This window comes from Lycium barbarum, chromosome 10, assembly GCF_019175385.1.
Source record: "Lycium barbarum isolate Lr01 chromosome 10, ASM1917538v2, whole genome shotgun sequence".
Lineage (NCBI taxonomy): Eukaryota > Viridiplantae > Streptophyta > Magnoliopsida > Solanales > Solanaceae > Lycium > Lycium barbarum.
Window position 1 is genome coordinate 60,170,843 of NC_083346.1, and position 72,089 is coordinate 60,242,931.

General features: G+C 39.9%; 1 protein-coding gene, 1 non-coding gene and 1 pseudogene across 2 annotated transcripts; 2 read left to right on the forward strand and 1 right to left on the reverse strand.

Annotated features, from left to right (window-relative positions):
• Positions 1 to 2,561: 2,561 nt before the first annotated feature.
• Positions 2,562 to 2,681, forward strand: LOC132616255 (5S ribosomal RNA; annotated as a pseudogene).
• A 21,453-nt stretch (positions 2,682 to 24,134) lies between these two features.
• On the forward strand, positions 24,135 to 26,528 carry LOC132613012 (uncharacterized). Its single transcript, XM_060327075.1, has 4 exons — positions 24,135 to 24,151; positions 24,239 to 24,835; positions 24,911 to 25,207; positions 25,256 to 26,528. The coding sequence occupies exons 1-4, from the start codon at positions 24,135 to 24,137 to the stop codon at positions 26,526 to 26,528; spliced, it is 2,184 nt and encodes a 727-aa protein (XP_060183058.1).
• On the reverse strand, positions 24,675 to 24,781 carry LOC132616381 (small nucleolar RNA R71). The gene has a single exon (XR_009573165.1). It is a non-coding gene; the product is annotated as a small nucleolar RNA R71 (small nucleolar RNA).
• Positions 26,529 to 72,089: the final 45,561 nt, after the last annotated feature.

Genomic DNA, 72,089 nt, shown 5'->3' on the forward strand with positions numbered 1-72,089 from the left:
AATGTGAATTAAATCTTGTTAGTATGTTAAGTGTGTTATTGTGAAGTGAATGAAAGGATAATGCTTCTTGTTGCTATGGAAAAATGGTTGTTAAGTTGTTGTAGAAAAACATACAAGTTTATTGTAACTTATGTAAATATGGAAATGAAAGTAGTATGATGCAAATTATGATTGTCATTGATGAAGTTGGAAGATAGAAATAAGTCATGAACATGTTTGCTAAAAGATTGGAAGTTGTGGGTGAATTATGCCTTTGGTAGGAAACTTGTATATTGTGTATACCTTATGTATATTTGGTGAAAACGATATGATATGCCTCCGAATTATGTTGTAGTGATCTTGATAAGTGATGAATAAGAAAATGGTAAGATTGGTTTGGAATTGTAAGATCAGAATGAAAGACGTTGTGTTGTGTCGGAAAGATGGCTAGTTATGCCATATTGTGTATTTTGTAATAGTTGTTGTTGTTAGTGATGTTGTTGTTGGGTGCTGTGTTGATATATTAAGCCGAGCTAAGTCTCGGGGATGTTATATATACAGGGAAAATGCTGCCGAAATTTCGGTAGGCAAATATGTGCTTAAGTTTGGAGTCTTAAGGTTTGAATTTGACAATTGGTAAACATGACCATTTGTAGATTCTGGACGAAATTGGAAGTGAAGCCAAGCGAGCATAAGGCGCAATTGAGGTATGTAAAGCCTACCCCTTCATTCTTAAGCATGTTCTGAACAGAATAGGCTCGGCCGCGAGCCTTAAACACGACTCCATTTCTCGGAATCCGAGGTGGAAATCCGCTCCAATTCCTTCAGTAAGATTGAATCACTTTTCTTATAACTTGTCTCTAAAGTGAACTTTTGTATGCAATTGTCCCAAACGGAGTCGGAATGCTTCCAAATGACTATGGATGACCTCATAAGGTCTATTATCAGTAATTTACGTATGTCGCCTCAAGTTGGTCCGAGGTGGGCCCACAAGGCCCCGACACTTTTTGTATAACCTAAATTGCCCTATTTCTGTCCGTTTCTCACAGACAACATCAGGACTATTATTCTGATCATGATATGACTACTTTTTATATAAATCTTACAAAATGGTTTGACATCTGGAAATCTGATTCCGGTAATAATCTGTCGTGCCTTCCCAAGTAGGATATAGGCGCGTATTATGAATACTATCCGAACACTCTGATTTGACTCGCCGTTTAGCATACTTCAGTTTGATTGAGTCTGTATAATGATCTGTATGTATGTGGTTTCTCATTAATCTGTTCGTGGATGTCTCAATGCTTCCTTCACTGCGTCCCGGGCCAGGTTCTGTTATCGTGCATATTCCTTTGCATTGTTCACCGCGTCCCTCGGTGTGCGGGCCGGGATCTGTTTATATCTGAATGATATTATGATTTGTGTATGGGGATGGCGGCCAGGATGGCATATGATCTGATTCTGTCTATCCACCGCGTCCCGTACTAAGAGGGCCGGGTTCTGTTACCGCGCCCCTCATGAGAGGGCCGGGATCTGTATGTATGTATGTATGTGCTATCAGCATTTATACAAGCACATGACTCTGTATGACTGTGTGTGACTCTGCATGCATGATTCCGTCCGTCCGTTTGGATCATACTTCTGTCTGTCCGTATGGATTGTGATTCTGTCTATCCGTATGGATTATGATTCTGTCTGTTCGTCTGGACTATGATTCTGTCCGTCCGTCTGGACTATGATTCTGTCTGTCCGTCTGGGTTATGATTATGTCCGGTACAATTCTGTCTGACCGTTCGGATTATGATTCTGTCTGGTATACTCCCGTCTGTCTGTCAGAATTATGACTCTGTCCGGTACAGCTCTGTCTGTCCGTTGGATTATGATTCTGTTCGCTATATTTCTGTGCTTCTGATTCAGACTATGATTATGTTGTTATATTTTCGCTTTACATACTCGGTACATTTTTCGTACTGACCCCCGGTTCTTCGGGGGCTGCGTTACATGCCCGCAGGTACAGACGCACCCGGAGATACGCCGCCAGTCTAGGGCACTGATTCTGCCATTTTGGAGAGCTCCTTTTGATCCGGAGCGTGTACTTTTGGTATATATCTTCTGACATCTGTATATTTTGTATGTATGGTAGTTTTGGGTACGGCGGGGCCCTGTCCCGTCATATGATTATGTATGTCTGTTAAAGGCCTGTAGATATGTATGTGGGTTACGGGTTGCTACGATTCGGGTAGGTACGTACGATTTTGTGACTCTGTCCGTTATGTTAGCCTCATCGGCCTATATGAAATTTCAGCATGTTCGGGTATGTGTATGTTGTAGCGCGCTGCATTTGTATTGGCTTAAGTCTGTATACAGCTAGTGTGGATTATCTGTCTGGTATGCCGTTTCTGTCAGGTAGGTACGTTTGGGTATCCACTTAGGATACCAGTCGCGGCCCACGGGGTTGGGTCGTGACAGGACGAGTAAGAGATCCTTTCTAATTTGGAAGGAGATGCATTACGAGAATGTTTTGGGATCTATTAAAACTTCAACTTGCTTTAGGTTATGTGAGGAAGGTCACACAGTAAGGTGTATGCGATTATACCAGCACTAACGCACCGGATCCCATTAGCACTCCAAGGTTAAGCGTGCTGGGGTGAGAGAAATACTAGGATGGGTGACCCCCCGGGAAGTATATTAAGAGTCCTACAAATTCAGACATAAGAGACAGATGAGGAGCCAGAGTAGCCTAAGGGAAATTGGAGCATGCGTGTTATATCCCGTATTTTGTACATTCGGATGTTTCAAGATAGTCGTGGTAAGTTAAGGGCAAGACTATTTTTCGAAGTTATTTTAATACACAAGTTGTTTATTAGTATTGAAATGTTGAGAAAGGCTAGGGGTAAAAAGGAAAATTCACAGGGTGGTTCATGGTAATATTAAGGAAGGCTAGGGGCAAAAAGGGAAATTCACAAAACATTCAAGAAGGTTCATGAAGGCCCACTTGGCCGTGTGGTGTGTGTATATGGGCCCCACCCATGGCTTGTCCAATCTACTCAAGACCATGAGTGGGGGCATGTGATAACAAAATAAGACAATTATTCATCCTTGTTTTATTTTAAGAAACTTCAAGAAAGAGGGAGAAAGGGCATGTGTCCACCTTTTTATTTGTTGGAGCTAACTATATATGTGGACAAGGGCTTACATAGCAAGACAAAAATTATTCATCTTCCAACTCAAGAAATTCGGAGAAAAAGATGAAGGGCATTCGGCCATGGCTAGCAAAACTTGTCCCCATGGAAAGTTTATCAAAAAAAAATTTCTTCTAGCATTCCAACCAATTGGAAGGTCCTTGTTAACATGGAGGAGTTATTGGAGCAATCAAATCATTCATTTGTGCAATATACAACCCTAGCCAAGTGAGAAGATAAGTTGAGAAAGGTAAGGTTTAATCTTCTCCCTCATGTGTTATGAATGATTTGTGAGTGTTGTAGCATATAGAAATGGATGAAATTCAGGAAATATGCATGTGGAGGTTGTGGCCGAATAGGGCCATGTTGGTAGGATGTGATGAATTGATTTTATTTAGTATTTTGATTGTTGTTGTTGTGGATTCCATAATAAAAATGAAGGTTTGATGGCTTGAAAAGGAAGTTGTAAACGTTGTGGGATTGTTGAAGAAGTTAATGTGACACTAGCATGAATTCTTATATTTGTATGAATGATGTTGTTAATATGTATATTGTTGGTGTAGTTCATGAATTTGGAAGAAAGGAATGTGTTGTTGTTGTTCTATGGAGTTGGGAAGATTTCGGGTGGTGTTGCATAATGGTTGGGCCGTTTTGATCATTGTGCGGATTGTTTGAAGTGTTCTTGAATTTTGTTTGTAAGGTCTTGGGCAAGTATTTGAACGTGTGAGCATTGGTGTTGGTTTGATTGTATGAGATTGAATTGAATATAAGTGAAATGTTGTTGAATTATGTAAAAGGAGTTACTAACAATGAAATGCATTTTGGATTGATTGTTGAAGTTGTTAGTATGATTGTTGGTATTGTTGTTGATGATTTGGCCGAGTTGAATTCTTGGGGTTGGTTGAATTTACAGGGGAAATGTTGCCGAAATTTTGGCAGATTATAAATGAATTTATTTGAAGGACTAAGACAAGTGTGTAACGACGAGTCTAATGATTGTGTAAATTCTCTTGAATGTAGACTAGCAAGCTTGGATGAATAAGCGTAGCTAATAGGACCTGGAACATGTATGTAAGGCTTACCCTTTCTTTCTTTCTTTTGGCATGTCCTAGAGCCAAGTAAGGTATGATATGCACCTTGGGGGTAACTCTATTCTTTGATTCCGAGTTTGTTTATGGTTCTTATTCATTTTTGATATGAGCATACTTGGTTTAGTCGAGTCTATTGCATGATTTAATAACAAACAAAGTATAAAGAGTCACTAACTTTCATAGACGGTCTTGGATTGTTCTGAAACATTCATAAAGGTTTCTGTAATGACTAATGTCCATAACTTTCTTATACTAACTCGGATTGCCTAGAACGTGCTTATGATCCTTCAAGTGTCGTTTTTGTGTACTTATCCATCGGGTCTTAAAAATTGATTTATGTGCATATAGTTTCTCACTACTCTGCTCGTGCATGCCTCAATGTATCTTTCACTGAGTCCCGGGCCAGGATACGTTCTCATGCGCACTCCACTGCATTGTTCACCGAGTCCCTCACTAGAGAGCCGGGATACGTGATATATATATATATATATATATATATATATATATATATATATATATGTGTATATGATGATATGGGGATGGTGGCCAGGATGGCATATGATGACTCCTTTCACCGAGTCCCTCACTAGTGGGCCGGGATACGTTATGCATATAGATGATACATGATGTTGACATGCATGACTATATTCACCGAGTCCCTCGCTAGAGGGCCGGGACACGTTATATATATATATATATATATATATATATGATGTTGATATGCACGACTTTCATTTCATAAGGCAAGTTTGTTGAAGTTTTTAACATTCATACTTGTTTCTGGTAAATCTCCGTGTTTGTTATAGTCCCCTTTACTACATTTCATGCCTTACATGCTCAGTACATATTCCGTACTGACCCCCTTTCTTCGGGGGCTGCGTTTCATGCCACGCAGGTACACCCAGATGAGTAGAAGGCATTGCTAGAAGATGTTCCAGCGGGATTGGCGAGCTCCATTTCCTTCCGGAGTGTTGCCGAGTCTGAGTATATATGTTATGATTCCTGATTGTTGTTAGAGACTTTGCAGACAGAGTCATGTGTATAGGATGTCAGTATTGTAAGCGGCTTTGTAAGCCGACGTACCATTATGCATTATGTTACGATTCCATATGATTACAGATTTTACTTGACTTGAGAACGATGAAAAGAACGTTTCTGAAAGCCTTTACTATTTATTTCATTCTCATTTGATTTAAGAGTCGAAAGAGATTATGTGTGTAATAACAGTCAGCGGGTTCGCTCGGCCCTAAATAAGGGTCGGGTGCCCATCACACCCTAGCGAGGTTAGGGTGTGACAAATTGGTATCAGAGCAGTTCGTCCTAGGGGTTGTCTGCAAAGTCTTGTCCAGTAGAGTCCTGTTTATGGGTGTGAAGCCGGCCATATTTATAAACAAGAGGCTGCAGGGCATCTAGGAATCGTTGACTTTCTTTCTGTCTTAGATCGTGCGATAGACCCAAGTCATAGGAAATGAGACCCCTTATACTAACCTTTGACCCCGGCAGAAGCATAGTATCGACGAGAGAAAGTGAGTGACGATATGGGAAATGACAGAGGTAAGTTTTGCTATTTTTGTTCTTTTACCTGAAATTGGGAGCCCTGAGTGGCTGGGATATGTCATATATATATATATTCCCTGTGAGGCATTGTTGGTATTTGCTGCGTGCAGATTTTGAATAGTAAGAATTGTAAAGGAGACTCTTCTAGAATTTTTCAAAAAACAGGTCATTTAGTTTGGTACACTTAACAGAAGGAAGCACGGGAAGGAAATATTGTAAATAGACAATAAGTGAGATGCGTTGTTTCAGAAAGGTTATGGACTTGGCATGGCATGAAGAATAATTACGAAAAAGACGATTAGCAGTCCGAAGGATTAAAATGGATAACATTCGAGGTTTAGTAGGAGCAAGGTCTGTTGGAGGATTCAGGGAAAGTCGACAGTCAGTTTTGCTATAGATTATCATATAAGAATGGTGTGTGGGAATCCAAACAGGCTGATACCCGAGTACTTATATGTAACGGCGATGAAGGTATGTTCACTACCATCAGGAATCTGGAAATCCAGGATAAAAGGTAGTCATACACACATGTGAATATTGGGGATTGAAAAGGCTAAAATAGTAATTGTAAAGGAGAAAGACGTGTTACGAGACTGTCTCGGAATCTGTAAGACTTCCACTTGCTCCAGATCATGAAATGAAGGTCATGCGATGAGGTGGATGCGATTATATCAGTACTAATGCATTGGATTTCATCAAAGTTTCAGGGTTAAGCGTGCTAAGGTAAGAGAAATATTAGGATGGGTGACCCCCTGGGAAGTGTACTAAAAGTCCTATAGATTTAGACACAAGATTCAAATGAGAAGCTGGAGTAGCCTAAGGGAAATTAGGGTATACGGAATGGTTGGAGACCATAAGAGGTCGCGTAGGACGAGGCAGACTAGACTGGTGAAGAGACAGAGAGTGCATTACAGCTCTGGAATTAGGATGAGCTTGAATAGCGTTCGGAAGTATTTTGTAGGCGAGATGGTAGTAATTATATATACACATATATATGAATGCGTATGATATCCCATATGTGATTGTATCGATGGGCAGGTGCACCCCAGCAACCGGTGCTACGGTATGGAAGGTATCAATCGAGTAAGGGTACCGAAGTTCAAGTGACAACAAAAATAAATGGTACAAGTGTTACAAGGTAAACTAATGTTATTTTTACTACAGGTTAAGCTTGGAAAGTCTTAATACGATAATATTTGGAAAGAAAAGGAAGTGAGTAAGTGGAAGGCAAGGAGATCAAAATATCGGCAAAAGATGAAAGGTAAGAAACCTTAGTGAGTGAAGTCCCCGAGAGAAATTACCGGCAAAGCACGAGACTACTTGGGTAAAAATTCAAAGATAGGCACGTGAAAGGGATAAAGTGTGGTAATATGGAACAAAAGAGGAATGTGTGAGGTTCGAGAACCAATTTCAATAAGTGGGGCTAAAGGAATAGTGACTATGACAAGGGATGTGAAGCAAGAAAAAGAATGATTAAGCCTTGTGATGATGTTAGAAGCTTTCGGCCCTTGAAAGGTATATAGAGGAATAAATGTGCAGCCATATTAATGTGGTTGCCTCGGACATGGAAGAGCTTTCCTGAAAGGATGACTTACGAATGGAACAGATCTGCGCGTTTGAAGGAATGTTTTACGAACTTCAGAACCGATACTACAAATAACAAGAGAAGAAAAGTACTCGAGGAGGAAGAAACCCAAGGAGGGTTAAGGATGAAAGTAGGGAAGGTATACTAACGGGTTAGTCGAAGGAAGAGGAGAACGTTTGGGAGTAAAGTAATTGGAAATCTTTAACCATAGGGTAACGAGGATACCTTAACGAGTTAGCGGCAGGAACCCGATTACGCATCGAGGAAAGAACAAGGATGATGGGTCGACACTGTTGATTGGGAAATTAATGGTATGGAATGAGAATTCATGTAAGGTCTGAGGGATTTTATCTTAGAGGAAATGGAATGAAATGCAAGGAACGTGCAGGGGAGACCGCTCGGTCATAGCATCGTAAATATAGTTAAAGGATCGATGAGCGAGGATAGAGAGAGTGTAACCTGTAAGGATTCTGTGCTAAGAGCAAAAGTAGCGGGACGCTCGAAACGACACGGATGCATAGCTACAACGCAAGCGCATAGTTAAGGAGACTTACGAGTAGGTGAGCTAAGCGGACGAAAGGACTAATAGTGGATGGAAGGGTATGGAAATGTTGACAAAATGATGATATAGACAAAAATAAAAAAATGAAAGAAAAACTTATGGTAAGAGGTTTTCGATATGGCATGCACAGTGTTGGGAGGAAGACGAGGAGTAAGGTATAATCGAAGACTTCATAAGAGGACATAGTGATTCTCAACGTCTCTATGAACTAGTGAGTCCAGGACACCGTTAGTTACAAAAGACAGAGGTACGGAAAGACGAAAAAAAAGGCATCGGAATTGGATACCCTTATAAGTATTTTAGTCAAATACGAGAGTGTAAGTAGCAAGGAGATAGACAGGCCAGACCATACAATGACGGGACCCCCCGGCCTTAAGAAGAAAGTGAAAGACGGTAGGTAATTATTGTAGACAAGGGTACTCAAAGACTGTTGGCGTATAAGAAGCCCCTTAAAAAGGGGGGGGGGGGGGGGAGAACATATTATATTAGACTTAAAAGGAATCGCAACATTTTCAAGCTCCAGAGAAGGAAAATTTATTAACTCGGGGCCAGAGTTCAAAACATATCGGCACATCAGAAGGATACCTGAAAGAAGTAGAAACGAACTGACAATAAGTGTACCATGAGACAGACATGAGGATAAAGGAGTAACCTATAGCCACACTGGATCGTCAAGTGAAGATTGCGTACCAAAGACGTGGTTTCTGTTAAGGTGTCGTGGCGAAACAATAACAGAGAAGAGACGACCTGGGAAGCCGAGGATGAGATGAAGAAGAAGTATCCCTACTTATTCCCTGTGCCTATAGGTAATCTGAATTTCTAAAGCGGATATATGGATTGAAGAATGAACTGTATGTGACAACTATAAGAAAGATCCCCCCCCCCCCCGAAGTGTTATAATACCCCACAAGACCAGTATAACATTCGAGGATGAATGTTCTAAAGGGGGGGGAGGATGTTATATCTCGAATTTTGTACATTCGGATGTTTCAAGATAGTCGTGGTAAGTTAAGGGCAAGACTATTTTCCAAAGTTATTTTAATACACAAGTTGTTTGTTAGTATGGAAATATTGAGAAAGGCTAGGGGTAAAAAGGAAAATTTACAAGGTGGTTCATGGTAATATTAAGGAAGGCTAGGGGCAAAAAGGGAAATTCACAAAACATTCAAGAAGGTTCATGAAGGCCCACTTGGCCGTGTGGTGTTTGTATGTGGGCCCCACCCATGGCTTGGCCAATTAACTCAAGACCATGAGTGGGTGCATGTGTTCACCTTGTATTAGTAGGAGCTATACATATATATAAATATATATATGGGTAAGTGATGACAAAATAAGACAATTATTCATCCTTGTTTTATTTTAAGAAACATCAAGAAAGAGGGAGAGAGGGCATGTGTCCACCTTTTTATTTGTTGGAGCTAACTATATATATGGACAAGGGCTTACATAGCAAGACAAAAATTATTCATCTTCCAACTCAAGAAACGTTGAGAAAAAGATGAAGGGAATTCGGCCATGGCTAGCCAAACTTGGCCCCATGGAAAGTTTATCAAAAAAATATTTTCTTCTAGCATTCTAACCAATTGGAAGATCCTTGTTAACATGGAGGAGTTATTGGAGCAATCAAATCATTCATTTGTGGAATATACAACCCTAGCCAAGTGAGAAGATAAGTGGAGAAAGGTAAGGTTTAATCTTCTCTCTCATGTGTTAGGGATGATTTGTGAGTGTTGTAGCTTATAGAAATGGATGAAATTCATGAACTATGCATATGGAGGTTGTGGCCGAATAGGGCCATATTGGTAGCATGTGATGAATTGATTTTATTTAGTATTTTGATTGTTGTTATTGTGGATTCCATAATAAAAATGAAGGTTTGATGGCTTGAAAAGGAAGTTGTAAACGTTGTGGGATTGTTGAAGAAGTTAATGTGACACTAGCATGAATTCTTATATTTGTATGAATGATGTTGTTAATATGTAGATTGTTGGTGTAGTTCATGAATTTGGAAGAAAGGAATGTGTTGTTGTTGTTCTATGGAGTTGGGAAGATTTCGGGTGGTGTTGCATAATGGTTGGGCCGTTTTGATCATTGTGCGGATTGTTTGAAGTGTTCTTGAATTTTGTTTGTAAGGTCTTGGGCAAGTATTTGAACGTGTGAGCATTGGTGTTGGTTTGATTGTATGAGATTGAATTGAATATAAGTGAAATGTTGTTGAATTATGTAAAAGGAGTTACTAACGTTAAAATGCATTTTGGATTGATTGTTGAAGTTGTTAATATGATTGTTGGTATTGTTGTTGATGATTTGGCCGAGTTAAATTCTTAGGGTTGGTTGAATTTACAGGGGAAATGTTGCCGAAATTTCGGCAGATTATAAATGAATTTATTTGAAGGACTAAGACAAGTGTGTAACAACGAGTCTAATGATTGTGTAAATTCTCTTGAATGTAGACTAGCAAGCTTGGACGAATAAGCGTAGCTAATAGGACGTGGAGCAGGTATGTAAGGCTTACCCTTTCTTTCTTTCTTTTTTTTGGCATGTCCTAGAGCCAAGTAAGGTATGATATGCACCTTGGGGGTAACTCTATTCTTTGATTCCGAGTTTGTTTATAGTTCTTATTCATTTTTGATATGAGCATACTTGGTGTAGTCGAGTCTATTGCATGATTTAAGAATAAACAAAGTATAAAGAGTCCCTAACTTTCATAGACGGTGTCGGATTGGTCTGAAACATTCATAAAGGTTTCTGTAATGAATGATGTCCATAACTTTCTTATACTAACTCGGATTGCCTCGAACGTGCTTATGATCCTTCAAGTGTCGTTTTTGTGTACTTATCCGTCGGGTCTTAAAAATTGATTTATGTGCATATAGTTTCTCACTACTCTGCTGGTGCATGCCTCAATGCATCTTTCACTGAGTCCCGGGCCAGGATACGTTCTCGTGCGCTCTCCACTGCATTGTTCACCGAGTCCCTCACTAGAGGGCCGGGATACGTTATATATATATATATGATGTATGATGACATGATGATATAATGATATGGGGATGGTGGCCAGGATGGCATATGATGACTCCTTTCACCGAGTCCCTCACAAGAGGGCCGGGATATGTTATGCAGAGGATATATGATGTTGACATGCATGACTTTATTCACCGAGTCCCTCACTAGAGGGCCGGGACACGTTATATATATATATATATGATGTTGATATGGAAGACTTTCATTTCATAAGGCAAGTGTGTTGATGTTTTTAACAGTCATAGTTGTTTCTGGTAAATCTCCGTGTTTGTTATGGTCCCCTTTACTACATTTCATGCCTTACATGCTCAGTACATATGTTATATCCCGTATTTTTGAACGTCAGATTATTTGCTTAGGTGGGACCCACACATCGATATTTTTTTTGGGACATCTAAAACAATTTCATATGAATCACATATGAGAAGTTAAACACGACTCAAGAAGGACCCTTGGGCCAAATCAAAGTGGAAGTCCTCCAAACGGATATTTTTAAGAAAACGTTTTCAGGTGATCTGACTTCAAGGGGCAGAAACGGTATTATAAGTTTGGAATTTGGAAGAGTATCAAGATATAGAAGTTGTAGATAATTGAATTAGCTTTCCAACCATAGGTCGTGGGTCCCCAGGTGACGTCGGTACAAGGAGATATGGACGTTTTAAGGTCGAAAGGTCAGTGGGCTAGGCCCAACTCGGGACCAACCGGGTTGGCCCAAAAAAATCAAAAAATAATAATAAGGCCCAAATTTGTGAGGGATGGCCGGCCAACATGGCCCAAGCCCATGATTTTATTAATTATCCATGTGATAATTAATATAAAGGATCAATTAATGAGTCATATCTCATTAGAAACTTCAAGAACACTTGAGAAAAAGGAAAGAAGGAGAAATCTCCAAGGCCATTTCGGCCAAGTGCAAAAATTGACAAGAAAATTGACAAATATTTCTTCAAAAATTATTTTCTACCAATTAAAGGATTCCTAGCAAGGTGGAGTGGTCTTTGGAGCAAGAAAAATTCATATTCTAGCAAGTTGCAAGACTTAGCTAAGTGAAAGATCAAGGAAGAAGGTAAGAACTTATTGTTTACATGTTATGGATATTTTTGCATGTTGTAGTGTGCAAAAGTGAGTGAAATTCATGAATAGCAAGAATATAGTTGTGTGGCGGTGAGTTGTATATCACATGTATAGCCGTGTATATTTGGTGAATCATGAATGCATGGTGAGCAAGTTTTATTTAGTATGTTGGTTGTTGTGTTGTGGATTTTATATTGCAAACAAAAGCCTAATGAGCTTAGTGAAGTGTTAGTAGTTGGAGGCTTGTCTTGGAAGATTATGTAAATTGAATATTATGTTCTTACATGTATGGAAGATAATGATATTAGTATGGTGTTGTTGGAATATATATTATAAGGTTGTTATTGTTTTCATTGGAGTTGGAAGGTTTTGAAAGAAGTAGTAAGTTGATTAAGTTGTTATAATGTATCTTGGATTGAATATGGAAATTGTTAGTGTGGTTGAGTTATGTTAATAGTTTGGCCGGGTTTGAATTCCCGGGTTGTTGTTGATTGAAAACTTGCTAGGTAAATGTTGAGGATGGTGTATTTACAGAGGAAATGCTGCCAAAATTTCGGTAGCCAAGTGTTTCCTTAAGATTCTAACTCTAAGTACCCTAATGAAAGTTTGGGTAAATGTGACCAAATCGCAGATTTTGGCGGATTTGCAGCTTGAATTCGGAATAGCAAAAGAAGCGGAAAGAGGTATGTAAGGCTTCACCCTTCTTTCTATGGCATGTCTTAGTTTAAATAAGTTGGGTACGAGCCTCGGGGACAACTCGGTTCCCCGGAATCCGCACCTAAAGTTTTCCACTTTTTGTTCAATAGAATTGAACTAGAAAGTGTGCCAATTGTTGGAAAAACCTCCTACACCCTTAGAACTTGTATAAATGGGACCCGATTACCCTAAGACCCTCACAAGTAACGCTATGACACGTAACATACGTAAATCGTATACGCTACCTCATCCGGCCCGAGGTGGGCCCGCTACTCTCGGATTTTTCCTTACAGTCTTGCTTGACTTACTTGAAGTGAATCCAAAGGGAACCTTTGATCCCGATTTCGTTACCAAATGATAAATACTATGACTCCTCTAACGAGGGCACTTCCATGACGATAATGATAACAATGATGTTAGATAAGAGAATATGCCTATGATACGTACTACCAGAACGACTCTATGACTAAGATGACTAAGCTAAGTATCTTATGTAAACATGAAAATGATAAACTAATTTTTGAATATTATTTATATTTCCTAGCTATGACTTTATTTTCTAAAAGATTTCAAAGTCTATGAACTGTCATCTATGATGCCCCGATTTCATTCTACGTTTACTTTAATATTATTCCCCGTTGATAGTCTCACCTTAAAATACTCGTTCCTTCAAGGTGAGACAAAGCGATCACGAGTGTTCTATAATATAATTGGAGGTCACCGACCTTACGTCACTCCGATGACTACATGATTCTTCTTTGTGCTTTCCTGCGTGCCTATGAGACATATGTATATAGGATACGTAAATGCATATAAGACATGTAAATGTATGTAAGATATGTGTATATATTTTTAAAATATGCACATGACGAAAGAGCTAGAGCGCTATAGACGCCGATACATGCACATGACACACGTATATGTATATGATAAAAGAGCTAGAGCGCTATAGACGTTGATATATGTACATGATATATGCATATGTATACGGGGGAAATGAAGGTAAGGGTAGAGCGTTATGAACGCATATCCACCTGATCAGTTGGCATTACATGATATGATATCGTCCCGGACGCGAGATGCCGGACGCGGGATGTGTATATTTATGGTTAAATGGATCGGCTGCCGACGCCTCGGCAATATGAGATGTCCTATTTTATATGTATATGTATATGAACAAGGAAATATTCTTAAAGGAAAGCTAAGTACGCATAGCACCTGCCAAGGGTATATATATATACAGGTTATGTTTTTACCTCAGGACATGTGCTATTATCCTCTTATGTCGTTATTTCCGTTTTATACTTTCCGTATGCTACTATTCATGCCTTACATACTCGGTACACTATTCGTACTGACGTCCCTTCTTGTGGACGCTGCGTTTCATGCCGCGCAGGTCAGCAGACAGGCGAATTTGATCCTTAGAAGCCTTACCAGCAGTGTTGACAGCGCTCCAGTTATTCCGGAGCCCCACTCTCGTGGTACTATTTTGTGTATGTATTTTCGGGCACAACAGTACTCGATCCTTTCTATGTATAAGTGTACTATGTCTAGAGGCTCGTAGACAGATATGTACAGTCAGTCAGGTACAGTTAGATATATGGTGTTCTAGCATGTTAATGTTGTTGTAGAAAGTGATAATGAAGTTGACTAGTCTATGCTCATAATGATGCTGCTAATGTTCAAAAACAAAAATATGGCACAGTTCATACGGCCTGCTAAGAGGAAAAAGTAAAAGGATAAGCAAGGGGTGCTCGGTACAAGTATCGGGTACTCGTCACGGCCCCTAGTCGGGTCGTGACAGAAGTGGTATCAGAGCAGTTCGGTCCTAGGAGTTTGTCTACGAGCCGTGTCCAGTAGAGTCTTGTTTATGGGTGTGTTGCGCGCTACACTTATAAACAGGAGGCTACAGGGCATTTAGGAAATATGACCTTCCTTGTATTCTAAGATCGTGCGATAGAGCTATGCTACCAGGCTTCCACATTCCATTCCTAATCCTATGCTATGGTTTCAGTACTGTCGATGAAGAGATCAGCTTCAGATGATGGGGGCACCAGTAAGGCCCCTAGAGTATCTCCAGAGCCAAGTAGGGGGAGCCTCGGCTATTCGATTGAGTCAGACCCGTCAGAGGACCCAGCCACAACTCCTCCGGATTTCCTGACTCCCAGAGCGGAGGATCCCGCGGAGGACAGCTATGATACGGATCCGTCGGAGGACCCAGCGACAATTCCTCCAGAGATTCTGACCCCTAGAGCAGGGGACTCCACAGACAGTGGCTATGATACAGATCCCTTAGAGGATTCGACGATGACTCCCCCGGAGCTTCTTACCTCCAGGGAGGAGGATAGTTATGGCACAGACCCGTCAGAGCACTCTTCTGGGATGACGGATGAGGAGGCTTCCGGGGGTACGCCAGTTACTCCCGTGATGGAGGACCGTGCCAGTCCGGCCACCTCGGAGAGTGCTACGGATTTCTCCTGTCCCTTGTTCCGGCCATCAGAGAACCAGGAATCACCGCTATTCTCTTCGGATTCTGACGTGAGAAATGACGAGGGTCGGGCGAGCGATGAGCAGACAGACGAGAATGAAGAATATACTTCACATGGTAGTTCCCCGGGCCAGGCTCGAGATTGATCGACTACAGGTATATGAGATTTTCTTTAAAACTTTCTATGTATACGTAACCTCTGCAGGAATACTAATTAATAACGGCAGGTAGAAATTCAAAAAGGGGTCAAACATTTAACGGTTATAAGTAATGGCGACTGAGATGTCCCCGCCACCAGTGTGAATTTAGAAACCCCGGTAAAAGATAGTTATATGTATGGATAGGAGTAAATAGCGAAGATTTAAGCAGAGGCAATATGGTAGTTGTATGGTTAGGAAGTGAAGATAAGAGCGGGACCCGCCGTGAGGACGTTTGGGGAGCTGTTGGAACCCCGACTTACTTTAAATAATGTGACAAAGGCCGTATGGGGCAGTCGGTAAAATTACACCAGCGTTCACGTATTAAAATGCACCAGAGTTTCAAGGTTCAGCGTGCTAGGGTGAGAGCAATCTCAGGATGGGTGACCCCCTGGGAAATATGCTGAAATTTTCACAAATGTGGGAACAAGAGACGAATGTGAAGCTAGGTAGTCCAATGTAAATTAGAGTGTGTGGAGTGGTTACAAACCCTATAAAAGTCATGTAGGCTGAGACGGACATGACTAACGGAAGAGGAGAAAGCGTGACAGAAAGGGGACTTATTAACGTAGGGCCAACGTTCAGAGCTTACTCAATGGACTTACGACATAAAAGCGACCTAAGCGACATGCGAGATGTCTACGAAGGAGACCTCCCCGAAGTATTATGATACACTATGAGGCCAGTTTAACATTCGAGGACGAATGTTCTAAAGGGGGGGAGTTATATCCCGTATTTTTGAACGTCAGATTATTTGCTTAGGTGGGACCCACACATCGATATTTTTTTTGGGACATCTAAAAAAATTTCATGTGCATCACATATGAGAAGTTAAACACGACTCAAGAAGGACCCTTGGGCCAAATCAAAGTGGAAGTCCTCCAAACGGATATTTTTAAGAAAACGTTTTCGGGTGATCTGACTTCAAGGGGCAGAAACGGTATTATAAGTTTGGGATTTGGAAGAGTATCAAGATATAGAAGTTGTAGATAATTGCATTAGCTTTCCAACCATAGGTCGTGGGTCCCCCGGTAACGTCGGTACAAGGAGATATGGACGTTTTAAGGTCGAAAGGTCAGTGGGCTAGGCCCAACTCGGGACAAACCGGGTTGGCCCAAAAAAATCAAAAAATAATAATAAGGCCCAAATTTTTGAGGGATGGCCGGCCAACATGGCCCAAGCCCATGATTTTATTAATTATCCATGTGATAATTAATATAAAGGATCAATTAATGAGTCATATCTCATTAGAAACTTCAAGAACACTTGAGAAAAAGGAAAGAAGGAGAAATCTCCAAGGCCATTTCGGCCAAGTGCAAAAATTGACAGTCTTGCTTGACTTACTTGAAGTGAATCCAAAGGGAACCTTTGATCCTGATTTCATTACCAAATGATAAATACTATGACTCCTCTAACGAGGGCACTTCCATGATGATAATGATAACAATGATGTTAGATAAGAGAATATGCCTATGATACGTACTACCGGAACGACTCTATGACTAAGATGACTAAGCTAAGTATCTTATGTAAACATGAAAATGATAAACTAATTTTTGAATATTATTTATATTTCCTAGCTATGACTTTATTTTCTAAAAGATTTCAAAGTCTATGAACTGTCATCTATGATGCCCCGATTTCATTCTACGTTTACTTTAATATTATTCCCCGTTGATAGTCTCACCTTAAAATACTCGTTCCTTCAAGGTGAGACAAAGCGATCACGAGTGTTCTATAATATAATTGGAGGTCACCGACCTTACGTCACTCCGATGACTACATGATTCTTCTTTGGGCTTTCCTGCGTGCCTATGAGACATATGTATATAGGATACGTAAATGCATATAAGACATGTAAATGTATGTAAGATATGTGTATATATTTTTAAAATATGCACATGACGAAAGCGCTAGAGCGCTATAGACGCCGATACATGCACATGACACACATATATGTATATGATAAAAGAGCTAGAGCGCTATAGACGTTGATATATGTACATGATATATGCATATGTATACGGGGGAAATGAAGTTAAGGGCAGAGCGTTATGAACGCATATCCACCTGATCAGTTGGCATTACATGATATGATATCGTCCCGGACGCGGGATGCCCGGACGCGGGATGTGTATATTTATGGTTAAATGGATCGGCTGCCGACGCCTCGGCAATATGAGATGTCCTATTTTATATGTATATGTATATGAACAAGGAAATATTCTTAAAGGAAAGCTAAGTACGCATAGCACCTGCCAAGGGTATATATATATACAGGTTATGTTTTTACCTCAGGACATGTGCTATTATCCTCTTATGTCGTTATTTCCGTTTTATACTTTCCGTATGCTACTATTTATGCCTTACATACTCGGTACACTATTCGTACTGACATCCCTTCTTGTGGACGCTGCGTTTCATGCCGCGCAGGTCAGCAGACAGGCGGATTTGATCCTTAGAAGCCTTACCAGCAGTGTTGACAGCGCTCCAGTTATTCCGGAGCCCCACTTTCGTGGTACTATTTTGTGTATGTATTTTCGGGCACAACAGTACTCGACCCTTTCTATGTATAAGTGTACTATGTCTAGAGGCTCGTAGACAGATATGTATAGTCAGTCAGGTACAGTTAGATATATGGTGTTCTAGCATGTTAATGTTGTTGTAGAAAGTGATAATGAAGTTGACTAGTCTATGCTCATAATGATGCTGCTAATGTTCAAAAACAAAAATATTGCACAGTTCATACGGCCTGCTAAGAGGAAAAAGTAAAAGGATAAGCAAGGGGTGCTCGGTACAAGTATCGAGTACTCGTCACGGCCCCTAGTCGGGTCGTGACAACATATTCCGTACTGACCCCCTTTCTTCGGGGGCTGCGTTTCATGCCACGCAGGTACACCCAGATGAGTAGAAGACATTGCTAGAAGATGTTCCAGCGGGATTGGCGAGCTCTATTTCCTTCCGGAGTGTTGCTGAGTCTGAGTATATATGTTATGATTCCTGATTGATGTTAGAGACTTTGCAGACAGAGTCATGTGTATAGGATGTCAGTCTTGTAAGAGGCTTTGTAAGCTGACGTACCATTATGCATTATGTTACGATTCCATATGATTACAGATTTTACTTGACTTGAGAACGACGAAAAGAACGTTTCTGAAAGCCTTTACTATGTATTTCATTCTTAATTGATTTAATAGTCCAAAAAGATTATGTGTGTAATAAGAGTCAGCGGGTTCGCTCGGCCCTAAATAAGGGTCGGGTGCCCATCACACCCTAGCGAGGTTAGGGTGTGACAATGCGGGGCGGTTAGAAACCATAAAAGGTCCCGAAGGATGAGACGGACTAGACTGGCGAAGAGAAAAAAAAAAGTGCATCACAACTCTAGAATTAGGATGAGTTCTAGTAGTATTGGGAAGTACTTTGTATGAGAGGCGTTAGTAAACATATATATATATATATATATATATATATCTGTGTGTGTGTGTGTGTGTGTGTGTGTATGTGTATGACATCCCATATGTGGCTTCGCCAAGCGGTATATGTGTCCCGGCAATCGACGTTGCGGTATAATGAAGGCATCAATCGAACAGGGTAGTGAAGTTCAAGCGATAGATGTTACAAGGTAAGTTGATGATATTGTCACCACAGGCTAGAGTTGGAATGCCCTAATGCAACAACATCAGGGAAAGGAAGAAAGTGAATATATAGAAAGTAGAGAGATTAGAATGTCTTGAGAAAAAACAAATGTAAGAAACAAGGGTAAGTGAAGCTTCCAAGAGGGACGATGGGTAAGGCAAGGGACTATTTTGATAAAATTCGAAGGTAGGCATGCGAAAGGGATAAAGTATGGTAGTGTGAAACAAAAGATGAATGTGTGGGGTCAGAAAATAGACTTCGATAAGTGGGACTAAAGGATAGTAATCACAAATAGGGATGTGAAGTAAGAAAGAGAATGATCAAGCCTTGCAACGATACTAAGAGATTTCCAGTTCTCGAGAGGTGTCTAAATGGATAAATGTGTAGTCATACTAACACGGTTGCCTCGGAAACGGAGAAGCTTTCCTAAAAGATGATTTAAGAATAGAATGGATTTGCACGTTTAAAAGAATATTTCACGAACTTCAGGGTCAATACTATGAAATAACAAGTGGAGAAGGGCGCTCGAGAAGGAAGGAACTCAAGGAAGGTTTGAGGAGGGAAGCAGGAAAGGTACACTAATGGGCTGGTCAAAAGGAGAGGAGAGAAGAAGAAGGAAAAAAAATTGAGCAATCACCAAGGACAAGCGAGGAACTAACAAAGCTAATCGGGAGGTAGTACATCAATGAAATGGGATGAGGATAAGGAATACCGAGACTTAGTTATAAAGGAAATAGAAGGATGTATGGGAAATATTCATGAGTATGGACTAGCCTTGGCGGCAGGAAGGAGAAGAAAGAAGAGGGTATATTTGCAAGGAATTCATGACACAAACAAGAGGTGACAGAATATTGGAAGAACTACAACGTATAGGTGGGATGCAAATAAGTAATCAAGGAAAATTTCGGATAAGTGAGCTAAGTGAATAAAAGGATTGATAGTGGAAGGGAAAGAGTGTAGCATATTAACTCTCAATGATATATTGTAGACGTATAGTGAAACAGGAAACTCAGAGTAAGGAGAATTTTAGTGATAATAGTTATGGAGGAAGACGAGGGATAAAAAGAGCAAAATATGACCAAACGTTCTGTAAAATGTTTTGGTGGATTCCAATGTTTCCATTAACTCGTTAATTCGGGAAATGTTCAGTCATAAAAGGTAGAAGTAGAATGGCCTAAAAAAAAGGGGGCAGCGAGAATGGATCTGTAATGCATAAGCACTTCATTCAAATGCAAAGCCCTCGATTAGCAGAAAGGAAAATAAGTCAAGATATACGATGAGAGAATTCTGGTATTATAAGAGACCAAAAGAGTCGAAGGATCGTTAGGGTAGGCCGATGACAACTGATACTCGGGAGTTACGAGTGTATAAGAACACCCTTAAAAGGGGGGAAGGGCAGATCTAGTCCTGAAACGAAGTATGGCATTGTCAAAGGTCCAAGGAAAGAAAGAGGTTAGCTTAAGGAGGCAAAAATTCGGGACGTAGTGGCATATCAAGAATGCATTAAGAGGGAGCAGGAATGAATTAAAGATAAGCGTGCCACAAAGAAGGTATGAAAAGGAATTAAAATGGATCAAGAGAATACTTCATACGGACGTGAGATATGATATTTCTAGACCAGGGAAGTTTGTGCCGCACCTAAATAGGCAGCGCCGTATCCTAAAGAGTAATAAAGAGAGTAGGAAAGCTCTGCAAGTTAACCACAAAGAGAATGACGAAATGGATGATGAGTACAAAGGACACTTCGGGTTACAACGGAAGAAAATCATGATATTAAAGGAAAAATATGAGAATCTTAACAAAGGGAGTAACGATAAGCGGTGTGGCGATCTCTAAAGAGAGGAAGAACGATGTGAGTGCAGATAGAAAGGCAGCAGCATCAATAGAAATTAGAAAGCATATCACGGGTCACTAACCATACTGAGCATAAAGGTATGTATTATAGAATTATATGAACCATCGGCGTAAGGTTATGCCCCACAGATGGGAATGGACACACCGAAAAGCCAACAAGGAATGACAGCTAACTAAGTGATCACTGGAATAAGGAAGTCAAGGGTAAGTATACCATACCGATGTTGGAAAGAAGCTGTGGTAAAGTGAGAATTTCCCTAAACTTATAATTATAAGTTATATTGCAAGATTTGAGGCAAAGGAATTAAAGGGAGGGCTTGACAAGAACTCGAAGATATTGTGAGTTATAGACTAGTTCGAACTATGATTATTGGTTCATCGCAATATATAATCCGGCTACGAGGAGATGGTGATGGAACATTAAGAATGTACGTATTTAAGAAATCGTATTGAGGATATGGTTATAACCTATCATGGAAAGGAATTAAGACGGATGGTTGAAGAAACGTAACCGTTAAGAGTAACGATTTGTCAGTAGCAGAGTAACGTTGAACAAGCAACGGGACATTAGTATAAGAAAATCTATGATTAATCGGAAAGCTTGGCTGATGAATTATGAGGGGATAATCTAGCACGTATCTAAGCCCAACAAGTACAAGTAGGGATAGCCAAGATAGCATCGGAGGAGTCAACAAGAGAAAGAAGAAAGTGCTATATTCGAGCAAGGGAGTTAACCGTTAATAAAGAAATGAGGAACGAAGAGGAAGGACGCTCGCAGGACGGCGAGTAATCATGGTGTGGCTAGTTAAACCACAGGAAGGAAGACAGAATGAGAATGAAATACTAGCTAACTTGTATACATGAGGATTGGAGACTATACGACTCACAAATGAATTCGATAAGGAGATAAGAAAGAGCAGGAAGAAACTGACCAAATTATAGTATAAGTATATGGTAATAGAACAAAAATTCAGTGAGGATATTGAGGATCGGCTCACTACAACATTCGAGGACGAATGTTTTTAAGGGTTGAAGGATGTTACACCCCGTATCTTCGAAGAAGCACTTATCAAATTTGAAACATAAGTACGTTGAGTTATTGTTAAGTAAAACCACTTTGGAATATAAGGAGCAAGCATTATTAAGTATATTTAATGAGGAAGGATGTATATAAGGTATACCAGATGGTTTTATAAGGAAATGAGTGGAAGAAATGGGGTAGTATGACTTTGGAAACAGGATGGGTAATGTTTTGTGTGAAAATTTTGGTCCAACTTGGTGGACGAATATCTCTGAGCATATGAAGTGTTTTAAGGTGAAACATGTTACACCTCAGAAATTTCCCCGTGAACGTATAATGAATAGACTAACGAAGAGTACGAGTATACGATGTTTTAATCAGAAGGGAATGACGTTTGACGACCCGAAGTAAGATTTCAAAGGAAATGGGAACAAGAGATAGGTAATGCTCCACAATGACTAATTATAGGTTCTGAAGACGTGAAAGTTGCAGATTTGCACTTTGGCCCAGTCGATCATAAAGTGAAATACGGACCATAAAGTGGTATACGGCCCGTAAACCACCATGTCGTATTTCAACTTACAAAACTTCAACTTTCTGTCAAATGTTCAAATGGTTAAATACGACTTTGGAATACGGACCGTAAATTGAAATACGGCATGTAAACCGCAATCGTAAATCACCATGATCCCCAGCATACCTTTCTGGTTTTGTTATGCTTAAATACGACCACGAAATACGGCCCGTAAACGGGGTTTATGACTGATATTTGGCACAAATATCTAGATTTAGTGTCATTTACACTTTACTTCTTAGCACTTTCATCGTAAATTTGAATGCGAATTGTTGTATATTAGCTTATGTTGGTATGTTTATGTGAATAGGTACAACAAGGATCAACGAAGGGGATTCCGGGCAGTTTTGAGTGATTCCGAGGCTGTGTACGTCGATTGAACGTTGCGAAGGAAGTTCCAGTACTTGAAGGCAAAATCTGACCACTGAAGGGTCTCATGCGCTGGCCATGCGCCGCACAACCAGCGTACAAAAACACCCTTCCAGACTCTCAGCAGGACCATGCGTTGGTCATGCGCCGCACAAGAAGAACATAAAGGAGATCATGTGCTGGCCATGCAATGCACAGCCAGCGCACAAGCAGCGTTATTTGTCCTATTCAGATCGGGATTGGGCCAACTTATCTCATATTTACCCTAGCATATAAATAGTAATTTCTAACATTAGAATGATGGCTTGGACGACTTTTGAGAATTGTGAAACTCTTTCTAGGTTTTATTCCTTTTCTATTATTTTTCTTTGCATCAAAAACCCTATGTCAAACATGAATTCTTGTTCCCATTATCGAATCATGTGTAACTAAACACTTAAATTCTGGGGTTGTGGCCTAGCCATAAATTCTGGGGTTGTGGCTTCTTCGTATGCAATTGCTTCGTTACTTTTGTGTTTAATTTCTTGATTGTCTGCGCAACAGTTGAGTTCTATTTACTCATTGATATACGTGCTTGGGAAAGACGTTAATTTGGAGAAGAAGTAATGAGATTGTGATCTGAACATCCCTAAATTTGGGCTAGGATTTGTGACTAGGATAGGAATATACTTAGTTACCACAATCAATTATATACCGTGCTCTTATTGCATTCTTGATAGGTCAATACCATAGGAATATAGGAGGAGAATTATCTTGAATCGGCGAGCAGTGGTTCGGAAGAATACTACGAGACTAACAATCCGGTTAATTAGCTATTGTGAACAAAGTTGCTAAGGTGTGACATTTGACTTACTAAATACGATTGGTGAACCAACCACGACCCTAGAATACTTCTAAAAATCTTGATTAAAGCCATTCTCAATTACGTTCTAAGCACAATTTCTGGATACTTTATTAGTTAATTACATTATAGCATTTAGTTATAAAAGAACCAACACTTTTATTCTTCACTTGCATAGATAGTAAGCAATAGTTTATTTTCGTGAAATATTGGTCATAAGTCTCTGTGGGTTCGACATCCGATTTATTTAATCACTTTATTACTTGTACGATCACGTACACTTGCGTGTACATTTAGACGCAACAAGTTTTTGGCGCCGTTGCCGGGGACTTAGAAATAAATTATTTTTCCCATAATAAATTTTATTGCTTCATTTTATCCAAGTGTTAACGTCTTGATCTTAGATGTTTCTTGATTGCAGGTACTTTACTCGAATGTGAAGGACTGCGAGTCAAAACAATCTTGAGGAATTCGATCCTGAGCCTGAACGTAATTTCAATCGGCACAGGAGAGATTTGAATTTATTGCAGAACACGCAGGCTGTTGCAGAATTAGCTGTGGTCATGGCTAATAATCAACCAGCGAAAGTGAGAGAGGTTGTAATGCCTCGTGTGGCAGATGTCACTTCAAGCATTGTGAAGCCCACCATCGAAGGGCACTTTGAGCTGAAGCATCCTATGATTCAGTTACTTCACTCTAGTGGGCAATTCACGGGAATGTCACATGAGGATCCTCAGCGTCACAACCATACTTTTCTGCAGATTGTTTATACATTTGCTACTGGAAGGGTCACTAAAGAATATGTGCGACTGACACTGTTCCCCTTCTCTCTATTGGGGAATGCAAGTAACTGGTTATTAGCAGAGCCCGCCAATTCTATCACTACGTGGGATGATTTAGCGACTAAATTCTTGACAAGGTTCTTTCCACCAGCAAAGACCACTCGCCTCCGAAGGGAGATCATGTCATTGAGGCAGAAAAATAGAGAAAATTTGTATCAAGCCTGGGAGAGGTTGAAGGGTCTTCTTAGAGATTGTCCTCACCATCATCAGACGAATGAAGTTCTTGCACACACATTTATTGAGAGTTTGGATGCCCAACATAAGTAGTCAGTAGACACTGCTGCAGGAGGGCAGGCTCTTGATCTGAGCTATGAAGAACTATTCACATTATTGAACAGGTTTACTCAGAGCACTCCAGACTGGCAGGATGATGCAGCTAGCAGTTCAGCTAGGAAAGCACCGGGCGTCTTTGAAGTAGACAATTTTACAACATTATCAGCACAGATTGATGCCATGCGCACCGAACTCAGGAAGTTAGCTGCGTCACAAGCGCCACCACAGGTGCATGCAGTACAGCAAACCATAGCCTTTTGTGATGTCTGTGGAGAGGGTCACAATAGTGATGAATGCCCTGCAAATCCCGCATCCATATACTTTGTGGGTAATGCAGGCAAGGGGCAAGGAAACAACAATCAGTAAGGAAATTCCTACAACCCAAATTGGAGGAACCATCCGAATTTCAGGTGGAGTGACAACTCAGGTAATCAGAAGCAGAATTATCAGTCAGCACCTGCTCCTCAAGCTCCCACAAACAATATGGAAGAGATGATGAAAAAGATGATGGGTGACATGCAGAAGATGATGATAGACCAGCAGAAGTTGATAGCAGATAATCAGAATCGCGATTTGGCTGTACCGAATTTAGAGAGGCAGATGGGACAGATAGCTGGTGCACAAAATACTAGACCACCTGGAGGACTTCCAAGTGACACAGATGTGAATCCCAAGCCTTGCAATGCTGTAACTCTGCGAAATAGGCGAGAACTAGAGGAAGTGACTTCAAAGAAAGCTGGTCGAGTAGTGGCTGAAAAAGAGAAGATTGCCACAGAAACAAGTGAAAAAGGGAAGGCTGTTGAGGCATCAGTGGCAAAGCCGCCACAAGCCGTGGTTGCAAAGACACCGCCTCCATTCCCTCAACGTCTAGCAAGACACAAAGAAGAGGCTACTTATTTGAAGTTTCTTGATTTGCTTAAGCAGGTACACGTGAACGTCCGCTTGGTCGATATGTTGCAGGGTATTCAAAAGTATGCTAAGTACATTAAAGATATTGTTGCAAACAAGAGTCGTTTCACAGAGTATGCAACGGTTGCACTTACTGAGGAGTGCACTTCTCGTATTCAGAACAAGCTGCCCACAAAATTGAAGGATCCCGGAAGTTTCACTATTGATATTTCTGTTGGGACTCAGGTTGTTGCTCGAGCACTTTGTGACCTAGGTGCAAGTATAAATCTGATGCGTTCGTCTATCTTCCGGAAGCTAGGTTTGGGGGTGCCCAGCCCAACCACTATAGTTCTTCAGCTGGCAGACAGATCATTAGCAAGACCCGAAGGCATTATTAAAGATGTATTGGTACAAGTAGGGTCGTTGATAATTCTTGCTGACTTCATGATATTAGATTTTGAGCCAAACTCGGAAGTCCCATTTATTTTGGGGCGTCCGTTCTTGGCCACAAGGAGAGCACTTATTGATGTAGCTGCTGGGCAGCTTACCATGCGAGTACATGATAAAGTAGAGGTCTTCAATGTCTACCAAGCTCTGAAGATGCCTGCAATCTATGAGAAGCTGTCTGCCATTACTGTTCTGAATGATGATACACGAAGGCCACTCATCACTTCTCATGATCCGTTGGAGAGAGCCTTGGGGATGATATTTTTGGTGACACGGCGGCGTTTGAGATGGTGCAGACTCTGGATATGGCGAGTATTTATATTCGGGCAGGCGAGTTTGAGCACTTAGACAGGACAATGGGAGTAACTCCAAAGTTATCAATTCAAGAGCCTCCGATGTTGGAATTGAAGCCCCTGCCCGCCTATCTTAAATATGCATTCTTAGGTGAGGGGGATACCTTGCCAGTGATATTGGCAGCAGAGTTGACCACCGAAGAGTTTAATATTTGTCTCAAAGTATTGAAGTCCCACAAAAGAGCATTGGGGCGGCAGATATCTCATATTCAGAGAATTAGCCTTGCGCTGTGCATGCACAAGATACTCATGGAGGATGATCATAAGCCTAGCGCACAACATCAACGGAGACTACACCCTGTAATGAAGGAGGTTGTCAAGAAAGAGGTAATCAAGTGGTTAGATTCAGGCATTATTTTTCCCATTTTGGACAATAAGTGGGTGAGCCCGGTGCAATGCATCCCGAAGAAAGGAGGGATGAAAGTTGTGACAAATGACAAGAATGAGCTCATTCCTACTTGAACAATCACTGGATGGAGAATCTGCATGGATTATCGCAAGCTGAATGAGGCAACCAGAAAGGATCACTATCCTATTCCCTTCATAGATCAAATGCTAGACAGGTTAGCCGGGCAAGAGTTTTATTATTTTCTGGATGGTTACTCTGGATATAATCAGATAGCTATTGCTCTAGAGGATAAGGAGAAGACCACGTTTACATGCCCATATGGCACATATGCTTTCAAACGCATGCCATTTAGGTTGTGTAATGCACCCGCGACTTTCCAAAGGTGCATGATGGCTATTTTTTCAGAGATGGTTGAGGACTTCATAGAAGTGTTCATGGATGATTTTTCGATATTCGAGAACTCTTTTGAGGTTTTCTTTCATAATATAGACCGAGTGCTGGAAAGATGTGAAGAAACTAACCTGGTCTTGAATTGGGAAAAATGTCACTTTATGGTCCGAGAAGGCATAGTCCTTGGGCACAAGGTTTCAAAGAGAGGGCTGGAGGTTGATCGTGCTAAAGTGGAGGTCATTGAGAAGCTGCCACCCTCCATATCAGTCAAGGGCGTGCGCAGTTTCCTCGGGCATGAAGGATTCTATAGGCGCTTCATAAAGGATTTTTCAAAGATCTCAAGTCCGATGTGAAGATTACTTGAAAAGGATGTGAAATTCCTATTTGATGATGCATGTATGAAAGCCTTTTAAGGTCTAAAGAAGAGATTGGTAACTGCACCAATAATCATTGCACCTGACTGGAACTTGCCATTCAAGTTAATGTGTGATGCTAATGATAACGCTGTGGGGGCTGTGCTGGGACAGCGACGAGAGAAAGTTTTTCATTCTATCTACTATGCTAGAAAGATGTTAGACGTTGCCCAATTGAATTACACTGTGACAGAGAAGGAGCTTCTAGCTGTTGTTTATACGTTCGATAACTTTCGGTCCGATCTTGTCGAAACACATGTTATCGTTTACACAGACCATGCAGCTATTCGCTACTTGTTCAGCAAGAAGGAAGCTAAACCCAGGTTGATTCGGTGGATTCTTCTGTTGTAAGAATTTGATATTGAGATTAAAGATTGGAAGGGAGCGGACCACCTGTCTAGATTGGACAACCATAACCATTTTGTGGAGGATGTTCAAATTCGGGAGTCTTTCCCTGACGAGCAGCTATTTGCAATTCCTGCTGCCGAAGTTCCATGGTATGCTGATATTGTGAACTTGATCGTAAGTGGGGTGTACCCACCTGAAGCCACTTCACAGCAGAGGAAGAAGTTATATCATGACTCTCGGTTTTACATATGGGATGAGGCGTATTTGTTTAAGCAAGGAACTGATCAGCTAGTGAGGAGATGCATTCCACAGACTGAGGTGGGTCAAGTGTTAGAGAGTTGTCATTCTTCCCCATACGGGGGACACTTTCAAGGTGATCGTACTGCGGCTAAGGTATTACAATCTGGCTTCTATTGGCCCACCCTCTTCAAAGATGCCCATCCATTTGCTAGAAGTTGTGATCGATGTCAACGAACGGCAAACATCTCAATGAGGCACGAGATGCCTCTGACGAACATATTAGAGGTGGAGATATTTGACGTTTGGGGCATCGACTTTATGGGGCCCTTCCCACCATCCTTCGGTAACAGGTACATTCTGCTTGCTGTCGATTATGTTTACCAATGGGTAGAGGCAGTCCCTCTTCCAACTAATGATGCGAAGGTGGTGGTGAATTTTGTGCGAAAGAATATATTTGCGAGGTTTGGAACCCCACGGGCCATGATCAGCGATGGAGGTGCCCACTTCTGCAACAGCCTGCTGAAGAACATTCTGGCGAAATATGGGGTGAAGCATAAGGTGCCTAAAGCTTACCACCCACAGACATGCGGACAGGTAGAGGTCTCAAATAGAGAGGTAAAGCAAATCTTAGAGAAAACTGTGAACGCTCAGAGGAAGGATTAGGCAATGAAGTTGGATGACGCTTTATGGGCGTATCGCACAGCATATAAAACCCCCATCGGAGCTTCTCCTTACAGGTTAGTCTATGGGAAGGCATGTCATTTGCCGGTTGAGCTAGAGCATAAAGCATATTGGGCAATCAAAAATCTCAATCATGATATGAGCTTGGCCGGAGAGAAAAGGTTGTTGCAACTGCACGAGCTTGATGAATTCAGATTGGGGGCGTATGAGAATGTAAAGTTGTACAAAGAGAAAACAAAGCGATGGCACGACAAGCATAAACAGCATCGTGATTTCGCCCCAAGGCAGCATGTACTACTCTTCAACTCTAGGCTACGGTTGTTTCCGGGAAAACTTAAGTCCCGATGGTCTGGCCCATTTGTTGTGTCGCAAATCACACCCCATGGGGCCGTCGAATTACAAACTATGGATGGGGTGCGCAAGTTCTTTGTCAATGGACAACGCCTCAAGCGATATTAGGGCGGAAATTTTGATAAGGAAAAGGAGCAAGTGCTCCTCGATGACGAGTAGAGAAGGATATGCATCGTGCCGCGACGTTAACTCAGGCGCTTCTCGGGAGGCAACCCGAGTTTGTAATGTAATTAAAAATAAAGTGTCGTGCCACGACCTTAACTAAGGCGCTGGTTGGGAGGCAACCCAACTTTTGTAGCATATATGTCATATGTGTGTTCATGTTACAGGACCCAATAATGAGCAGGACCAATAAACACTCGAAGCAGATAATGAAACAGCTCCAGGTTTGTGTGTGCTATGCCCATGCGTCGCATGGCAATCGCACAACGGGTAATCATGACAAAATTTTGGCTAAGTCCAAAGTTCAGAGAGTGTGTGCTAACCATGCGTCGCATGGTCAGCGCATGATCAGCACTCAGAGCCAAAATTTTTGCTAAGTCCAGAGTTCAGAAAGAGGTGTATTGTGCCCTAGTCATGCCACGCATGGCCAGCGCATGAAGGGAACTCAGAGCCAAAAATTTTCTAAGTATAAAGTTCAGAGAGGGGTGCATTGTGCACTGGTCATGCGACGCATGGCCAGTGCATGAAGAGAAATCAGAGCAAAATTTTTCTAAGTGTCAAGTTCAGAAAGGGGGATCGTGCGCGCTGACCATGCGACGCATGGCCATCGCACGGGTCGGCCCAGTTCGAATTCTTTTAAAAATAATAAGACACGGCCGACCCCCACTTAATCCCCACTTCTCACAACCCCCCCCCCCCCCTCCCCCCTCTCTAAAACTGCTCCTAACAGAACCCAAACACAAAAACCCTTCCCCCAATCCCTTCCAACTCCAAGGAAAGTAGTGTCAATCATCTCCTCCACAACACAAGGTAAGAATTCGTGTGTTTTCATCAATGAAATCCCATTCCTTCTTTCCCCTTTTTGTTGGGTTGAGATATTGATAAATAAGGGTTTGTGGGTTGGGCGAATTTGTATGGGTGTTTTGGTATTGGGTTGTTTGTAATGAGTGTTGGATGCTAGAACAATGATTCCCAAACATAAGGGAGGGTTTTACAACCCTCCATTGTTGCAAAACTTCAAGGGATAGTTCTATTCCCACAAGTTGCTTGATAAAATTCCTCAATTATGTTTCATGTGATTTTTGTGAAGTCTTGAGTAGCAAATAAACATGAAACAACATTCTAAACCATAGGGCACTGCCATGAACCCTCATAGGTCATTCAACATGCTTTTCCTTGTTTTTTAGGATAGTCTTTAATTCATTAATTTTGTCGTTTTAGGCTAAAAATTAGTTAACTTCTTTGTTTTGAGTTTTGTGTATCATTGTCGGAAGTAAGTGTGGGGTCGTTTCACGACCCCACTAGAGAGTCATTAAAGCCATGAGAGTACCCGAACATCAAGAAAGATGATCATTTAATGCATAAACACACCGCTTGCAATAAGTGTGGGGTCATTTCACGACCGCACTTGGTTTAAAATTTGCTAACAAAGTTAGATGTTTGTGTTTTGAATCTCCACAGGTACAATGGTAAACAAAGGCAAGGGTAAAGTGGACGAGTCAGGCCCGTCACAAGGTTCCAAGAGATGTAGAGGTGGCAAGCACACCGCCACTAAGAAAGGGGCAACAACTCGTAGTGGAAAGTAACCAGTGGTCCCTATCCCTCGGGCCTCTTCCCAGAGGCCTCGACCTACCTTTTATGGGACTGGGTTGGCAGACGAATGGTATCAAGAGTTCCCCTTGGCTGATAGATATGTGCATGAACGGCCTGTCAACAAGGTGGTGTTGAAGAAAAATTTCAGGGGAATTTACAATCGAATAGTCGGAATGGGCTGGAGCGCGGTATTTGATAACCCAGGGCTGGTAAACATTAACATGGTTCTGGAGCTTTACTCCAACATTATTTTGGCAAGAACAGAGGGTGGTGAGCCTCATCATTCAGTGCAATTGAGGGGTGAATGGGTGTCGTTGACAACTTCCACTTTGTGTGCACAATTGGGAGTTCCAGACCATCCTGTAGGCCCATTGCTCGAGTTCATAAAAAGGCCTGACTATAAGGCCATTCGGTAAACCTTGTGTGGCCCTGAATCCGTGGCGAAGTGGGCAAGATATCGAGAGGATCCGAGGAAGCACAAGACTATGCTAATGGGTGATTTTCTGAAGGAGGCACGAGTGTGGCTACGACTCCAAAATTACCACATTATGCCTCTTGACCACTTCACCACCGTGCTGAAAGAGAGAGTGGCAATGGTGTACTTCTTCTTGACTAGGTAGCCGGTCAACATTGGATACTGGATGCTTCAGGATATGATCTGCATCAGGGAGGGCAAATCCCTCAAGCTCAGTTTAGGAAACACACTTACAGCATATCTGAGGAAGTTGGTCCCACACTTGGAGAGTAAGTATGACAGGGTGCTTGAGTGCCCAGATAACCCGATAGACATCTCTAATGTCAAAGCCCCTGAACAGAGCAAGTTCAACTTGACTCCAGCACAAGAAAGATCAGCTCAATCGACCGTGCTAACACAACTATACAAGATGGTGGTACTCGCTAGTGAGCAGTTTGAGCTAGATATCTCAAGTGTGTTTGCGGAATGTCCTCACACCACTTACTCAAGAGTGCTCATTGGAGAGGAGGGCGGGCTTCCCGCTGATGAGGACTTATGTTCTACGGATCTCATAGCTGCTGAGATGGAAGAGGGTCGTGAAGAAGAATCCGAGGCACAGGATGCTGAGGATGATAAGGAAGAAGATGCCGAGCCGTCTGGTGGCGCGGCTGAGGATGATGAAGATGATGACTAGGCCCTAGAGGGCCTCAGGGAGTATTTCTTGCCTTACTTTGTTTTTAATTTTTTCCATCTATATGCTTCGAGGTCAAAGGATGATTTAAGTGTGGGGTGGGAAATACGTCCCTTGTAACAACATTTTGAGGTTAAGGATGGTGATCAAGTTGCCATAGGTTTTCTTTTTTATAGTGTTTGAGTCTTTGAGTCGAAAAAAAAAGAGATTTTTTTTTCTAGCGTTAGGTTTTCTTGGTAGCTTTTTGAGTCCCTCGTTAGTGTCACACACCATCCACCCCCTTGGGTTATCTTATGACCTCGGTTCTTTCCTAAGGGGGGACCTTTGAACCGGGTTAGATTTTTTAGTTTTTTAGAAGAGTCGTAGGAGTCAAGCTTGTAAGACCACTCGAATGCTAGGTGCTCAGGTTAGGTGGAATGTGGAAATCATGAGTTTTTCTTGAAAATCTTTAAAAAGCATGCTTAAAAATAGGCAACCTACCTCGAAACATTTCTGTAGTAGACTGCATTGACTCATGTATGACCCACTTGGCACGATTTGTGATAGTTGCTTGATTGGATAGTTATATGAATCTGTTGTGTGTTGATTATGTGCTGTGCGTGATGTGAGGAAACTCTGGTATGATCCATGCTTGATAATGATGACTAGAACTTGCCCGGTGTGTTTGTGAAGCGACATTGAGTGAGAAGTTTAGGAAGTGATCTTGGCTACCCTTTATGTATGTATATCCCTAGTCAACCTCGTTTAGCCTTTAGCCTTTTTTTTTACAACAGGCAATTAGCCTACTCTCGTTGTTCTTATTGACTCAATTTGATCCCTGTTTTACTCCTCAGGCACTTTTAATGATTACTTATTGAATTGGAGTTAGGATGTGAAGTTAAGGGAGGATTGTTGAATGAAGTTAAAAATGAAGTCTATGGGTGTGTCTGAAGGGTAGATGATGGTTAGTGGGAAATATATAAAAAAAAAAAAAAAAACAAAACAAAAAAACAGGAATTGTCTAGTTTGTCATCTGCATTCTTAATGTCGTCTCCCACTAGTCTGTCAAAAACAAGAGGATGCTTAAACTTGAGAAAATAAATGGGTGTTGATAAGATAGAATGAGTAGCATGTGGATGAATGCTATGGGTGATGAAGGATGGTGCAGAAATGAACTATGATTGTAAGGTATTAAAAGTGCTTAGGGAGGTTAGTCACTATGTTCCAAAATATATCCTACCCATCCCTTAAGCCTACATTGCAACCATACAAGTCCTAAGTGATCCTAAATTCACCTCACTCTAAGTTGCTGAACGGTTACACTAAGGCAAACCTATGGTTTGTCATGTTTGAGCATTAGATATTCTTTGTGAGAGTGAGCGATATTGTTGCATCTTATGTCCATTGAAATAAGTCGTTTACCTTGTGTGAGATATGGACAACTCTCTTTTGGGTGAGGACACATAATTAATAGGAGACGGATGAGGTACTCCCTCTCGGGCAAGTAACAGGTCCTTTATGTCTTGAGTGGTGTCTGGAGTCATATGCATGTTTGTGAACGTATCATTTCTTGAGAGGTTTGGTTGCTAAAATTTTGAAGCATAAGAAAATGGTTGTTTTGAAGCAGTGGCATGACTTTCAAGAATTGGCTCAATGTGTATGTTAATGCAATTTCGAAACTTGCATATCCATCGAATTCTGATTTAGACCTGTTTGAGTGGCAGGGCTAAGTAAGGTACTAGGGAATGTATGATAAGTGGTTGCTCGAGGGCGAGAAAAGTCTAACTGGGGGGGTGTTGATATTTGGCACAAATATCTAGATTTAGTGTCATTTACACTTTACTTCTTAGCACTTTCATCGCAAATTTAAATGTGAATTGTTCTATATGAGCTTATGTTGGTATGTTTATATGAATAGGTACAACAAGGACCAACGAAGGGGATTCCGGGCAGTTTTGAGTGATTCCGAGGCTGTGTACGTCGATTGAACTTTGCGAAGGAAGTTCCAACACTTCAAGGCAAAATCTGACCACTGAAGGGTCTCATGCGCTGGCCATGCGCCGCACAGCCAGCGCACAAAAACACCCTTCCTGACTCTTAGAAAGACCATACGTTGGTCATGCGCCACACAAGAAGAACATAAAGGAGATCATGCGCTGGCCATGCAACGCACAGCCAGCGCACAAGCACCGTCAGTTGTCCAATTCAGATCGGGATTGGGCCAACTTATCTCATATTTACCCTAGCATATAAATAGTCGTTTCTAACATCAGAATGACGGTTTGGACGACTTTTGAGAATTGTGAAACTCTTTCTAGGTTTTATTCCTCTTCTATTATTTTTCTTTACATCAAAAACCCTATGTCAAACATGAATTCTTGTTCCCGTTATCAAATCATGTGTAACTAAACACTTAAATTCTGGGTTGTGGCGTAGCCATGAATATTGACGTTTGTCAAGTATTTCAACCTTAGTAGCTTCTTCGTATGCAATTGCTTCGTTACTTCTGTGTTTAATTTCTTGATTGTCTGCGCAACAGTTGAGTTCTATTTACTCATTGATATACGTGCTTGGGAAAGACATTGTTAATTTGGAGAAGAAGTAATGAGATTGTGATCTGAACATCCCTAAAGTTGGGCTAGGATTTATGACTAGGATAGGAATATTGTCACGACCCGTCTAGGGGCCGTGACGAGTACCCGATACTTGTACCGAGCACCCCTTGTCTATCGTTTTACCTTTACCTCTTAGCAAGCCATGTAAACAGAGCAATTTTTTTTTAACATTAACATTAGCGGCGTCATTCTGAATATAGACTAATAAACTTCGTTATCACTTATACATCAACATTAGCATGCCAAAACACCATATACCTAACTGTACTTAACTGACTGTACATATCTGTCTACGAGCCTCTAGACATAATACACTTATACATAGGAAGGGTCGAGTACTGTCGTGCCCGAAAATACATACACAAAATAGTACCACGAAAGTGGGGCTCCGGAACAACTGGAGCGCTGTCAACACTGCTGGTAAGGCTTCTAAGGATCAAATCCGCCTGTCTACTGACCTGCGCGGCATGAAACGCAGCGTCCACAAGAAGGGACGTCAGTACGAATAGTGTACCGAGTATGTAAGGCATGAATAGTAGCATACGGAAAGTATAAAACGGAAATAATGACATAAGAGAATAATAGCACATGTCCTGAGGTAGAAACATAACCTGTATATATATATACCCTTGGCAGGTGCTATGCGTACTTAGCTTTCCTTTAAGAATCTTTCCTTGTTCATATACATATACATATAAAATAGGACATCTCATATTGCCGAGGCGTCGGCAGCCGATCCATTTAACCATAAATATACACATCCCGTGTCCGGGCATCCCGCGTCCGGGACGATATCATATCACGTAATGCCAACTGATCAGGTGGATATGCGTTCATAACGCTCTGCCCTTACCTCCATTTCCCCCGTATACATATGCATATATCATGTACATATATCAACGTCTATAGCGCTCTAGCTCTTTTATCATATACATATACGTGTGTCATGTGCATGTATCAGCGTCTATAGCGCTCTAGCTCTTTCGTCATGTGCATATTTTAAAAATATATACTCATATCCTACATACATTTACATGTCTTATATGCATTTACGTATCCTATAAACATATATCTCATAGGCACGCAGGAGAGCCCAAAGAAGCATCATGTAGTCATCGGAGTGACGTAAAGTCGGTAACCTCCGATTACATTATAGAATACTCGTGATCGCTTTGTCTCACCTTGAAGGAACGAGTATTTTAAGGTGAGACTATCAACGGGGAATAATATTAAAGTAAACGTAGAATGAAATCGGGGCATCATAGATGACAGTTCATAAACATTGAAATCTTTTAGAAAATAAAGTCATAGCTAGGAAATATAAATAAGATTCAAAAATTAGTTTATCATTTTCATGTTTACATAAGATACTTAGCTTAGTCATCTTAGTCATAGAGTCATTCCGGTAGTACGTATCATAGGCTTATCCTCTTATCTAGCATCATTGTTATCATTATCGTCATGGAAGTGCCCTCGTTAGAGGAGTCACAGTACTTATCGTTTGGTAACGAAATCGGGATAAAAATTTCCCTTTGGATTCACTTTAAGTAAGTCAAGCAAGACTGTAAGGAAAAATCCGAGAGTAGCGGGCCCACCTCGGGCCGGATGGGGTGACGTATATGATTTACATATATTACGTGTCATGTCATTACTTGTGAGGGTCCTAGGGTAATCGGGTCCCACTTATTCAAGTTCTAGGGGTTTAAGAGGTCTTTCCATCATTTGCACACTTTCTAGTTCAATTCTATTGAACAAAAAGTGGAAAACTTTGGATGCGTATTCCGGGGAAGAGAGTTGTCCCCGAGGCGCGTACCCAACTTATTACATCTAAGACATGCCATAGAAAGAAGGGTGAAACCTTACATACCTCTTTCCGCTTCTTTTGCTATTCCGAATTCACGTTGCAATCTCGTCAAAATCTGCAAATTGGTCATGTTTACCAAAACTCTTATTAGGATACTTAGAGTTGAATTTTTAAGGAAACATTTGGCTACCGAAATTTCGGCAGCACTTCCCCTATAAATACTCCATCCCACCAAGTTCAACTTGGCTAATTTCAATCAACAACAATCCCGGGAATTCAAACCCGGCCAAAATATCAACCACAATTCCAACAACAACAATACTAACAACTTCCATATTCAATCAACTTACTACTTCTTCCAAAAACTTTCTAACTTTAATGAAAACAATCACAACCTCATGATCTATATTCCAACAACATCATACTAACCACATTACCTTCCATGCATGCAAGAACATTACATTCAATTCACATAACTTCTAAAACAAACCTCCACCTACTTCAACTTCACAAGATTATTATGCATTCATTAGCAATCTAGCATCCACAATTCAACTACAACCAAAACATTAAATAGAATTGACTCCTTTTCTTCCATATTACTCTACAACTACACGGCCAACATCAAGCATACACACTACAACCTCTCCAAATTTATTCAACTTCCATTTTCCACATATCATTCACAACAATAACAACCAAACACTAGATAAATTAATTAAAACACAATTTTTACACACATATACATGTTCCATACCTCACGGCCACACCCCTATTTTTATCTCTTTCATGAATTTCATCCATTTTAACATACTACAACACATATAAACCATTCATAACACATAAAGAAAGATCAAAACTCACCTTTCTTCTTCAACTTCTCACTTGACTACAACTTGGCAACTTGTATGATTTTGAATCTTTCTTGCTCCAACAACTCCACCTTGTTAAGCACCCTTTACTTGGTAGAAAATGATTTTTGAAGAATTTTTGTCAATTTTTCCTTGGAAATTTACCCTTGGCCGAAATGGCCTTCAACTTTTCTCCTTCTCTTTCTTGTTCTTCAACTTCTTGAATATTCTAGAGGTTGTGTGATAAAAATGACTTAGTCATCTTATTTATTGACCAAATTTTATGTAATATGGGCTTGGGCCATAACCATGGCCGGTTGGGCCTCACAAATTTGGGCCTTATTATTTTTTTGATTTTTTTGGGCCAACTCGGTTTGGTCCCGAGTTGGGCCTAGCCCACTGACCTTTCGACCTTAAAATGTTAATATCTCCTTGTACCGACGTCACCTGGGCACCCACGACCTATGCTTGGAAAGCTAATTCAATTATCTACAACTTCTATTTTTTGGTATTTTTCCAAATTCCAAACTTATAATACCATTTTTTTCCCATTGAAGTCAGATCACCCGAAAACGTTTTCTTAAAAATATTCGTTTGGAGGACTTCCACTTTGATTTGGCCCAAGGGTCCTTCTTGAGTCGTGTTTAACTTCTCATATGTGATTCATATGAATTTTCAGATGTCCCAAAAAAATCTCGATGTGTGGGTCCCACCTCAGCAAATAATCTGACGTTCAAAAATACGGGATATAACAAATATACTTAGTTACCACAATCAATTATATACCGTGCTCTTATTGCATTCTTGATAGGTCAATACCATAGGAATATAGGAGGAGAATTATCTTGAATCGGCGAGTAGTGGTTCGGAAGAATACTACGAGACTAACAATCCGGTTAATTAGCTATTGTGAACAAAGTTGCTAAGATGTGACATTTGACTGACTCAATAGGATTGGTGAACCAACCACGGCCCTGGAATACTTCTATAAATCTTGATAAAAGCCATTCTCAATTACGTTCTAAGCACAATTTCTGGATACATTGTTAGTTAATTACATTATAGCATTTAGTTATAAAAGAACCAACACTTTTATTCTTCACTTGCATAGATAGTAAGCAATAATTTATTTTCGTGAAATATTGTCCATAAGTCTCTGTGGGTTCGATATCCGATTTATTTAATCACTTTATTACTTGTACGACCACGTACACTTGCGTGTGCATTTGGACGCAACAATGACCGCTGTATACTTCAACTATTGTTCATTCCGGATAAGATTTTAAGTCATTAAAAGGAGACCCAAGCTCATTAAATTCATTTCATTTTCCACGATACTTCTCTCTAGAAACCTCTAGACTGTTCTCCACTCATCATCTACAAGAAAACAAAGGAAATCAAAGATCAATAAAAAGAATCCAAGTGAATCAAGTGTATGAAGCTCATCAAAGTTCATCCAAGTTAAGAAATTTCAAGAGAAGCAAACTAGGGTTTTGGTGCAAGAAGGGTGATACCACTCAAGGCTTGTTCCTACAACATCTAAGGTAAGTTTTATGGCTTTTACATGTTATTTAGGGTATGGAAGAGTTGAAACACTTAGATTATAGAAGGATGTAAGAAATGGGTCATGAAAGTGTGAATAGTAGCAATGTTGAGTAAAGGTTGAATTGAGCCATGATCATTAATAATTTGTGATTATGAAAACGTTATGAATGACATTTAGAACATGGAATAAGTATCCTATGTGAGAAAATGCAACAATGAACCATGGCCATGATTATGGAGAAATTAAAGACAAATTATGAAATATGGATATTGTAAATGAATGATGAGTGTTGTCTATCATACTTTGGATGTGATATGAGCGTTTGGGAGCTGATATAGAATATGGGAAAAGTAGTATAAACAAAGGCAATGCTGCCCAAATTTTCCCTAGAATGGTAGCGCGTTCTTATAGACGATTAACTAACGCTAGTGAGAATTCTCGCTTGTAGGAAGAAACGAGATATCGAAGGAGAACAAGCAAGTGATAGCTTCGTTAAACGTCAAAGGTATGTAAGGCTAGTCCTTTCTTTCCAAGGCATGAATCATATGATATGATATCCCCTCCTTCTTCATGATTTTCCTACGTACCAAAAACTATGAGTCTGCAATTATGAAGAGCTTCACAAGACAAAGGTAAAAGATATGCTACGAGCATGACGATACCGACGATGGATACAAGTATATAAGTTGTAAAGTTAGGATACGACATTCTTACGGAACTAATGATCCTTATGTAACTTTTATGATATTATGTTCCCTACCTCTCCATGACCTTCCTACCTTCCGGAAAACTAAGAGTTTATGATCAGGAATAACCACGCGAGATAAAGATAAGAGGCATGCTATGAACATGATAATGAAGGTGATAAATTAAGTCTAAAGATCTTAGAGTTCATGGTATAATGTTTCTGCAAGCTAACGACATTAACTATGATCTATTGGTGTTGCTTGTTGTATACACTCACCTTATATACTAATTCCTTCAAGGTGAGGTAGAATACCTATGAATGCTCCATAATGTAATCGGGGGTTCTCGACCTTACGTCACCCCGACATTGTTATAGATTGTCCATAAACCTTGATGCATGTCCTATGACCAATGTTCCGAGAAACTACGAGTCTACGTTCATAAAGGATTTCATATGAGATAAAGGTAAGAGATACGCTATAGAAATGAATATGGAAATGATGAGCTTAAGCCCAAATATTATAAAGACTACCATACGATACTTATACGAAATTCACGCTACGAATATGATGTGATTTTCATAAATTATCTTGAAATTTAAATGTGTGCATTAAAGAAAGGTTACGATAAGCTTATAAGATGTATGTGATGACAATGATAATGATGAGATATACTGATCCTTGTATGATGTATGTGATATGGTCGAGCCACTACGTGGCCGAATACGGAAGATATGTATGTGATACTGTCGAGCCACTACGTGGCCGAATACGGATACTGTCGAGCCACCACATGGCTGAATACAGATGTTGTCGAGCCCTACGTAGACGAATATGGATAATGTATTATGTGTATGAGAAGCTACGGTACCACGATGATGAATTATACGACATGATGATGTATACGCTATGATGATTCATGCGCGACGATTATATATATGTGATATATGTATGAAATGTATTCATCCTTAAAGGTCGCGCAGGTTTTACCTTCACCTTATGACTTATGATTTCTTTATCATGTTTATTTCATTCATGCCTTACATACTCAGTACAATATTCGTACTGACGTCCACCCGATTTTTAAAAAAAAAGAAAAAAAAAGAAAAAGGGACAGCTGACAGGTATGTAAAGTTGTCCCTTCTTTCTCTTGGCATGTCTTAGATTTAAGTGATGAAGGATATGAGCTTTGGGGTAACCCTATTCATAAATCTTGAGTGCGTTTCATGATTCTTATTCACTTCTTGATGTTAGAACTCTTAAGTGATTGAACTCCCCTCTTCAATTTCCTATATGATGGATAATAGTCGATATATATAAGTTCCTATTCTGTTCCGAAGGGAACACCCGTAAGGTGCCAGTTGAGTTGTGTATATGGTTTTACTAATGACTTCGAGGAAATTAGTTTATACTAAAGGAAATATAAAGTTTGATTTTAAAACCACTCCGAAGGGGGTGCGAGATTTTACTATTTCATTTCATTTACGAATTATGTTTACATTCCATAGCATCATCTCTTTGTATTGATATTTGTGGATTAAATTTATATGGACATGATTGTGATATTAAGCCGGAAGCGGCTGCCCGAAGGGGCCATTATTATTAAGCCAGAAGCGGCTGTCCGAAGGGACTATTGTTTTTTTAGCCGGAAGCGGCCGTCCGAAGGGACTATTGTTTTGTTAGCCGGAAGCGGCTGTCCGAAGGGACTATTATTTTGTTAGCCGGAAGCGGCCGTCCGAAGGGACTAACGTGATACTATATTTATATTGTGTATTCTAGAATTTGTGTATGCTATATTTATATTGTGTATGCTAGAATCTGTGTAAGGTACCATATGGAACTGTTCAAAATGCTGTTCCAGGTTACTCCCGGGTTGCTTCTAAATTTACTGCTATGCTTTTCCTTGTTTATGATTCAATAATGCTTTACATATTCAGTACATACTTCGTACTGACCCCCTTTCTTCGGGGGGCTGCGTTTCATGCCCGCAGGTTCAGGGACGCGATCAGACAATCCAGTCACCTAGGAGGAGTCAGCATTGAGAGTCAGACAGCTCCACCTGCTTCGGAGACTGTTCCTGTTTTGGTACAATTTTGTATGTATATATTATGGGCACGACGGGGCCCTGTCCCGTCACTTATGTACGGTCATACTCCTCTAGTAGTCTGCGAACAGCGTGGGTGTCAAGGATACTGTTTGGCCTTGCTGGCCATTGTTTTGTTGTACAGAAGTATCGGCAGCCTCGTTGGCTTGTATTGTGATACGTTACATATATATATATCAATATGTTTTGCGATGTTTGAGTACAGGTAACATAAGTTGGGTTATCGGGCAGGTTAAGCTCGGTCACTCGTTATGGCCGTAGATTGGGTCGTGACAAAAGTGGTATCAGAGCAGTTCAGTCCTCGGCATGTTCGCAGACGGTGTCTAGTAGAGTCTTGTTTATCGGTGTGTTGTGCACCACATCTATAAACAGGAGGCTACGAGACATTAATAGGGTGTCATTCCTTCTTTCGTGTTGGAGATCATGCGAATAGAGTTGTGTCATAAGTGAAGTCCTTAATCTAATAGTTTTGTATGATTTCAGCGATGACTAGGAAGAGTAAAGCGACAGCAGCCCAGAAGGGCAAATCAGTTGATGATGAGGCAGTTAGCCAAGCCCCCAGGTTTACTAGAGCTCAGACTTATGCTGGGATGCACATTCAGTCCCAGAGTTCTCCTACTTCTCAACCTCCGGAGGAGCTCAGAGGGGCACCTGATCCAGCCCCAGCTCCAGTACCAGCACCAGTACCTCCAGTCCCTCAGCCGGATGCTCAGGGTCAGGAGATAAGAGAGATGAGAGATGCTATACGTTTGTTGACTCAGATACTTGCTACCTAGGCTAGAAAACAGGATAGGGGTCATGAGTATCCAGATAGAGCTGCTAGTGCCAGGGCTCGAGATTTTCTTACATTAAATCCCCCGGAATTTAAGGGCACGGACCCTAATGCAGATCCTCAAGAGTTCATAGATGGTATGCATCGTACCTTAAATGTGATGAAGGCGTCAGCTACAGAATCTGTTGAGTTAGCTGCTTATAGATTGCAGGGTATAGCAATTAATTGGTTTCAGTCATGGAGATTTTTTGAGGGGTAGGGATGCTCTTCTGCCGACTTGGTAGGAATTCTCAGATGCCTTCTTGCGCCATTATATGCCACCCGAGTTGAGGCGGGCAAGGGTTGATAGGTTCCTTAACTTGCAGCAGGGTAGTATGTCTGTTAGAGAGTATAGTGTGGAGTTTGATTCTTTAGCCAGATATGCCCCTTCTATTGTGCAGGAAATGGAAGATAGAGTTCACCGATATGTGATGGGATTAGAGCCAGGGTTGCAGGAGGCTTGTATGGCAGTAGCCATGCAGCCAGGTATGGATATAACTCGTATTCAGTCTTATGCTCAAGGGTCAGAGGATCGTAGGCGCCAGCGAGAGGCTATCTCGGAGCAGAGTAGTAGTCATCCCAAGAGGGCCAGGTCAGAGGATCAGTATAGAGGTTTCACTAGCGAGAGCAGACCCCAGTATAGTGCACCTCTGCAGTTTTGAGGATCTCAGCGGGGTTGGGAGACTTCCCTTAGGCAGAGACAGAGTTCTTCTTATGCATCGGGTTCTCAGCAGCAGGTGGGGTCAGGGCAGGAGGTGATGCCCCCTCCCCGATGTGCGACTTGTGGGAGATGTCATGTAGGATGATGTCGTCAGGGTGTATGCCATACTTGTGGTGATCCGGGGCACTATGCTAGAGAATGCCCACAAAGAGTGGGTAGTATTGTTCCTGAGAATTCGGTAGCAGCATCGTCACCGTCAGTGAGAGCCCCAGAGATAGGACTCCAGACTTCTTCCGGCCGAGGTAGGGGCGGAGGTAGAGCATCTAGTTCCAGTACTGGGCCGCATCGTATCTACGCTCTAGGTGGGAGACCGGATCTAGACACACCACAGGATACACCACCAGGTATACCCTTCTTCAGATAAACTATCGATAGACTTAAACTATATACGAACTGTCCCTTATCACTATGACATGATGTATTACTACTAAGTTAGGATACAAGCGTAGGGTTAATGGGTTAAATCAAAAAAAAATATTAGTTGAAACCTAAAGGGGGGAAGTGCCCAAAGCATAGCAAGACCATAGCTATAAATCCGAACTAGGATAAACAAATAGAAGACTACCCTTGATATGTAATCTTTTGGTTATTACCTCGGGAAGCAACAGAAAGAGGAGATATTATAGGGGTTGCTAAATTATGAGCGAATCGACAAATGGAAGGGTATGAGAAGGGCATAATCAAATAAAGGAACACTTGAGAATGTACTGGGAGTTCAGGACTGGTTTAAACATTCAAGGATGAATGTTATAAAGGGGGGAAGGATGTTATACCCCGTATTTTTATACGTCAAGTTATTCGCAAAAGAATCGACGTGAGTTAAAGACGGAACCCTTCCCGGACGCGGAGTAGAAACCTTTAATTTTTAAAATTTCTAAATTAGAACCAACTGTTTATAAATTTCATTTAGTGTAAAAAATATTATTGGAAGATTAGGAATTTATTAATTGTGATTATATAATTATGTAGGAATTAGTAATCAGCTAAGCCAATTAGATTAATTAGGCTTAAATAACCATGTGGGGCCCACCCGATTTTAAAAAAGAAAAAAAAGAAAAAGGGACATGGTGACACATAAGAAGACACGTGTGGTATTTAGGGAGAGGATATATAAGTTAAGATATGAGTCATATGTAACATTTGCATTAGAAAACAAATCAAGAACAAAGAAAGAAAGAAAAAAAGTGAACAAAAAAAAGAAAAGAGGCTCGGCCATGGAGCAAAATAACCGAGAGGGAGATTGAAGAAAAAGGAAAATTTGAGGTGTGGAATTGTTGTAACATTCAAGTGATTAGCAAGGTTAAGAAGCCAAGTTGATTAAGGTAATGTTTTATATCTTTTTATACACATTTTTGAGGTGATTAAACTTGTATAAATTGGTAAATTGTGATGAATGTGAGAAATTGTAGATGTTGATGTTAAAATGTATATTTAGCCGTGTAGGGGGGCTGCTTTAATTGGATATGGTAAATTTATTTTAAGTTGTATTATAGTTGTTGTTGTTGTCATGGATTATATGGTGGAAGAAGTTGTATTATAGGGGGGCTGCTATTCCAGGTTACTCCCGGGTTGCTTTCTAAACTTGTTTACTGTTACGCTTTTCCTTGTTTATGATTCAGTAATGCTTTACATATTCAGTACATACTTCGTACTGACCCCCTTTCTTCGAGGGGATGTGTTTCATGCCCGCAGGTTCAGGGACGCGATCAGACAATCCAGTCACCTAGGAGGAGTCAGCATTGAGAGTCATACAGCTCCACTTGCTTCAGAGACTGTTCCTGTTTTGGTATAATTTTGTGTGTATATATTATGGGCACTACGGGGCCCTGTCCTGTCACTTATGTACGATCATACTCCTCTAGTAGTCTGCGAACAGCATGGGTGTCAAGGATACTGTTTGGCCTTGCCGACCATTGTTTTGTTGTACAGAAGTATCGGCGGCCTCGTTGGCTTGTATTGTGATACGTTACGTATATATATATAAATATGTTTTGCGATGTTTGAGTACAGGTAACATAAGTTGGGTTATCGGGCAGGTTAAGCTCGGTCACTCGTCATGGCCCTAGATTGGGTCGTGACACCGGAGGTGCTAATCGGGTTTATACTTTTGTGTATATATGTATATATATATATATATATATATATATATATATATATATGTATTTTGGGCACGACGGGGTCTTGTTCCTTCCATATGTCTAGTACTCTAGTAGAGGCTCGTAGATGCATAGGTGTGGGTTATATGGTCTCACAAGGTCACTACTGTATATATAAGTTTATAGGTGTATATTACCACTTCAATAGCCGAGGGGCTTATGTATAAAAGTATTTATGTTGTGAAATGGAAAATGATTTTTCTTATGAATTTGATAAAAGAAGGTCTATTGAAAATCATGAGTAGCAGAACGAGTGGTGCTCGGTGGTTAGCCCCGGGTACCCGTCGCGCCCCTAGCTGGGTCGTGACAAAACAAAATCCTAAAATGAATTTCGTCGAGTCTAGTTTCCAACGCAACAAACCACTCATCGATTGGACTTCGGAGTAGACAATTATGGACATTAAAAGTTCAGCTGACAGAGCAGAAACGTGTGCTACAGTACTGCTACAGTACCGACCTACTACAGTGCTGCTACAGTAAAATGCTACAGTGATCCCAACCCGAATTTGACCCTTATAAAAAGTGTAGGAACCTCCTTTTTTCACCAGATTTTGCTGGAAAATTCTAGAAATTGAAGAGAGAGAGAGAGAGAGGGAAACAAAAAGTGAGCAATTTTTAAGTCGCGGAGTAGTGGTTTGGGTCCGGGTAACGCGTGGTTGTGATTCTAGTATCGTTTTGCGGGAGATTTTAGCGTGGATATTGAGGATATTGCTATCTTACCAAGAAAAAAGAGGTATGAATCTTTCTCTTTTGGTATTATTTAAGGCTTATTTACGGAGATAAAGTCGCTAAACAATCGTATAGTAAGTTTGTTAGTTATGGAAGTTGGAAAACAACGTGTGGGCTGTTTTATGGTACATATTGGTGTTGGAAATGATTTTATTGATGTTGGTATTGTTGTTGTTGTTGGTGGTTGCTGAATTGTGATTTCGGGCTAGGCATATAAACAGAGGAGATGCTGCCGAAATTTTGGCAGATTTTAGGAAGAATTATTTGAAGGCTTAAGATAAGTATATGATAATGGGCCTAATCATAGTACGAATGGTCTTATATGTAGACTTGCGGGCTCGGACGGATAAGCGTAGGTAGTTGGTGGCTGAACAGGTATGTTAAGGCTCGTCCCTTTCTTTCAAAGGCATAATTCCTATGCTATGATTCCTTAAGTGTTTTCATAACCTCCTTGATTTCAAAGCTAGAAGTTTATGACTCTTGATGTTTCTTATGATGTTAAGAATGAGGACGTTCTTATGAGGATTACGTTGAGGATGATTTTATGCTTAAAGGCCTCAAATATGATTTCAACGACGATGTGAAAATGTTAAGCTATTTCATGATTTTCTCGATTTATTGCATTGTTGTTGATCTCACCTTATAAATTGTTCCTCCAAGGTGGGATAGAATGATAGTTTTGATTTGAACTCCTATGTATGCCATGAGTATAATATAGGTATATGGCTACTTTGTGACATTACATAGAGCTCTATTATTTCATTTTGATTATGCACTGCACTCATTTTCATTCTTCATGTATATGTAAGGCACAGTTGACAGGGGGTAACGCTGTGACCTTGGTTGTGTATTACAAGTCCCAGTTGATAGGGGGTGATGCTGTGGCCCTTGTTATGATGTGTATATATATGGCACAGTTGAAAAGGGGTGCTGTGGCCTTTGTTGTGATGTGTATATATATGGCACAGTTGACAGGGGGTTTGTTGTGGCCTTTATTGTGATGTGTATATATATGGCACAGTTGACAGGGGGTGTGCTGTGGCCTTTGTTGTGATATGTATATATATGGCACAGTTGACAGGGGGCGTGTTGTGGCCTTTGTTGTGACGTATATATATATATGGCACAGTTGACAAGGGGTGTGCTGTGGCCTTTGTTGTGATGTGTATATATATGGCACAGTTGACAGGGGGTGTGCTGTGGCCTTTGTTATGATGTGTATATATATGGCACAGTTGATGGGGGGTGATGCTGTGGCCTTTGTTGTGATATTTCTATGGATATATGTGTTTCTTTGATATAGCTATACTGATGCATTTATTTTGCCCATTCATTGACACGCCTAAAATGTTTTCCAAGATTTTATATATTTATTGATTTCATGCCTTACATACGCAGTACACTATTCGTACTGACCCCCTTTCTTCGGGGGCTGCGTTTCATGCCCGCAGGTATAGACACTCAGTTTGGCGATCCTCCGGCTTAGGATTTCTGCCTAGCTGTTTGGAGAGCTCCATTGTCCCGGAGCTTGAGCTGTTTTGGTACAGATCTTCTTATATAGACTTTGTCATACTCGTAAAGGTCTGTAGACATGTGTGGGTTATGTATATGGTTTGGTCAGCTATACAGATGTAGTTCGTTTTGGATATTCCCGCGTATATTGGCAGCCTGTTGGCTTGTGCATTTTATTATGTTTGGTTAGCTGTGGCTTCTCAGGAGACAGGTTCTCTTTGATGTATGACATGATGAGTTCATAGCATACTTTTACAGAGTGCCATATTGTTTTCAGTTTTAGTCTGATTATATCTAGCGGGTCGTATACGGGTGCCCAGCTCGGGCACTAGTCATGGTCCATCGGTTTGGGTCGTGACATTACGGACACTAGCTCTTCCAAGGTGTCGGATATTCTGGGAGTCGGTCAATCTGGGTTCTCCTGTGTATGCCATGAGATATGCGAAGGAAAAGGAGAGTAATTGAGCCAAGAGGATTAGGGTAGCTCATAAGGATAGAAGGATTCCGCTTCTTAGTGTGTCGGATCAAGGCTCTCATATAGCACCAAGGCAGGACGGTTTTAGGTACATTAATCCATCCATTGAAATTTCCTATATATATATGTACTTATGAACCCACAAATCAACTTATTACTTGTTATATGGGAATGAATGCTATTCTAGTAGCAATAGACCGTGATTGTAAAGAAGGGACCAACGTAGAAGTAATAGGACCGCAACACTGCTCTAGCAGGCTAATATGATATGGGATTTCACCGATGGATGATTAATGCGCAGTTCGAATCTCCATTTGTGACGTTGTATTAAGCAACCCCAAATTTACATTATGTTGAATTATTCAATTGGGAGTAAGTTAGACCTATTATTTAACTCTTTACGAGAGAAACTATAATATAATAATCATGTGTCGATAGAGAATAGTCTTAATAGGTAACATTGAAGGAAGGACAAAGGCGGAGTATGGAAAGCGTACCGAATATTATGTCAGAGAGAGGTACAAACCAAATGTAGAGGTATGAGACCGCCAACAAATATGTTTGGTAAAAATAAGAAGAATCAGCGATAAAAGAACATCTTGTGGAATCTTCGGGAGAGGATAAAAGGCAAAATGGTGATGGAGGAAGTGGATAGCCGTCAAACCAAGCATTATAAGTGGACTAAGGAACCCACAAGATGAAGAGGTAAGGTATGATAACGACAAGGTTCGTAGGTAAAGTTGGATGGGGTGACGATAGACTACGCAAGCATGTGAGTCCCTTTGTAACGATCCGTTTGGCCATTATAGTTCTTTTGGTGTTTTTGCCTGTTCCCGAGCATTGATTAGCTCGCTTTTGACCCGAGGGGACCGCTGATATGCTTCTCGGGGTACCTAGATAGAATTCGAACAACTTTGGTGAAAATGTAAGCTTAAAGTGAAAATGGTTGACCCAAAATTGACTTTTGGGCAAACAGACCTTTTTCGAATCAATTTCGAGAGGTCTTGATGGTTGTTTAGAACCTGTATGGATATTTGGTTCGGTTCCCAATACATTCGAACGCATTTCGAGACATCAGATAGGAAATGAGAATTAGGCATCGGGGGTTGAATCGGTCAACAGGGCCTCCATTAGGAATTTTGAGACCGCGAGCGCGTGTTTAGTTTGTTAGCAGATGACCTCGGGAATGACCCAGAATTTCAATTGAGGACTTACAAAAAAAAAAGGAAATCTGGTGTCTGGTGACCACAAGGGCGGCTCCCGAACAGCCCCAGCGGCACCGCTGTGGCAGTGTGATGATCGCTGGGGCGGCCATGTGTAATGTTGGCCAAACAGTCGTGGCGGTCCGCCAGCCGCCGTGGTGGCACCGCTGCAGCGGCATTTGGACCGCTGTGGCAGTGACAGCAGTGATATTTCATTTAATGTGTCTTAAATAATTCTTAGATCCTTATTATTTCATATCTCAATATCGGAGCATAGAAAAACTATTCTTAGAGATAAATTGAAGAAACTCTTGGAGGTAAATCTTGTCTAATCCCTTAGTCTCTATTAATCAAAATCATTTTAGATTCTTCCCTTCCTTTTAACATTCCCATAGACATGGAATTTGGAAGAGGGTTTTGGGTGACTTTCACTTAGGGTCATGTATGATAAATTGATGATGTTGATGCTAAAATTTGATGAATCTAAGCTTTGTAATCATATAGCTTCCACTTTTAAAACCAAATTTCGGATTTGGAGACTTAGGGTTTATACCTGATTTAAAGGTTTTTACTTGAAATCAGATTTAGATCAATTCTTGAGTTAAATCAACAATTAATGGTTTGGTTATAATTCCCTAGTACTTAATTTAGTATTTTGCGGGCGAATTTCCTATTTTTCCCTTGTGGGCCCGTTTCCCTAATTTCTAGGGTTAAAATGGACCTAGTTGATATCATTAGCAATCTTAGTATCATTCTTCATGATATATAATTCGATTATTCTTAGATTACTTTGGTTCTAAGCTTCAGAGGAAGGACAAGGCAATAAAGTGACGTGTTGGTTTTGCGGTTCGGCAGTCCAAGTAGGTTATTGTTTATTTTGATGAGACTTCGTATAGCGAATCACATATTTATATCATGAGGTCGGAGACAGCATGTGAACCTTTGGGTATAAGTTGGGATGGATATTACCTTAGGTTGGGCCCTGATGTATGTTGGGACTAGCCACCCCATTATGTGTGTTTGATTGATTAATTGTGTTAGCTTGATGCCATGTGTAGTTGATAGATATCGAGTCTTGCTTGTCATCCTGTTTTGGATAGAATGGACATACCGTTGTTAATATTTGTGCTCGATATATGTTGGTGTACCCACTGTTGGTATTTGAGTTATTGATATGTGTTAGCGTACCCATTGTTGGTACTTGACTTGATCTATTTTGTCATACCCACCGTGGTGTTGTGAGGCGATACATTTTTGGCATACCTCGTTGTGATATTTGTGAAATTAAAAATGATTGTTGATGATTGCCATATGTATTGCACGCATTCACTCATATCCATGCATGGCCGATACCCGGTGATGATCCGGTATCGTTGATTAAGCAAAACTGATATTTGATTAACTCTTTTACTTGAGTGATTGTGAAAAGGATGATGTCCGAAGATTCATTCCGGAATCGTTGTTTATATGAAATTGATATTTGATAAACTCTTTTACTTGAGTGATTGTGAGAAGGCCGATGTCCGAGGTTTAATTCCGAAATCGTTGATTTGTGAAACTGATATTTGACAGACTCTTTTGAGTGACTGTGAGGAGGCGGATGTCCGATGGTTATACTCGAGCATCATTGTTGCATGACCGATTCCGATGTTATCCTAGAATTGTTGTTAGTGCATGGACTCCGTGGGTCCCCCAGGGTGGTGCCGGTAAGACTCCTCATGTGAGCAATTAGCTAGGGTCCCGTCTTTCTATTGGGCAAAGATTCAGGATGGGTGGCACTTAGACTTCGCCAGTCACGCTGGGTTGTGCTACCGAGACGTCAATATTTTCGTCGGAGTACATATGTACACCTCATTTTCATAGCACGACATCTCATTCGTACCATTATTGCACTGCATTGCAATATTACTTGATCGAATGTGGTGATCATTGAATTGTGATGTTTCCGTTGTGATGATTGGATTGTGTCGATGTGGTGATCAGATTGTATCGGGTATACTTGGACTTATCATATTAGGGTTTAGATGCTTACATAGGTGATGACGGATATTCGGTTGCAATTATATTGTCTCATGCTTGATTGTTTTATTTGCTTATCTACTTTATTTTCTGAATTGTGTTAACTATGCTTCGTCGGCCGATGATGCCTACCAGTACTATTTTTTGTACTGACCTGCACTTGCTACATTCTTTTATGAATGCAGAGTATCAGGTCAGTTCTACTTCTCTGACTCGTCGCTGATTAGCTCTTCAGCTTCCACTTGAGTTTTACAGGGTGAGCATGGCGTCTGCTGACCTCGAAGACTCTTCTATTATTTACGTCTTGCTTTCCATTCAGAGACATGATTTGAGACTATTTATGTTTTATTATTCAAACTTTATTATTCGGATTTAGATGCTCTTGTATGATCAGACTAGATACTGGGGTAGATTTCATTTACTTCCGCACTTGTTAACATTATATTATATTGTGAGACTTACGTTATTTTACTTCCTTCCGCTATTTTCTATTATTATGAATGTTGAGCTAAGGATTCGCCTACCGAGGTGGGAAAGGTAGGTGCCCGCATGACTTAGGCTAAAATGGGTCGTGACACCCTTTCATGAACACCAGCTGCAACATCTAACGATTATTCGAGAACAGTTGTGCAAGCCGAACTTGACAACAGATTAGTTCTAGTTATGGCCAAGGAAGTGAGTAGACGATCTAATAAGCGCTCGCCGGAGAGTGGTCATTTCCGGAGGAAGAGAAGGATGCTAGTGTAAGCAAGAAACTTGAGGCAAGCTAAAGCAAAATTAGGGATTGAGAAAGTTCAGCAGGATACCATAGTAATGAAGGAATAACTATTGTAAGTCCACCACAGCGGGAGACGTCACTAGTAAGCTTCGTAGGGTAAGAATTATCTACCATGGTAAAATATAGATGAGTATATGTACATGCCCCTTGTAGGCACCCAAGTCGAAGCCGCCGTAGTACGAGATGTATATCCCGATGGGAAATTAAGTCACAGAAAATGAGAAAATTGAAGGTAACAAATCGATACGTGGGAGGCAGCAGTCTAAGGAGCTAAGGTAGTGGTTACAACCCTTAAAGGGGGAAGGAAGACACTATGATATCTAGCAAACTGGATCTTCCAGCAATCAATTAACAAGAGGATTATATCAAGGTTAAGGGGTAAGGGGTACTATGATGCGGAATAATCAAGGAGGGTGCGTGAATAAGAACGATGAGCTTACTAAGAAAAGAGAAACGGAAGGGGAAATATAAGGGAACATCAAAATACTCAGAAGGTTAAGGCGGTGAAGGTAAAATTAGCCAAAAGGATATTGACTTAAAAGAAACTACTACGACTATGGAGGAAGGTAAATGGATTCAGAAGTTTGTAACGGGCTATGAAGGATCGAGTTATAGGCGAGAGATTGTAGATGTACTGGGAAAGGATGAAAAAAAAGATATCATCAGTCCGAACGAGTACGTTTTGGCCATTTATCTAACCACTTTCTTTATAAAGCATGTCGACAGTCAAGGCTAACAAATAAGGAATGGATTAAGTTCATAACCGACGACTTCAGGACTGCCAATGCAAGGAAAAACACGGGTGGGGTTTCGAGAAATGTTCCTAAGATAAATAATAAGGCGAGACCAAGACAAAAAGGGTAGGTACTCAATACAGAGGCACCCTATAACATTGGATTTCCAGAAGTGGTAGGTACTCAATATGGAGGCAAAGTATTAACATTAGTTTTGTTAAATATGTTGGTTGGGAAGTAAGGGGCAGCGACAACGTTGAGACCCCACAAAAGGAATTCCAAGGAATATGGGGACTAAAACAACTGGTGTATATATATATAGAGAGTGTCGATGGAAATTCAAGTGGGGAAATCACTTAACAGATGGCGTTAAAGAAGGAACTAGAGAAGGTAGCCACCTCACAGGAAGAAGCAATGATAGCGTGGGTGTGTGTTAATAAAAGACGAGTCGGTAACAGTCATGGGAATTTCATACCCTAAAACGAAAGAAGCAGGCGGTAAAAGGGTAAGGCAATGACCCGAATTTCTAGTGGAGAGAGTAAAGAACAGATTGCCTATGAGAGTGGGTATGGACACAACAAGCAGGCTTTTAGTTTGATGGTTTGAAAATCAAGAAAATTGGGTAGTATGGGTCTGGCTTAGTTCTTTAAGTAGCAAAGAGAGAGAACTTGAGCAATGGTCAAATGAAAGTAGCCCGAAGCCTTCGAAAATCATGATCGGGGGTTTAAGGCTAGAGGTTGGAGTTTGAGGTGGAGATCTGGAAAGTTCCAGCAGGATGATCGAAGAAATCAGAATCGAAAAATGTCCTCGGTACTCCAAGCCATATTTAGTGGTTCGAAAGTTGGGTTTCGAAATTTGGGGCAATTAATTCATGAATTAAAACTCTTTCAAGGCCAGAATTCGATTATTCGGTACTCTATATATCATTGTTACGAGAATATATCAGAGATCCTTCCCAAGGTGTTTCGATTGAAGCTTTCCAAAAAGTCAGTTACTGTATCGGGATCAGTAGGTTTGAAAACCTAAGGTTTGGACTTTAACATCAGTGGAAATGTCGTGAAGGAATAAGAACACTAAGGCGATGAAACAGGAAGTCGAAAAGGAAATAAGGTCCAAGGCACTTTATTTTATACCAAGCGGGAGGCAGTGATTGTCAGAAGACAAAAACCGAACAAGCTCATAAGGTAAAAGATGGCTTAGTCTATTCTTATTTTAGGGAGGGAAGTATATGAGATTGGCATGTATGCGATGTGCAAGTAAGGCGACACAGCACCAGGGATGGATATTACTGTTAAAAGTATTGGGTTAACATTCACGATTAAATACTCATTCTATATACCCTAACATTCGATGAAGAATATTCGTAAGGGGGGAGAATGTTACGTCCCGTCCCTCCGTATGCTAATTCACACTGGGAGTTAAGGACATATAAGCGTAAGGGGGGAAGTGTCGTAAGAGTTCAAGTGGCACAACTGAAATTTTTAAGGAAGATCATAAGCATGATTGGTAGGTATGGGAAGGTTTCAGGATCAAGCAAATCGAAGAAATTTAAGTTCGTCAGAATTCGGGAATAATTAGCCAGAATTCTGGACAGGATTTTGGCCCAACTTTTAGGAGGTATATTTCCTATTATAAAAGAAATTATGGGATACATAACCTATCAAAATTAAAGGTTAGGGAGTCTTCTTTTCAATGCAATAGACAAGTCAGAAATTAGAGAAAAATTGTGCTCGGTACGGCCCATACAAAAGTACGACCCACATTGAGGCGGTGGGTTTGGTATATATAGGTGGTTGGGGCCGAAAATTTCATATTTTATCATTCCCAAACTACTCCTCCTTCTCTCTAAAACCCACCTTTCTCTCTCTCTCTCTCTCTCTCTCTCTCTCTCTCTGTATATATATATATATATATATATATATATATATATATATATATATATCAATAAATATCATTATGCAAATTAATCTATGCAAATTACCACTCGGAAGGCTCGTGTCACGACCCAACCACGTGGGCCGCGACCAGTGCCCTAGCTGGGCACCTATACATACCCGATACCCAAATTAGCATATTAACGAAATAATATAATAATAATATTAGTGGACGCTACAGAATTTAGCATAAAAAGCAGACTTGGCACACATAGGCCGATAAGGCCATCATAGAACAAAGTATCCCAAACATATGTACAGAACCCACACAGATATATCCACAGACCTCTACAGAACATAACATAATCATAAGACGGGACAGGGCCCCGTCATACCCAGAACAATGTACATATCCACATAGCAGTGACAGACTGTACCAAAAGATGGGCTCTGAAGAAGAGAGCGCCCCAAAATAGCAGAAATGGGATCCTAAACGTGTGGATCAGTGAACCTGTCGTCTGTACCTGCGCGGCATGAAAACGCAGCCCCCCCCCCCCCCCCCCCCCCCGAAGAAAGGGGGTCTGTACGAAATATGTACTGAATATGTAAAGCGGAATCACAGAAGTCAAATCATAATGATTTCAGAAAATGAGTACAAAATCCAGAGTGTCAAATGCATATTTCCAAAACAGACAGAATGTGTACAGAAACATATGTCATATCATATCCGGTCCCTGCCACGGGACTCAGCAGACAGAACGTGGCCACCCTCCCGACACTGGTGCCACAATACAGAGGAATCAGAAAAAGGGGCGTGGCCCCGTATCATAAAATGTCATATCAAAATGGCCATAACAGATCAGATCAGAATAGGCGGACATGGCACATCATACTCCACAGACCCATGTACGCGTATACCTGCCCCCTCACATCGGGACGCGGCGAACAATGTAGAGAGTCACGCTTGACAACATATCCTGGCCCGGGCTCAGTGTGGGAAACATTGGGACATCCACGAATGGAGTAGTGAGAGACTAATGCAATTTAAAAATATCATAAATGTTTTCAAAGACTCGATGAGGCATATCAAACATAAACAAATCCAACGAAGTCGGACGGGATCATAATAGATGCATTTCGGATATCATAATAAATTACAGAAATATAACCTTCCTGAAGTCATTCCGAGTGTCAAAATAATTTATAAGATTTAATAGAATATTTAAAACAATATTCGTTAGGCGATTAGTAGGGTAATCAAAACATTTCTTTCAAAATCGCTTAAAAAGAAAGCTTTAGCACATTAAGGGCAAAACCGGGAATAGTGGGCCCGCCTCGGGACAAATAAGGCGGCGGGCTCAAATTATGCCCTCTAAACTTATGATGTCACCTAAAAAGGTTCTACAAGCATTCTATGACTTTCCAAGTAATTTGGAGCAAAGTTGCATTATTTCAAGAAAAGTGTACCAAAGTAGTTCAATTCTACTGAAGGAAAAACTGAAATTTTCTCTTGCGGATTCCGAGGGCCAAGAGGTCCTTCGAGGCCCGGATCCGACCCTAACACACTAAGGGCATGCCAAGGGAAGAATTGGGGTTGCTTTACATACCTTTCACGCTCCTTACGCCTTTCCAAACTCACTTCTCGTTTCGTCGAAAAACTGCAATTGGTCAAGTTTACCAATTGTAAGCTATGAATACCAAAGTTTCAACTTAATGCATATTTGGCTACCGAAATTTCGGCAGCACTTCCCCTGTACATATGGCACCCCGAGAATTCAACTCGGCTAGAAATCATCAACAACAACCCAAACGACAACATCAATATCAACAACGAACATTAAAAACATAAATATCCTTCAACTAGTCATCTTTCTAACAAGTTGACATAATCTTCATTTCAACCCAACTTTCAACTAATATCAATAATTTCACATTCATCAACAATCAAGATCATCACCATATAGTTCTAGAAACATTTCATATCATTTTCCTCAAGTTATACATTCGATATACATAATATACAACTTTCCGCCAAAGTCATAACTTATGCAAAACATCAAATCTTTGGCATACAACTTCATAACATGTTTCCAACTTCCAAATTCATAAATGATCATCACAATTTAACAACCAAACAACTTCATTTCCTTAATGTCGGCAAATCATACTAAAACGACATAAGTTTCTACATTTCAATTCAATACAAACTTATATCATTCTAACTTCATTTACATTACAAACATCACAACAACACTTTAACACTCTAAACAACTCAATGTCTTTCTATCCCAAGCCAAATACACCACACGGCCATATGCCTATTTTTTCCAACATCAACTAAATTCATCCAACTTTCAATTCCCATATGCATTTCATCACAATCACAACTAGAATATAACATGAATTCTATACATTTTGGCTATACAACATATATATACACACGGCTACACCTCCAATTCCAAACCCACATTACAAACTTCCATTTTTCCATATAATCAACACATTTCTACATACTACAACACAAACAAAACTTCATAACACAATAAAAAGGTAGAAATTCTTACCTTTTCTTCAAGTCTTCTTCACTTGGAGATATGCTCACTTTGGTGATTCTAATGCTCCCCACTCCAATCCAACTATACCAAGTTACAAAGGAACCTTGACTTAGTAAGAAAACCACAAAAGAAAAATTTTTGGAACAATATTTTGGAGGGTCAATTTTCCATGCTCCACCCGAAACCCTCTTGCTCTCTCTTTTATTTTTGCTCTTGTTTGTTCTTGTTCATTCTTATCACAAGTCTTGTATGCATATATAATTGAAGTGCTTGGTCACATGACCAAGCACATGACCAACTAAATTGGGCTTGGATCATGGCCTTAAGTGGCCGGCCATGTCCCTTAATTTGGGCCTAAATTTCAATTCAATTTTTGAGCCCAATGACTTGTGAATCATATTTTGTAATTCCCGAAACTAATTTCCAAAATTCCAAAATTACCCTTAACCTTGTCCCACACTTTCATGACTCTATTCTTTCATGCATAACTCCTACGTCCAACAAACTATCAAATTTGACCTTATATCTCAAAAATCCAATATATGACAAGTTTTTCCAAACGTGTGAAAACACGGGATATAACAGCTCGAACAAGTAGCGGGATCATTATCTTCCCACTTATTCTTGGAATTGCAATGGTGGTGGACAAAATTCAGCTAGGGTTAAATATTTATTGGAGACGATTGAGGTAAGAAACTCATCCCTTTCTACATGTAATTGAGTATGTTTGTTTGAATTTGATCATAATGTTGGAAACTCATGAAGTTGTGACTAGGGTTTTGGTAATTGACTTTGTAGCTTGATAAATTGTGTTGAAGAGGGTTGCATACTTATTGTCGCTATAGATTTGTGTAGGCAATGTGATTATCATGAAATTGTTGCCATTAACTTTGTTAATCATAAGCCGAGCTTGTCGGTTGATCTAACGAACTACTATTTGGGATTTGTAATGTATAAACTTGAATTAGGATGGTTTATTTTTATTATAGCCCTCATAGATCTGGAAAATATAAGAAATACTGCTCAAATTGTCGTAGAATTTACCCGTCACTTAGATATGTAAAATTAGGTTTGGCAAATTGTGATAAAAGCATTATTCTATGATTATAGGTCGACATTGAAGCATAATGAGTGGGTTGTTGTGGCAAGTAAGAGAAGCGTCATAAAGGTATGTTAAGGCTTCTTCATCTCCTTTCTTCTATGGCATGAGTCCTGCTACACGTATATGCAAACAAATGTCCCAAAAGAAAGGATTCTACTCTAAGTCCAGCAATGTCAGTGTTCCCTCCTTTGCTATTATGTTAAGCTAGATGCTCCCAGCTTGATGTTTATGAAAAATCCCAAAATCATGAAAGTCTATGAAATCATATGTATGTATATTCTTGTATCTTGCCAAGGTTTGATGATGTTCATGTTAGCTCCATCGTGTTTTCGGGGGATACTGACCTTATGTCACCCCGAATGGCTTGTTATTGCTAATCCATATGTTTCATGCATCATGAATATATATATATGTATGTATGTATGTATAAGATAACACCCCGGGCTATAAACTGCGGGCATGGCACTAATGTACGCTATATATGTATATTCTAACATCCCGGGCTATAACCGGCAGGCATGGCACTAGTATACAATTACACCACTGTAGTTGGGAAAGTTACATGATGAGATGAGCCCCAATGAGCGGCGTACATGATATGATACTAGCCTGCAGAGGCCTATGTATGTATATGTATATGTAAAAGAGTCTGCATGCATAATATACGCCCTCAGAAGCATCCAGATTCTAGGTTGTTTCCTTCTAGTCTTCCTCACTTATGTAATCTATATATCATGTTTATCCTGCCTTAAATACTCGATAAACTCTCCATATTGACGTCTTTACGGGGCCGCTGCATTTATACCTACAGGTCCGACTCCTCAGATCAGCGATCCACCGGTGAGTTCCACTACTTCTGGAATTGCCTTGCCATCATTTTGGTATGCACTGTGTTTATGCATATTAAGGGTATGGCGGGGCCCTTTCCCGACCATTATCTCAATTAGATGCCATCTTAGAGGCTCGTAGACATTTGTTCTGTGTACAGGTTTCTTATGTATAGCCTTGTCGACTCATGACTAGTGTGTACAACTTCTGGTATGGCCTTGCCGGCCTAGTTATGACTTATGCGTCCTCGTGGTGACCATGCTTCGCAAGTTAATGATCGTTGACATAATTTCTACTCATCAGTCCCATATACGTAGGCCTTGTCAGCCCAGGTGTTGTGAGCAATAGATGACAGATATTACTGGTAGGTGATAGGCCTTACGGTCTGGTGCCATTCATGCCCTTCCTACTTGAGGCTGTGACACCAGAAAACCAGATTTTTTGGTTTTCACCAAGTTTCACCCAAAATCCCGACATCCACCTAAGACCTCCCGGATACAAACCAAGCATGACAACATATGTAAAAACATGCTACGAACTCAACCATGGGCTCAAAATTTCCAACGGAAGTCACATTGACCTAGTCAATGCCCGAACAGCCAAAACCAAGTTTCCAACCAAGGGTACAAAATTCTCCTGAAAGCCTCGATAACCGAATCAAACATCCCACCAAGTCATAATCTACCCTCCAGACCTCATGGAATTAACAGAATTCCCAAAAAGGCCATTTACCCAAAAGTCAACTATCGATCAAACATTTTTCACTTTAAGGTTCTAACTTCTTCAAATCCTATCAAAACTCGCCCGATGACCTCGGGAATTGTGTCGCCCATTCTCGCTGCTAAAAGCACTCTAATAGGGCTAAGGGGAGGGTCAATGTGCGTAAAGGGGAAAAACAGATATAACGAACAAATAGGTCATTATACTAAGGCAATTTAAGACCATACTTGACTCTATTTGAAGTGTATGGTTGATAATTAACTAATCTTAAGGGCAATGGGCAAAAAGGGGCTTCCATACTTGTAAGGTAATGAGCACTTGTACGGGTACCAATGGCATGTTTGGGTAATTGTGTTGTATATTAATTTTTAATTTAAATATAAAAATACCAAAGCATCTGGGCACTAGATGATGGTTGAATTTTTGGATTTCTTATATGGATTTCAATGTCATGATTGACTACTTATGTGGTCACAACACTCCAGAATTCTCGTTTAAGGATGACAAAGAGCTAACTTGAGCCTTTACCTATTATGAGTGTTATTTCTTATTTGTGCATGTTACATTCATGCCTTTACATGGTATCTCATGCATATCACACTTGAGGATACATATGGTGATGCCGACAGGAAATAGTTTCGAGCAGAGTGATGCGAATGATAGCTGAATGGGACTAAGTATTGAGATTGATATCCTAATAGGCTTAGAACCCCAATGAAAATAGTTTCAGATGGTGTATTAACCTCTTGAGTACACTACGAGTCACGCTTCCCTATTAAAGGAGCGTGTGTATACCAGTTGCGTCAAGGCCTGCCATTTGCGTTGCATTCCATATTAGATCATCCTCACCTACTCTCTACATATTTGCTTAATGGAAAGAAGTGTATTGGTTCGTGATTATCTATCTTGACTTTTTATCTAGATATCTAGTTGGACTGTGGAGACTTATTTGTCCTTTACATGTCGGTTTACATTTACACCCTTTAGAGCTAGTAATTGTTAAATACTGGCAATGAGTATCAGGAAGTCCAACCCTCACCACTGCTTTAGTTTAGGGTTAGTCCACAATGCTGCCGAGTACAGGTTCATATCCCATAATAACTCTATACTTGTTGCACCTTTTTGTGTGTAGAGTTTGCCCCGAGTACTAATGGACTTCGCTGAGCCTTGGCAAAGAAGAGCTATTATCTCGAATTTAAAAGCTGAATTCTACCCAACTCATACACATCGTACGGCGGTAATATACCTTATGCCTTGAATACTTCAACTATGCAACGTCACAAGCTGATCATGGATTTTTCATCTCCCAAATGATGTATTGTGGGAATTGGAATAATTTTTTTTGAAATTATTGTTTGATTTTTGAATTTCAAGCATTTTAAAAAAATACTGAATTCTTTTAAATTCAATATGTCCTTATAAAGCTATAACCAAATTTGGACGGAATTATCTTGATTTACTTGAAATCATTTACCATATGGTATTAACTACTCCCATTCCACATCTATACATGCATTCCAATGATCCCTTTCTACCTACACAATTAGGTAATCATTGATATATTTTTCTCCCATAAAAAGTGTTTTTTTTTTGTGTCTTACCAAACATGATTAGGAATTCAGATGAACGCCAAAAGAAATTCACAAGAGTAGCTAGTTTGTCCAAACAAGCAAAAGAATTGTCTATCCTATGTGATATACCTGTTGCCCTAATTATTTTATGTCCCGAGAAACATTCCTTCTATTTGGCCAAATGAAAAAGAAGATAAGGTTATTGTCACCAGGTATATAATTCACACTTGGAACCTACATTTCATATAAATTGGAGGAGCGAGAAAATAATATTAGGACAATTTAGCCAAAAAATAAAGAGAAGAGAAACAAAACCATGTTCAATCAATTATACGAGGCAAAGGTTAATTTATATGGAATTCATGCTACAAAAATTAAAGGATTGACAAAGATATTTTCACTTACACAGACTAAATTTGAAGAAAGGGAAAAGCGATTCAATACTTATCCATAATTCTTGCTTTTTTGGTAAGAGCATATATCTTTAACAATCCTTTAATTTCTGTAGCATCAAGATCATATAAATTAACCTTTGCCTCGTATAATTGATTGAACTTGATTTTTATTTTCTTTTCCTAATTTTTTTGCTCAGTTGTCCTAATAATATTTTCTCACTCCTCCAATTTATATGATAGGTAGGCTTCAAGTTCAATTAACTTATTAAACTTTTCTTCCTCAGTGTGACATAAATACCTGGTGATTACCTTAGCTTCATTTTCATTTATCCAGATTGAATGAAAGGTTTCTCCGAGACTAAATATAATTAACGAAAAGGGTATATCACATAGGATATAAAATTATTGTGCTTGTTTGGGCAACCTAGCTATTCTACTGGCTTTTCATTGACTTTCATATAAATTCCTAGTCATGTTTGGTAACACACAACAAACATGGAGAATAAAAGAGCACTTTCTTTGGGAGCAAAATATATGAATTAACACCAAATTTTGAAGGTATAAGGGGAGCATTGAAATATATTTATAGATGCATAATGGACTTGTTTATACCATAGGGTAAAATGATTTCAAGTAAATCTAGATAATTTGGTCCCAATTTGGTTGTAAATTTATTAGGACGATTTGAATTTAAAAGAATTAAGTATTTCCTTAAAGTGATTGAAATTTTAAAATACAAAATTCAAACAAGAATTTAAACAGTTCAATGAAATCTTAAAGAGATTTATCACTTAGTTGGATGGTTGGGATGAAACCCGAGGGGCTCGGGGTGTGATTCGGACACTTGAGTTGTATTCTACTAGAAATGTAAGTTATGAGTTCAAAACGGTCAAAGAGTTGATTGAATGAGCTCGGGTTCACGATTTGATTGTTCCTGCTAGATTGTATGATGATATCGAACTTGTCCTCAAGTTGTGGTGATATTCTGATTAGTTTCGGATAGGTTTGGGTTGTGTCGCAGTCTTACCCTAGATTTCAACATCTTTTTTTTAGCACAAACGGTACCACTTTAAGAATATGAGCTCTAAATTGTGTTTTTATTGAACCATCAGATCCATATCGTAATTTCGGAACCATAGCAATAATAATCCCCAAATTTTGAGATTGTATAAGAGAGTTATGACAATTTTACCTTAACGGGCTGTTGCTAGTGCTCATGTGGCTGTGGTTACGTTGGTTGGTCCGCTAATACGGTGTGACTGCAAATGCGGTAAAAAGTGTCGCAACTGGGGCAACATTGTCTATTAAGAATCTGACATTGTTTCATTCATTCAAAATCAAATTTTGGGAGTTCTAGAGCTCTGATTTGGGCAATTTTGGCGTTGTTCTTCTCGTCTTGAAGATAGGGTAAATTTAAAATATTCTTTTGGTACTTCCCCATGATTCCCATAATTTATTTAGCATTTTAGTCGTGTTTGGATTGAAAGAAAGGGGGGATTCTTAGCTCTAAACTTAAGAGAATGTAAATCTTTGATTTGAGTGTGAATTCATAGATGAAACTAGTTGATTTCTAGATGTAGAACCTATGGGTTATGGATTTAAAATAAAATTATATTTTTGCCCTTAGAGGCTTGGGTTTGACTTTGGGACACGATTATTACTATAGAAATATGGGTATCGTTTGACTCGTTGAACCTCGTTGAGTATTATTTTGACTGGATGGAACTCGTTAAGTGAGTTCAGATGTGGAAAGGCTTTTAAAAGTCTTTAGCTTTGCTCTGATTCAAAATGGGATCGTTCGAAGGCGTTGAGAAAAAGAAAGTCCGTTCGTGCACTTTAGCACATCGAATCTAAGGCAAGTATAGACCTTACTTGACTCTGTTTAAAGTGTTTAGTTGGTAATTAGCTAATGTTAAGGGGAATGGGTAAAAAGGTGGTTCCGTACTTTCAATGTAACGAGCATTTGTACGGGTAACAGTGCCATATTTAGGTATTTTGTCGTCTATGAATTGTTAATATTAATGTAAGAATACCAAAGCATGTGGCCATTAGATGATGGTTTAATTTATGGATTTGATTGCTCATGTGGATATGAATCTCTTGATTGATTGCTAATGTGTTCACAGCACTCTAGAATTCTTGTTTAAGGATGAAAAAGAGCTTATTAGAGCCTTGTTGATCAGAGGTGTGAAGTTTTGATGATTGACAAAGCAAAGAAAGGCAAGACATTTTTGAACTAGGTCCACAAACATGATCAATCCAGAAAGTGTACAACATGAATGATCACAGGTCATCAGGTGTAGTGGCTGAATGACCGGTTGCAGACACAGAGCTACACAGATGAATGAACCAGATCGAACAACATGTTCCTTCCAACATCACAGAAGCAGTTCAAAGGCAGATGCAAGATTCAAAATATTGGTGGAACAGGTATATGAACATGTTCTAGCTCATACAGATGCATATATAAGAGAAGGACGAACCAGGTGGATGAAACAAGTTTGTGAACATGTTCCACACAAATCCTACAGCAACAAGGATTTGTAGAAGAATTATGGTAAAGGCTTGGCGGTCAAGTATGAAAGATTCCTTACCATATTTGTCAAGATTAGTAAGTCTTCTACAAGGAAAAGAAGTCGACTCAACAATGCAAGAATACAAGTACAACACAAAACCTTATTGCGTGTTATGGTTCAACCTGGAGAAGGTTTTGCCACTGACCTGTGGAGCTTCAATTGTTATAAATACCCAGCTCTTACCTAGAAGAAAGTTGCGCACCCAGAAAGAGAGAATTCAGAATATTGAGCGAAGAATCCAAGGTTGCGTCCTTAGTGCAAGAAGAAGGATTGAAAGAACTATTTTACTATATAATGTTCTCCAGTTTACAAATCTAGATATCTTGTATTAGCTTGTGGTTATCACGTTATATCTTTATCAGCTTAATTAAGAAGCATAAACGTAGATACAAACCATTGTAACTTTAAGTAGGAGTTTACTACTTGGAGATAGCTTGCTAGTCAGAGTTTAGGTAGCAAGGTTGAGGTAGGAATTAGGTTGCAGAGTTTGTAACTTAATTTGCAGTTGGCTCATAGTTGTATTGGAGATTGGGGAAAATCTTGCAAGTCTGTAGGTAGTGGTTTTTATGGCCATGTGTGCCGGGTGGTTTCCATATAAAAATATTGTGTTCTTTACCCTCCTGTTTGTTTTTATTCCGCAAACACATTTATAGAACAGGTTAGGTAATGTGTTCTGTCTATAGGCGAAGAGTAGGTACATATTAGGACAGACCCATGGTCGTGCAAAGCTAATAAGTGGTATCAGAGCGAGGTTCTCATCATAAGGTTAAAACTTTGAGAAAAGGATCTTAATCAAAGGTGCACAATTTGCAAAAACTCAGTAGATAGAAATGTAGAAAACTCTCCCAAGATTGATGAAGATGAAGACCAAAGATAAGGGGAGAAAAATCCTAAAAGGGGAACAAGATAGGGTTGCTTCAAATGTCAAAAGTTGTACCACAGAATTAGAAACTATCCAATATGGGGTACTAAGTGTCACACTCCGACGATGGGCATGACGGGCACCCGACCTTAACAGCCGAGTACCACCTGACGTGACATAATATAAACTTAATACAACAATCCTAATTGTAATCATTAGCATGTAAATAGAAGAGCATCAGTATATAGGAAGGGCCAACACAAGGATAACATAACCTCTTTGTGAACGATTATATACCTAAGCTAGGCGACAAAGCCATAACATGAACATCATAAAGTATCATATAGCCGCCAACGCTATAACTTATGTATAATAAGTATAATGAAATCATGCATGACTCCAACACCCACTACACTGTCTATCAGCCTCTAAGAGTACGTACACCTATCATATACATAACATGTAGACTCGATATATACCCAACAAACAAGCCCGGAATAGTGGTACTTGCTAACGTCCTACTACAGCTGGTGATCCTACTAAGAAGGTCCTTCTACTTTTCCTGTCAGGACCTACAACACGAAATGCAGTGCCCCAAGAAGTGGGACGGTCAGTATGGATAAAAGTACAGAGTATGTAAGGCAGGGAAGTAATGAGATCAGTAAAATACAAATGTAAACATGGGAGAATAGTGATAACTGCTAACCTGTGACATCTGAAACCATACAATATGCCATGCACGAGAAAATCATTTTTCATATGCAAGTAAATATATATAATATAATTTTATAAATATAATGCACCCGGCCCTAGTGGGACTTGGTGTGAAGCGTACCCGGCCCTTTCGGGACTCGATGTGAAATGTACCTGGCCTTTTCAGGACTCGGTGTGTATATCATCATCATCATATCATCAACCTCCCCGCGTCCAGGGTTTCCTGCTTTTGGGAAAACATTATTATATCTTAACGTATCCGGCCCTAATGGGACTCGGTGTGAATACCCAATTATTCAGTGGTTGTACATCCACGTGTCATACCTGGCCGACTATAGCACGGCTCGGTGGAGTAAAATAGTGCATTCATATATATATATATATAAAATGATGAGGGGTCAAAGAAGTGACATTGGGCCTTTTCAGAGTGACGTAAGGTCGTTATACCTCCGAATATATTATGGGACACATATAGAGGACAAGGAATGACTCAAATGATAATACTCACATTAACATCATAAGCATCTTTCATAAAGTATATAGATGGTTTAATAGGAGTCAATGAACTACTTAGCTAGGGATGTTTACTTAATTTCGTAAAATATCCGAAATTCCGTAAAAATAGAGATTTTCGGAAAAAAATATGTATCTTTCATAAAATACATGTACTGCTCATAAATACGTATTTTTCGTAATATATATATCGTAAAATGTAGGAAATTCAGAATAGACTCGAATGGATTGATAATGCATGCTAAGGGTTCTATTGATTCGTGCCAAGGAAAACGATAGCGAAAACCTTACATACCTTATTCTCTAACTTGGTGCCTAAAGGGATTTCCTATCCCGAGCTTGTCCTTTCCTCCGCACCTATACGAGGACATGCAAATCTTGGGTTAGCCCTCTTCGACTGGCATGCAAATATTTTGGTGCTAATTTTCCCAATTATCTGAAGTTACGAAAATTCGAGCAGCATTTCCCCTATTTTTGTGAAATCCCAAGTGTTGACAATAATACCAACGACAACAAAACAACAACACAATTTATTAACCCATATCGATTTCCATGGGATTTTACCAATAATTTTCGTTATGGGATTAATTCCGTTAATTTTGCCCAAACGTCATAATTCACGAATTTATCTTCGAATTTTAAATAAACCTAATACCAACAATCAAATTCCCAATTCAATTTCCATACCAACTTGTCAAAATCACCATTAAAATCCATCAACAACAATTTCCATCGATTTACTTCACATTTCCACCAATTCGAACTATTACGAGCTAATTCAAGCGATACCCATTACAAATTTATGCTAACGGAGGAATAATCTTACCTTACAATGATACTACCACAGAAATACCACCACAGAGATATGGAACTCGGGTTGGAATCGCTGCCCGTCTCTACGATGATACCACCAAGAAGATCGATAATTACTAGGCCACCCGTCCTTTCCTGGGCCAAATTTGATGTTAGATCTTACCAACCTAAGCCTAAATTGATGTATAAACTTTGAGAGAGTGTATCTATATGTTGCTGTGCTTAATACTTGGTGAAAATGGTGGAAAATTAGGGTTTGAGGTCAATTTATAGTGCCCAAGGTCGGTTGACACCGACTTAAGTTGGTTTAAGTCGTTTCTAGAATTTTTGCGAACAGTCTGCGAGCTTCTAGCAGTCCGTCTTGAAATGCCCATAACTTCCTACTCTGATGTCGTATCGACAAACGGTTTGTTACGTGGGAAACTAGACTCAATGAACTTCAATTTGGATCCCTTGTTAACTCCATAACTCCTCATATGCTAGGGGATATATCATTATCAAGTTGGACCAAAAATCCTGTCTGAAATTTGCCCAGTTTTTCCCAAAGCTTTGACAATTTACTTTCTCCAACCCGCTTGACCCCGGAACCTTTAGCTATTCTCTTATTACTTGTTAGAAGTCTTTCTTAGCCTTATAAGAGTTTCATGGCTCTCTTGGATCACATTCATTTAGCAACAGTACTAACGATACGAAATTCTTCCAAGGTGTAAAACCCATTTTTCATGACTTATATCTCGCGTATGCTCACGACGGTAACCTTTCATAAGCTCCTTCTCCGAAAATATTCCATAAGTAAGGAGCGTCCTTAGCTCCTGGGAGGGCGAGGTGTAACATTCTTTATCTCTTAAGAACATTCGTCCTCGAATGTTCAAAGACTGTGAGTGGAAAACTCATTATGCTAATTCCTTAGGGTTCACTCTGGCCATTCGGGCCCCAAAAGCAACTGCATTAGTCAACCGAATTGTTATATGAGTTAGTGTCCTCAACAACATATCTCCTAGCAATTTCCATACAACCACTCCTTGAGTAACATAAATATGACTCGAATTTCACTTCTGCCTTAACTTACCATGTCCATTATATCTCGCCCGTTGACGGTAGTAGTCGGACCTATCCAATTCTTTTAATCCTGACAGAAGCCCCAATTCATAAGATTTTTGATTGACTTCCTGAAGTGCCTCATAAGTATTGATGGATCCCAGACTGGGTTATTTTTCTTTTTTTTACCGAACCTTAAATTATTTATCTTATACAACCCTTCCAGGGGTACATCATTGTCAGCACAAAATTTTGGATTTCACCACAGCCCGTCTGAATAGGACTCCTAACAATTTTAAACTATCCTTGATCGATGCCAGCTCACCGTTACTTCAGAATTATAACCTCGAAGAAAGATATTCTCCCCAAACTTGTTTCAATAAGCTCGAAATGGGTTATTCCTGTGAAGAGAAATAAAAGTTGAAATGTTCGGTGCAAGGTATTACATTCCTTCCCCCTTTAGGAGCCTTCATCCTTGACTTTAGGGGGGTTTCATTAATAGATACCAATGTATAGCTTCATCTGCGCGTGACTTATTCATTTGCACCTATCCGTGGAAACAACTCCTGTATTCGTGGTTACCCCTATCTTATCCATGAGCTTCATACTCACTTTTGCATATAGCTCAGCTTTTGCTTCCCACTACTAAACTTGTATCAAAACGCTACTTTTATCCTTATTTGCGCCTATGGTCACAAATGAATCTTCTCATTAGAAGTCGGGATGTTCCAGGTACCTTATTTTCTCCTTGTTGCATTCTTAGTGTGAGAGGTCCGAACATGTCATTAGTTGTTCGCATTCTCCTTGGTTCTTAGCTGCTGTGGCTATAATCTATTGTAAGCTTTTAGAGATGACTACTTTTCCCCCCTTACTCTTATAATGTTACCATTCCTGGTGCTTCCTATGGGCGATACCTGATCTTTGGGTAAAATTCTTATCATATTCCTTCCTTCGTCCTGTTTCCCTGTATGTCGGTCCTAGTCGCAGTATGCTGGTAGTGACTTAAATTCTACATGGTGGGTTTCCTTCAAATGTTTGCCCTTTACATCAAACTTTTAGTTCGCCCTTTGAACCTAGACCTAAGGTCTCCTGTTACCGCATTTCTTAACCATGCTATATCAGTCTCAGCACTTTCTCACATTACTGGATTTCTAAAGCCGTTGCCATTACCGTACATCCTTATTTTGTGCTCCAAATGCCCTGTGCTATTCGCGTGATACCTTTCCTTGGACACATGACCATAGATACTAACCATCATCATATTTCCTTTTAAGCTTGGCATATTGTTGCTTCAGCGACTCTGGTCCTCTCCGTTTTTCCTTTGTCTATGTCCTCTCCCTTAGTTATTCGACCTTGATCAAACCACTATGATTTATTTTCTTTCGGGTAGCAGTTGATACCCTCCAGATAGCATATACGTGTTATATCCTCTACGTCCTAAATTTAAGTATCCTGTTGGTACCTCTCAAATTATAATGTTCAATCGTTCTGCCAACAATCTCTTATTGAAAATTATTAGTTTGCTTTCCACGTTAAGGGTATAATCCTACGACCCTGATCTTTCACAACCTTGACTTACAATTTCCAGTCTGCCCCTTCTTGCCTTGCTCTTTTTCCTAACTACGTGTTATATCCCGTATTTTTGCATATTCGGAAAACTCGAAATATTTTTGACTTGTAAGAAATAAGGCCATAATTTGATTTTTTTTAATATATGTGTTGTCCATGAAATGTTGACGTGGAAATATGGAGGAAGGCCAAGGGCAAAATTTGAAATTTTGGAAATTAGTTACGGGAATTACAAAATAAGACCTATATTCAATTGGACTCAAAAACAAATAGAGAACAAGAGGCCCAAACCAAGGGGTGGCCGGCCAACTAAATAGGCCCAATCCCATGGGACATTAACCCAAGTCATAAAATAGATAAGGGACATGATTTTTCATTCTAGAACAACCAAGATCCAAAAAAAAAAAAAGAGCAAGTGAGAGAAAGGGCCTCTCGGCCGAATTGAAGAAAAAAAAAATTTGGAGCTCAAATCTTTGGTTCAAAATTCATCTCTTTTGAATTCCTACTAAGCCCGGAACCCTCTTCAACGAGATATAAATTTCGAGGCAAGAAAGTACTTTTTTTTTACTAAGTGGAAAAATTGGAAAAGGTAAGAATTCTACTCCTTTCTTATGGAAAATTTAAATTGTTATAGTGAGTAGAATTTAATGAAAAATATGGAGATGTTGTGTGTGGTGTGTGAGCCGTGTGTGTGTGTGTGTGTGTGTGTTGTGGCCGTGTGGTGTTTTTGTGAAGGAAGATGAATTGAAATTATTTAGTATGTTAATTATATTGTTGTGGCCTTGTGATGTGAATGGAAGATTAATGGTTCTAGTTGGCATGAAAAATTTGTTGTTAAGTTGTTGTCGGAAAGTATGTGATTTTATTATAATTTATGTAATTGTGGGAATGGAGTTGTAAGATGCAAATTGTTGTGGTTGTTGATGAAATTGGAAGATGGAAAATGTGTTGTGAATGTTGTGTCGAAGGTTGGAGGTTTCGGGTGAATTGTGATTTTTGGTGGGATTGTTGTATACTTTGTAAAATGATATGAAATGCTTTTGAATTGCACTTGAATGATCTTAAATTGGTAGTGAGTGTGTAATTGTCGATATCGACTTGAAAATTCGTAGTTGAATTAAATGTTGATGAATCGTGTTGAAAAGGAAAGTTACTAGTGTTAGAATGTGTTTTGAATTGATTAGTGATGTTATTGGTGTGGTTGTTGGTATTGTTGGTATGGTTGTTGATGAATTTGGCCGAGTTTAATTCTCGGGGATGTTGAATTTACAAGGGAGATGCTGCCAAAATTTTTGTAGACAAGTACTCATTAGAATTAAACTTCTACGTACTTGTAGCTAATTTCTGGGTAATTGATAATATTATTGTAGATATTGGAGAGCCCGAGACTTGAGTCGGGATTTGTTGGCGAGTGAACGAGATTTGGTAGTGAGCGATCGAGGTATGTAAAGCTTACCGTTCTTTCTTTTTGGCATGACCTTTATGAAATAAACGAATGATATATATGTATGCTCTAAAGAAAATTCTACTCCTAGAGCCACTAGGATGGCCTATGTCTTGATTTCCATAAACTATTCCATATAACTAGTCACATACCTATGATGTTTGAAGTACTGGTCGATACGTTTGCGGATGTAGTTCGAAAAATATTTGATATGGCCAAAGTTTGGATATATATATTTCGGATATGTGCATATGATTCTAAGGCTCCGTTTGAAGTACTCTATAATGTTATCTGAAAGCTCCTTAATATAAATGATACTTAATTTTCAGAAAATGACCTATGATGTGTTTTTGAAAGTTTTGTAATTTAAAAGCCCGCAACTTTTGTATACTAATTCCGATGGACTCGATACTTACTTTGAGCCTTCTGATATCAGTATATATATGTATTTATTCGTCGAGTCTCGGAATTTAATTATGTATATGCATATGGTTTTCGCACTACTCCGCTCGTGCCTACTACTATGATGTCGTTCACCGGATCCCGGGCCGGTTTTATGATCGTGCGCACTATGTGATATTCGGTAGT

Bases quoted from the DNA above. Each gene is read 5' to 3' on its own strand.
- LOC132613012 (XM_060327075.1), top strand. The intron at 24,836-24,910 runs GTAGTCAGTAGA...ATTATTGAACAG, and splicing joins AGTTTGGATGCCCAACATAA to GTTTACTCAGAGCACTCCAG. The intron at 25,208-25,255 runs GTAAGGAAATTC...TCCGAATTTCAG, and splicing joins GGGCAAGGAAACAACAATCA to GTGGAGTGACAACTCAGGTA.